General features: G+C 40.1%; 1 protein-coding gene and 1 long non-coding RNA gene across 4 annotated transcripts in view; both read left to right on the plus strand.

Moving 5' to 3' along the window:
- PITX2 (paired like homeodomain 2) overlaps positions 1-4,848 on the plus strand; it is a 19,756-nt gene extending 14,908 nt beyond the window's left edge. The window contains exons 1-3 of one of the 2 annotated variants that reach the window (XM_077143216.1): positions 1-81; positions 932-1,137; positions 3,606-4,848. The exon at positions 1-81 is cut by the window's left edge and continues 679 nt beyond it. In XM_077143216.1, coding sequence (XP_076999331.1) covers positions 1-81; positions 932-1,137; positions 3,606-4,169 — 851 coding nt within the window. In that variant the 3' untranslated portion in view covers positions 4,170-4,848. The remainder of the gene's footprint in view (positions 82-931; positions 1,138-3,605) is intronic. The other variant, XM_077143217.1, reaches the window with a different exon arrangement.
- Positions 4,849-10,873: 6,025 nt separating this feature from the next.
- LOC143668439 (uncharacterized) lies at positions 10,874-19,159 on the plus strand. 2 transcript variants are annotated; one of them, XR_013168445.1, is made up of 4 exons: positions 10,874-11,353; positions 11,792-11,914; positions 12,716-12,814; positions 17,720-19,159. It is a non-coding gene; the product is annotated as an uncharacterized LOC143668439 (long non-coding RNA). The 2 variants fall into 2 exon arrangements; XR_013168444.1 differs by lacking the exon at positions 11,792-11,914 and having other exon boundaries at positions 10,875-11,353.
- Positions 19,160-72,089: the final 52,930 nt, after the last annotated feature.

Raw genomic sequence — 72,089 nt, forward strand, 5'->3', positions numbered from 1 at the left:
GTCAGCCCCGCTCCCTGGATTCCTCCAAGCACAGGCTGGAGGTGCACACCATTTCTGACACCTCCAGCCCCGAGGCCGCAGGTAAGGCGCCGCTCCGCGGACAAACACATCACCTGCCCCTCTCGCCCCGAAGGTGGTTTGCCCCTCGCCCCCGGGCCAGGCGTGGTGGGAGTGGGCGTTTAGTTTGTTGCCCTCAGAACTTCCGCAGCCGGTGTTTTGACGACCCTCTATGTCCCTTTCGCTCTGCCCCAATCCTCCCGGCTCAGGTGGCACGAGCGACGGGGACACTTCTGCCGTCCTCTCTACCTACCCAGGACTCTCGCTGCTTCTAGGGTCACAACCCCCCCTAGCATCTTGATTCGAGGAATTCAGGGACTTCTCACCTCTATCCCTTTTCTCCTCTCAGATTTCAGCTCCAGAGGAGCTCTTCTGGTTAGAAAAATATTTCCGAAACTCTGCCTCAGAAAAGCTCTTGGGGAAGAGTGTTTTTTCTTCTTCTAAAGAGCCGGGTGCCTAAGCAGATTCCAACGTCTACATATCCTGGTTTTCCCAAACCTCTTCGCAATCTGAACTTTCTACGAGGAGAGTCAATAAAACTGAGCGTGTGAATGTTCCGGATAATTTGGTGCCTGTCCAGAGGTGTATAAATATAACTGAAAGCACAGACTATAAAAATGAATGTGCCACTGCAGAGATAAACGTGTAAATAAAACGTGCGGCGGCGGGGGAGGGGAGGAGATGGGGCGCGCACACCCATACTCGCGTCTGCACACCCCACATACGCGGCGCTCCCGCTGCCCAGAGCGGCCGCGCGCACTCCTCCCCCGGAAGGCAGTCCTTCACTTCCCCGGGCTCGGTCGCCCTGTGCAGTTTGAGTTCTCGGGTTGCAGGTAGGTGTGCTGACCCCGGCCTCTGTGTGTTTCGTTTTCAGAGAAAGATAAGAGCCAGCCGGGAAAGAATGAGGACGTGGGTGCCGAAGACCCTTCCAAGAAGAAACGACAACGGCGACAGCGGACTCACTTCACCAGCCAGCAGCTGCAAGAGCTGGAGGCCACTTTCCAGAGGAACCGCTACCCCGACATGTCCACGCGCGAAGAAATCGCTGTGTGGACCAACCTAACGGAAGCCAGAGTTCGGGTAGGAGCCCGCGCGGAGCCTGGGAATTCTGGGGCGTTGTGGGGGTGCAGGCGGTGAGACCCGGAGGAGATGAAGAAGGCAGCCCCCTTCCCAGAGGGCGCGGGTGGGAAGAAGCTTTGCTAAGGCAAAAGGCCTCGTGGAGGCCCAAAGTTTGCAAGGTTGCAGCTGCTTCTTCCGAGGCCTGGTTGCCGGCCTGGCCCAGAGCTGTGTGTAGTCGCACCGGCTCACTGACGCGCCACCCGTGTCCTCCCAAGCTGGTCCGTGTGGGCATTCACCTGAACAGGCCATTATGTTTCCAGCTTACAATCTCTAGAAGATCGCTAATAAAATCCCTCCCAGGCCAGGACCCGAGAACAGGCTCCAACCTGTGCGCCTTTAACAAGGAAATCTCTCCAGAGACCCGCAAGCGGTTGGCCTTCCCTGGGAAGCCTTTGCGTCCCGCCGGCTTTTTCTCTTCTGGGCTCGCCCTTCTTAGAGCCTTTGAGGTTTTTCGGCCGTTCGAGTTTCCCCCACACCCTACTTTCTGATTTTGTAATTTCGGGAAACAAAGTTTAAACACAGCTACTATTCTGCGTGCCCTTTTAGAAAGAAAGGCTTTTCGGTTTGATTTTTCTTAGGAGTTGGGCTCTTTGGAGTTTGCTCATCACACACGCACACACACACACACACTCACACACCTCCTAATTATGATAGCTTTATAAAAAGTGCTTACCTTAACTTTGTAGCATATCTGTACTTTATGGATGGGCAAAAATGATCTTAAATAAATTACTCAATAGCAGCATCCTGGCTTATGCTGGTCGGTGGAAAATTCCAAATTTGTTAGGAATCTGGAAGCAGAAAAGAGACACAGACAGGGTCCAGAAGCTTTGCTTTAGAAAGTAAAAAAAAAAAAAAGATACTCCGGGTACAAAAACAAAGCACCCAGTTTGGGGCAGAGGAAGCAGAGAGAAGAAAACATTATATCATATTGATATCAAAATGCTCTCCCAAAGTGGAGGAAACGAAGGCTCTCTCAGAGCGTCATTTGTACAGGTTATGAGGTTATGTTGGTGGATAAAAGAGCCGGGTTGAGGTTGGAAATGGTTTTAGTTTAACTGCGCGGAGCCCGCGCTCCTCCCGAGCCGCGTGGCTTTGCGCAAGGTCAGTCTTTCATTAGCTCGCCTGTGAGTAAAGGGAACGGGCCTCGCACGTACTCCTCTCGCTTGGGCAAAGTTTAGACGGCCTATGGAAGAAATGGCGAGTAATTAAAATAAAACCACAAACTGCGGGTTCTCTGGAATCCTTCGGAGAAGATTCCCCCTCCCTGAGTTTGCTGCAAACTTTCCCTAGACCCCTGCGGCCGTCGCGCTCCGCTCTTGCTCTCGTTAGTTGTCTCTTCCCAGGCAGGCAGCTTGCCCAACCGAGTGGGCGAGAGGCTGGCTTTTTATAGCAGACGAGTGGCAAAGAGGAAGGGGGACAAAAAGGAAACCGAGAATGAAAGGAAAAAAAGGGGGGGGGGGGGAGGCGGATTAGAAGGCTGGGCTTCTCCGAGATGTGTAATGGGAAACATCACTGGTGTCAGCTCTGAGATCTCGGGCCAGGCCTCGCTCCAATACACAAAAGCCGCCATCTGGGGCGACGGGCGGGACCGATGTGGATTGGGAGCGGGGTTGCGGCGGGGCCACTGGACGCTTTCGGGGGCAGTGGGCAGTGGGGCAGGGCTGAGCCGGAGCTGTGCCTGCCGCGCGGACCACGCCAGGAGTGGGCGGAGGTTGAGAAGTAGCGGAGGGAAGAGAGCGGGAGGTTGCAGAGCGACCCGTTATAGGTTCCCGGCGATTTATCGCCAAGCTCGTGGAGTTTTAACGACCTGTCGGGAAGTTGGTCTTTTGCTTTTATTTGGTTATTTTGTTGGGCAAGGAAGGGGGGGTGGCGGATCCGCTTCTGTTGAGGGCGCACGTTCCGGGAGGTAGGGGGCGACAATGGAAGTCGGGTAGGAGAGGGAGGAGGTGTGTGGAAGAGAGCGCGGGCCTCCGGCCCAGCCCCTTGCTTTAGTCACAGAGTCTGCGGCTTTGGAATGTAAGCAAGTTTGCAAGGTGACTGGGGAAGGGCTGGGAGGGAAAGCGGTTGCCCGGCGTTTATTTTAATGTTTTTTGGATTCAGAGGAGGACTTAGGATAGTGATCGAGCCGCCCGCAGGCTGCCCGGCGTTCGGCTGAGGTTTGTGGCTCAGCTCAGAGCTCCGGCTCTCAGTCGTGGGCCGGATGGGTCTCCCGTGCTGAACAGAATTGGAGCGTGCATGCTCCGAATTGGCATGCACGTGGGAGCCATTAGTTTGGGACGCTGGGGAAAGCGGGAGAAGTGGGGCGGCGAGGGTGGTGTATGTGTGCGTAGGCGACTCTGGTGCTTTCCGAGATCAAGGTTTGACTAATCCGCTCTGTGGCGTATGTTTGCTCCCTTGTCTCCCTTCCCTCCCCCCCGCGCCCCCAGGTTTGGTTCAAGAATCGCCGGGCCAAGTGGAGAAAGCGGGAGCGCAACCAGCAGGCCGAGCTGTGCAAGAATGGCTTCGGGCCGCAGTTCAACGGGCTTATGCAGCCCTACGACGACATGTACCCAGGCTATTCATACAACAATTGGGCCGCCAAGGGCCTCACGTCGGCCTCCCTGTCCACTAAGAGCTTCCCCTTCTTCAACTCGATGAATGTCAATCCCCTGTCCTCGCAGAGCATGTTCTCCCCGCCCAACTCCATTTCGTCCATGAGCATGTCGTCCAGCATGGTGCCCTCCGCGGTGACGGGCGTCCCAGGCTCCAGCCTCAACAGCTTGAATAACTTGAACAACTTGAGCAGTCCGTCGCTGAATTCCGCAGTACCGACGCCCGCCTGTCCTTACGCACCACCGACTCCTCCATACGTTTATAGGGACACGTGTAATTCGAGCCTGGCCAGCCTGAGACTGAAAGCAAAGCAGCACTCCAGCTTCGGCTACGCCAGCGTGCAGAATCCGGCGTCCAACCTGAGTGCTTGCCAATACGCTGTGGACCGGCCCGTGTGAACGGCTCCCGCATACCGGGAACCTAGGACCGTGCCGGATGGGGGCAACTCAGCCCTTGAAAGACTGGGAATTATGCTAGAAGGTCGTGGGCACTAAAGAGAGTGAGGGAAAGAGAAGATATAGAGAGGAAAGGAAACCACTGAATTAAAGAGAGCCCTCCTTTGATTTCAAAGGAATTTCCTCAGTGTCTGACATCTTTCACTAAAAGTATTTCCAACAGTTGCAAGGACACATACACAAATGTTTGACTGGATATGACATTTTAACATTACTATAAGCTTGTTATTTTTTAATTTTAGCATTGTTAACATTAAAATGACTGAAAGGATGTATATATATTGAAATGTCAAATTAATTTTATAAAAGCAGTTGTTAGTAATATCACAACAGTGTTTTTAAAGGTTAGGCTTTAAAATAAAGCATGTTATACAGAAGCGATTAGGATTTTTCGCTTGCAAGCAAGGGAATGTATATACTAAATGCCACACTGTATGTTTCTAACATATTATTATTATAAAAATGTGTGAATATGTTTTAGAATAGTTTCTCTGGTGGATGCAATGATGTTTCTGAAACTGCTATGTACAACTTACCCTGTGTATAACATTTCGTACATATTATTGTTTTACTTTTCAGCAAATATGAAAAAGTGTTTTATTTCATGGGAGTAAAATATACTGCATACAAATTGTCTGGATTCTTTTTCCCTCCTCTGTCGCCTGGCCATGGCTCCTGAGTTATGGCCTTCTAAATTAACCAGTCCTCTGCCTGTCCAGTTAAACATACAAGGCAGCAGTACTTATTTAAATTTGGTAAAAAAAAAAAAATAGATTATAGCTGTTTATCAGAAATGTAAAAAAAAAAAAAAAAAAAAGATGCTCCCAGAAAAAAAAAAGACTGCAAAGTCTAGTCTTCTCTCTCAGATTTTTCTTTGGCTTAAACCCAGAGAATTCCATTATTGCAAGCAAATAATAGAAGAGAGAAAGGAGAAGGAAATTTAGAAAGTAAGCCAGCTTGAAATGACTCTCATTTTCTCCTTTGGGGGGCAAACCGACACCTCCAGTAAATTGGTCTGGAGAGGCATGTGTTTATGTATACATGTATAGTTTATATCCATTTCTCTCAAGAGGAAAACATCTATAAGTTTATAAGGAAACACCTCCAGTTCAAAATATTTAGGCCTCCACGTTTATCTTTCAGGCTTAAGTAGAGAGATCCTTCATGTTATATTGCATTACTATTTCCAAATCCTTTTGAGACATTAAAAGAAACAAAGACCATTTCCAATAATCACAGCCTTCAGTTTCTCAAAGAGTCCTGGGGTTGAGAGGTTAGAGTGGAGTTTCCTGAGTCTTGTCGAGCAATATGTAGTTGAGGCAAAGGTCATGCTCTCCGTGTTTTGTTTTAAATAATATTGACCCATTAATTCTAAGCCTGCTTGTTCCTGAAATTATACAGGATTATAGTTTGCAAACTGTGGGACAATGAAGCAAATCAAGATGAATTACAGCCCTGGCCCTCCCTCCCATCCTCTGACATCTAAACGGTGGTCTGAGTGTTTAAAAGGACCTTAAGCACCCGCTCTTCCTTTGTTGGGAGCTTTGGACTTAAAAAGAAAGAAAGAAAGAAATTTGATTTCATAACAAATAACGCATACAATTTAGTCCCCAAGAATTCATTACCAGGGGTCTAGGAAGTTCGATGGAGAAGAAAAAAGTGCTGAAGTCTTGCTATTTTTGTCACTTTTTGTCCCCACTCCGGCCGCCCACCCCCACCGCCATCAGTAGGCAAGGACAAACACTCCCCTGGAATGGAGAGCTAAAAGTAGCCGCCGGTATTCTGGAGCCGAGAAAACCTGTGTTTTTGCGCTTAGGCAGCTTTTATCTGACTGAAACTTTACCTATAAGCTTTGGAGTTCAGACACTGAGTCTTTGTTCTGCATGGAACTCCTGCTGCCACTTACAGAGATCACAGATAATGTGCCCGATTTAAGATCAGTGTTCCACACGCATTAACTTTTTCTTTCTTTCTTTTTAAAGCTCTGCCTCCGACTTGCAGCGGGACCATACGGCAGTGGGGGGCAGATAAAAGCCCTTTGGACGAGGGTCACCTCCGTCCTTGTGGTTCACTTGAGAGCAGTGGAGAGGAAAACGGTCCCCACGGGCGGACTTTGGCTTCTGGAGCCAAGGGCCCCATCCGTGCGGGCCTCCGGGTCTCCGCCTGGTATGGGGAGGGGGAGGGGCAGCAGAGGGAAGGGGTAGGGGGCTGGGACAGGGGACTTGGGCATGGGGACTGGAAGCGCTCATGAGGCCTGCTGGGAGGATTTGCGTCGTTTGGAGATCCAAGAGTCACTTGGAGGCTCTAGGTAGAGATAGAGGTTCTCGGCCTGGTTTAGTTACTGGACTAGAACTCCACGCGAGGAAATCAGCCGACCTGCAGGAAACAAAAAATGGAAGTCGAGGTTGGGGAAGAGTTGTCACTTCCCCGCCTCGACTGGTGAGGACTGGGGGGCGGAGACTCGGGCAGATGAGAGGCCCTTTCTCCCATCTCAGCTCCTCTCCTCGGACTTCCAGAGGGAGGAATTACGCCCTCCACCCCCCACCCCCTCGCCCCCTTCCTCACACCCATCCCAGTCCGCCCGCCCGCCGGCGCGCCCGCTGGCTGCCTCCTTTCCGCACCTTCTATTTCTTCCGAGCTAGGGAAACCCAGTTCCCGAGCCGGCGGAGTCGGTCCCCTAGCCCCTCCCGCGCCCACGTCTGCCCCCACCCTCCAGCCGTCGCTACTGCCACCACCTCGGTTCCACTCAATCGATTTTTGCTGCATGTCAACACATTACCGGTGAGTGTGAGGTTATTTTTCTCTTCTTTCCTAGGTCTCTTAATGATTTCTGAGCTAGTTGTGTATTAAAGTGCTTAAAGGAAACTTTAACGTAATCTATAGCATGAACACCAACCTCCTCCGCTTGGGTTCAAAGATGGCGAGGGTGAGGCCGGGGGCACCCAGGATCCGAGGTCTCAGGCTCCAGCACCGCCTCACCTCCCAGCGCGCAAGGCAGGGCCCGGCCTGGGGGGGCCGGAACCCCGCGTGGACCACCTTAGTCTGGGGGGCTCTCGCCTCCCGCCTAACCTGCCACTCACTCGCATCCTGTTCCCCATGGGCAACCCGTGCTTTTTCTTGTCTTGTCTTTCTTTCTCTTCACTTTTTAAATTTCGAAGTCCCCAAACTCTTCTTTTCCCCAAATACCGAATTCAGATGGGTGGCAACCTGGAGAAAGCCCTTTAACAGCCCTTGCTTTTCTCAATTTTCTCCCAGTTCTTAAATCTGAGTTTTAGTGTCCACAATCCAGCTAGAAATTTAATTTAAAAAAAAAGTTGGGAAGTCTGGTCGATGTAGGCGGTTTAATCAGGAGGCGAATCCTGCACCTCCCTCTCCCTGTCCGATTCTTTACTCCACTCCACCTTCTTCCTGCGAGGTACCAACCCCCCCAAAAACCCTCAAGGAGTGTAACAAAAAAAATTAAAGGGGGAAAAACAAATAGTTTCTTAAAAGTCTCAATATTCCTCGAAGGTCCCATACACTAACCCTGTGAACAGAGAAGAGCTCATTTTAGGCCTGTCTGTAAACACCCGGAGCGATCTCGAAGGTGGACCACCCTCTTCCCCACCCCCCATCGCAAACGTGACCAAACAAAGGTCTGTCCTGCAATCCACATCCTAATCCACGGGCGTCCCCGCCGCCACCGCCGCCACCGCCCGGCCTCCCCAGCCGCCCACAGCCGGCGCGGCCACGCCGGGAGTCACTGGCCCGCTGATCTAATTATTTATTTATTTATGGAGCAAGAGGGGGGTGGGAAAAGGCGGGGGGCTGTAATCAGATCAGAGGCCTTTATGAATATAGAAGCTCTACTGATTGACTTATAAAACCCCCAGTAAACTGCGGTTAATCTAAGCACATGGGGAAGCAACAACCGTGGCTGACAGAGGGAGGAGAGGTCTTGAAGTAAAAGAGAGAAATTTGTGGCGACAGGCTTCTGAGACTTTTAAAACTACCCTCCTCCCTCAGTCTTTCCCAATATGATAATTGCCTTTTAACTCGATTTGGCAAAAAGTTAATTCAAGAGGAGATTTTTTAAAACAATGGGTTAAGTAGAAACCGTATTGTAAACACAACTGATTTACCTTTTCAGGTTTTAGCAGAGGAAATAGGACATTTTATTCTAATCTTGGTAGTTTATTTATCGTCCTCGCCCACCCTCCTCTCTCTCCCACCCCAAGAGAGGTGACCTTCTCATTGTTGACTTTCTATCTGAAAAGATAGAAACCAGAATTTACCGTGTTTGGGACGCATAACTCCATTCACTTCTGTGCTGAGTATTTTATCCATTTCACGTTGATGTTTTATTTTTGTTTGTTTGTTTGAAGAGTAGAAAACGCTAGCTAGAAATAAAAGATCTCATTGAAGGGGTAATTAATTCTACTTACTTAATTAACTTTTTCTTTTTCTTTTTTTTTAAGGACATTGCTATCCCTGTTGAATAATCTTTTGTTAATATTTCAGTGGCAATTGTGCAAAGTAGGAGACTCTTGAGATTTAAGTTACTTAGTCAAGGAATGGCTAAAAGAACTTCTTTAAAGTCCTTTTTATTTTTTAACATTTAATGAATATAGGGTGAAGGTATTTACATTGTGAAGGTAGTGTAGGGCATTGCATATATATTTCCACCATCAGAAGGACTAAGAAATTCAGACTCTGTGGGTGAGTGTCTGGGCCTTCCCTGAGCTGGGTGTGTGTCTGCACTCTGTGACTTTGATGGATTTTCCCAGACCTGGTTCTACTCTTCCATTCTTCCGGCAAAAATGTTTAAGTTGCTTCCCTTCCTCTCCCGTGTTTCTCTTCCTATTTCCCTCCTCTTTATTCATAGCAAAACTTTTTTCTGTTCTATAAATGTAGGCATTAGCCCGCTCCACGCAGGGACCTGATGTAGCAAGACTAAAGATTGGAGTGCTTTCTTAGAGCTCTGAAATGCCCTCTCGCCCTCGTTCCAACGTTTCCTTGGTCCAGAAGCAGTAAAGCCTCTCGCGGAAGTTTGCAGCAGCGAGGTAATTCTGGACAAGCAATCCTGAGCAGGAGCATTCCTTCTCCCGGTTCTGGATAGACCAGACCTAGAACTAACTGCCTCACATGTCCCTTAGAAGGCAGCGAAGCACCGTATCGAATGTGACTTGGAACCCAGAATAGTAGTAAACCCAGGCCTTGGGCGCTTTCCCTAGGTCTGCCTATAGCAACAGCCCCCCCCCCCCCCCAACTTCACTTCTCTAGACTTGTAACTGGGTGGGCTTGCTGCACCCAGATACATCTTGATGGCATCTTTCTCAGCATCCCTGGGGGGGGGGCAGGGAGTTCTCGGACGTCATTTCACTCCATTGCCTGCACTTGGGTGACTGTGAGAAGTCCTGACAGATTGACCCTGCTGTGGGAGCGCGAGGGGATGAGGGACGCTGCTGTGGACAGAGGCGGAGACCCAGCAGGTCATCCGCGGTGCTAAGGAAAGTGTCTTTGCTGCTAGAGCCCAAAGCAACAGCCTACAAGTTACTTTGTCAAAAAGTAAAGTAATATCCAACGAAACAAAGTGAAATAAAACCCATCTTTTGCCGGTGACTTCGGGCGATGTTCTTTCACGGAACTCTACTGACCTCGGCACACTCCAGCCCCCGCTTGATATCAATGAAATCCAAGGAGTAGCTTTTATCTCATGAGGTGGAGTGTCTTTTTTTGTTCTGTTTCTCCGACAGAGAGAGAAAATCTCGCCCGCTAATGTTCCCCTGAGCTCTCCCGCGCTCGGCGAGCTGGGCTTCCCAGCCCAGTCTCCTTCTCTAGCGCAGCGGGACCCGCGTGTCAACCGCCAAGTGCCGGAGGCTGGAGGCTGGGATTGAGGACCAGGACTTTTTGGTCCCATGGATTCTGTGGGGACGACGCAGCCTAGCTCTTAGAAGGGCAGGGGGAGCAGGAGCTCCACCTGAAAGTGTTCCCAGGGGCGGCTCCTCCTCGGCCTTATCAACCATCTGATCTGAGGCTCGGACACAACCTGGTGCTATCACTTCCCACTGACCAGGACAGTTGTTTTATCTTAAATGTTCGGGGGTATTTTTTTTTTTCTTCTTTTTGACCAGCGGGATGTGGAAAGGGCGGAGACAAGACATGTTGCCAGGCATTTTCCTGAAGGGATTTCTCGAGAGACCCACGGAAGCCGCCGCCGAGCTGGAGCGCCAGAGTTGGCCACCTACGCACCTCCCGGGTCGCACGCGTGTGTCCCCGCACTTGGTGATTATGTGCCCCTCGGGATAACAAAACCGGAATACCCCGCTCAGCTGCGGCCGCACCCCCAGCCCCAAGCAGCCATGAAGCCTCAGCCCTGGGACTGCACGGATGGTCTCTCTGATCCCGCTGGGCCCAAGCGCCCGCCCGCTGCGCCCCGCACGTGCTTGTCTGGCGCCCGCCAGCCCCTCACTCGCCCACCCTGCACGTTCCCACCCTCGCGCCTGCGCTCGCGCTGTCCCGGCACGCGCGGATCCCGACCGGGCCGAGGTGTGGTCGGTGGCTGGGGCCCAGCCCCCAGAGCGGCCTTCATTGCTGCTCCTCCAGGACGGTGCTGGGTTAGGGCCGCGGGGCCCGACCTCTTGTCTGCTCTTTCAGGGCCTGCCAAGGGAGGCTCGGGCCCGCGGGGTCGCCCGCCACTTCATTTCCTCACCCTCTCTGCGCCTCCATTCCTGAGTGGTCATATACCTTGAATGGATCATCCCCACCTTCCTCCCTCGAGCTGCTTCTCCAACCCCGGGGGTTGAACATTAACCCACCGAAGCTATAGAGTGGGGTAAAACGTTACATATAAAAATGAATCATCTATCCGATCCTAAGAAAGTGGACCTATAGCGAGCTCCGTGCCTAGCGCAGCCCGGGCTGTGTCCCCAGTCCAATGCACCGACCCTTCTGGCTGCCACTTCTCAGGGGCTGTTGGTTGCACGCGGCCGAAGACAGGTGCAGGGAGGGAGGAATGGGGGTTTCCGGAGTCAAACTTTCTCCTTGCGGAGCCTGAGGTTAAAGCCTTCGAACACGAGCAAATTCCCTATCCTCTCACATTTGAAGCAGACAGAAAGGTCTGGAACAGCTTTTTGTCTCTTACAAAGGTTAGTGGTTTGGGGCGGGGGGAGGCGGGGAAAGGGAGGGGAGGGACAGCTACAGTTCTAGGAGGAGACGCTGCCCACAGGGTCGAGGATGGCCGCACCCAGGCTGAGCGGTCGACTCCAGGGATCAAGTGCCAACCCTGGCGCTCCGGGGGCCTCTGGGGGGCAGAGAATGGGTGGGTAGGGAGTGGCAGCGGCGGGAGCTGGGAATCCAGGCGCGAAGCCGGGGTGCACCCGCGCGGTGGGACGCCCAGAGACGGGGCTGCGCAAGGGGGCGCCCGGCCTTGCCCCGGGGCTGAGATCTAGCGCAAGCCCCGGCCCGCCTTCGCAGTGAAAACCCAGGCGCCAGACCCGCCTCTTTCCGACTCTGACCTATTTATTTCCTTAAATATAAGTAATACAAAGTAACAATGATCCTTCTTTACTGACTTAACGTGCTAGGCTCACGTGCCCAGGGAAATATACAGAATTTATGGAAGGAAACAGAGCTGAAGGAAGAATTCAAGATTCCTGTATCCTTGCCAGGGAAACGTAAACATCTCATGCACATCCTTGAATAGGAAGGTGATTCCATTTCTCTCTCTCTCTCCCTCTGCTTTCCGGCTCCATCCCCCTACCCCATACACACACAATTAAAAAAAAAAGAAGAAAAAAAGATAAGCCTGGTGCAAGTAAGAAAAAGATGTAGTGCTACATAAAGCTTTCAAGAATTTCCAACCAATGTGCGAAATAATTCTTGTCCCCCTTAGAAAGACTAATTCATTTCTTATGCAAAATAGTCGCAATATTCACAATCCAATGCCTGGTCTGTAATAACTTCTCAGTAAATATTTTTTTCTGAACGGCTAATACCCCTTCCCTTAAACTGTGCCTCTGACCTGTTCATTGAAGCGGTACAATTCTTGAGAACACTTCAAAAAAAAGAAAGAAAAAAATGAGACGCCTTCATTTCATTTCACAAGTAAAGTTAGTTGAGTTGCTTACTTTTGGTGAGTACTCAAAGAAACCAAACCCCTGCGACTTCTCTGACTCTTCCTTTGCTTCATCCTTGGCTGGGGGTTGCAGCACCAGCAGGAGCAGCAGTAGTGTGGCAGTCATAGGGGCAGCAGCCACAAATGTAGATGGCTCAGCCAAGAAGGCCTTGATCTTTTCAGCAAGTTGGAACATATAATCAGTCTCCACAGACAAAGTCAGAACTTGCTTGTACCCATTGGTGATAGAATAGGATACTGATGCTTTGTAGCTTGGCATGTGATAAAGTAGCTGAGGTGGTGTGCATGCCTGGTGTGATTCTGCATCACTCTATTACACTCAACACATCTTACTTCTTCAAATGCCACTGCTTCTTCTTTGGTGCGTTCACAGGCCATATGGTGCTCCTGAGGATTTCTGGCCAAGAGTGGAGGGAGGCAGCAGAGATATCCAGGGAGCAAGGTTTTTCACTGAGCAGGCATCAAACATGTGGTGAGTACTGTGCTTGTGCACTAGTTGGACATCACCCATCAGTTAGTATCAGGAGAAATGTGGTTACAGAGCATTCATCACTTCATGTAATGGCACTCTAACTCTAGTGCACACACTGTTCTGTCATTTCCACAAAGCAATATAGCCCAGAAAAGTCATCTCTCAAATTTTGTGTTCCTCTACTTTCCCAAGGAAAATAGAATTGACTCAAAAGTTCTACTAGTTAGCTCCAGAGACACAATGACTCAAAAGTTCTACCAGTTAGCTCCAGAGACACAATGAACACATCAAAGCAAAAAAATAGAGTAATAAATCGTATATCCAACTGCCCTATTGTGACTTTAGAGACACAGAGAAACATAGGTGGGGAAAGAGCATTTACTTTTAAAGGTGTGGGTGTTTGGGGGAAGGGTTATTATAAAGGGTATTACAGAGTTCAGTCAATCTGTCTTATCCCTAACCAAATTACCATGTTATCTGACACCCTCAATCTATTTGTGTCCTGGGTAACAGACAGTTTGACCAAGAGGTCACAGACTGGAGGGCTTGGGTGACTGGAAACAAGTTTGACAAGAAAGGAATCTGGGTGGGGTGCCACCATGAAAGTGGAGAGAAAATGAAGCTACAGTGGCTGAAATAGCATGGAAACCCTAAGTCTGCTGGCCTCTGCATTTACATGAAATGCCTCATCAGAGAGTAGAGGATTAGGAATCACTGACAAAGCTTCATGGAGGAGAGGAAAGTCTCTTTCTACCTCCCTCCCCCTTTCCTTTACCTTCCTTTTATTTCCTCCCAAATTGACTTTTCTTGGAACTCTGGCTGCTCCTGGATTATCCTCTGCTTGTCCCATCTTTTGAATAAAGGTTTCAGATTGTTTTTGGTATTTACTTTTCCAGGTATGGAAAGTTGTTTTATATAATCAAGCATCTACCTGTAAAGCATTTGTATTCATAATCAAGAAATGATTGTGTGAACAATAGAGATGTTAGTGCCAGTAAGTAAAGCATGCCATATCAGAACCTGTCATTCCAGGGCGCAAGGAGGGTTGAGCCCATTCTTTACTACCCCCCCCCCCCCCACAGCATGCTGGGTATCTCTGAAGGGAGATGAGTGCACTGCTCCGCAGCCAGCATTTCACTTGGCATTATGCCCACCAAAGTGGTGATTCTTAGTTCAGTTTAGCCTTCTCACCTTGGAAACTCGTCTTCCCCTGAAACTACTACCCACAGACTTACACACGTTGTCGAAATTATGTGTACCAAGAAAAAAGAACAGAGTCTTTAGAAGACTTATGTGCCAATGTAAGCTTCTCTCTGCATCATTCGATGGAAAGGTGTTTATTTTTCTTGTGCTATATCCTATTATTGGTTCAACAGTATTTTGTGATTTTTCATCCTTTTATGTTTGGAAAATATTTTCATTGTCATCTTGCAACTCTTTTAAATTGGGACACGGTTGAAAGCTTTCTTCTTCCTCCACAAAAGAACTACCCCACTTCCATCTTCGTTTGACCCCCTTTTTTCCCGATTTCTTTCCCTTTCTAAATTCCACCAACATCTCACTTAGAGGTAAATTATGCAATTCTAAATCTGAAAATTCTTTACCTTTTAACTTTTTTTTTCTGGGACTTATTTTTTCCATAACTGAAAACTACTTTTGTCCATATTACTCCTTTGGCAATTATCATATAGGGTGTTTACTATGAGCTGAGATTTTGGGGCTCATTTCCTTTTAAACTTCTGTGGGAGCCTGACATAATACCTGGTAAATAGTAGATGTCCAACAAATGCCTATTCAACAAATGATGATTAGAATTTTAATTATAAAACTTTTTCACAAAAATAAAAGTTACAAGACATTAAAATTTATTGAATGGAATCTCATATTTAATTCTCACTAATTTCTAATCTTTTTCTAAACAAATGAGGCATGTTAAAAAGTTCCATAACAGATGTTCCATCTTTTTTGTCTTCATCATCATCATCTTCAACATCATCACCAATTCACCAATTCATATGACCAGAACTCATAAGATATAGGACATACTTTAATATTTCCTAATATGTGTATGGTAAGATAAAAAGGTTTTTTTTTTTTAATCTAAGGTAATACGTGTGATAATGGAAGTAGAGAAAGGAGGTATATTTGTGAAGGGGGTAGATGACATAGATATTTCCAGTTCACAATTGTCAGAACTTAGAATCATTTTACCAATTGAAGGTTATGATTTCCAATTCTCACAATTTCAATTCAACTATTAACAATATATCAAAAATAGAGCACATCAAAATATATAATGGGCAAAATTGTTTTAACATTCATTGTTTTATTTTAATAGTGAAAACAGGCATTTGAGCTATGCCCATTCTAACTTTTTCATGTTGGAAAGGGCTGTCAATAATACGGGATGGGGGATGGAACTAGCTGATGTTCTTGGAGAGGCTTGTCCTTTTGGATTTCAGGACTTATCTGGCCTAGGAACCCATCTGGAGGTTGTCGGTTTCTGGAAAGTAATCCTAGTGCATGGCACCTCTGTAGAATCTCATATAAAGTCCTAGGTATTCTTTAGGGTTAGCAGGTGTGGTTTTGGTTAGGGTTTGGCAAACCATGATAAATAGCAATATCTAGCTGAAGCTTGCATAAGAGTAACCTCCAGAGTAACTGCTAAATTCTATTTGAACTCTCTCAGCCACTGTTACAATTCTTTTCCCCATTTTGGTCAGGAAGGCATTGTAGATACCACTGTGCCAGGGACAGGCTCATATCCCATGTTGCCAGGGAGACTTTCATCCCTGGATGTCACGTCCCACATAAGGGAGAGAGTAATGATTTTACCTGTAGAGTTGGGCTTAGAAAGAGAGAGAGGCCACATCTCAGCAACAAAAAATGTCCTCTGAAAGTAACTCTTAGGCATAACTATGGGTAGGCTAAGCTTCTCTGCTATGTAAATAAGCTACACAAGAGTAAACCTCAAGATCAAGGGCTTGGCCTATTGGCTTGGGAGTTTCTAATGCTTGAAGCAGTATCAGGAGTTTCCCTAGTGGTAAATTTGGTAGTTCCATATTTTTTCTCCCATCCTTCAAGGGCCTTTGCCAATATTTTAAAATTCATTCTTATAGTTACAGATGAGGGAACCTGAGAAGTTAAAAATGTGGGCATCAGACCAAAAATAACAAAAAAAATTATTAGCCCAATCAAACTTTGACTAGAATCATAGACCATTTTGTTGCCTTAGGTATCTTCATTTCTGCTAATTGTTGTCCTATTGGCCTCAAATATTTATGTATCGATTTATTGGTGACAAAATATTCCTTAGAACACTTGCCTTATCCACTCCCACTTTCCAGGTGCTACCATAAACAATAAATTAAACACATCACCAGAAACAATGTGAAAAGTGGCATTAACATTTAATAAAACACCTATGAAACATTTGGCAATTGTTAATATGTATGATAAAAAATGTTTTACCTTACATGCTAAATATATAAGCAAACAAGTAAATGGTAGGGACTTGAATTACAATGGATTCGATTTTGCAGTTCTTGTAGGTCTTTTAAAGACCTTTGTCTCTATTGGAGAATCACTAGTTCTGGCCAGACATTTCTTAGAGGGCACTCCAGAGAGGGTTAGTTGGTTGGGAATTCAAAAACCAAATAGAAGGATGACTGGGTAATCACAAAATGTGTTAGAGTAGAGCAAAATAAGTTTGATTGACTCAGTTGCTATAAGCATCATTAAAAAGAAAAAAAATCACCTGCACACTCAAAAAGCAATAGGTCAAAATTATTTTCACAGCACTCAGTATATTTTCACACTACTTATACATAACATTTTCTAAATATAACCATATAGAATGCTGCAGACAACTACGGATTAAACACTTTCCATGAGCCAGGCACTGTGCTTTTCATACATTATCTCGATCAATTCTCACAATAATGCTATAATGTCAATCATATTATTTCCTTATTTGATAGATGAGAAAACTGATTCTCAGACGTTACTTGCCTGAAGCTTCTTGGTTAATGAGTGGCAGAGTCAAGTCCAGAACAGGACTCAAATCAAGCACAACCTGCAAGAGGTTTGCTCTCCGAATAATTAAACAGCACTCCTTCTGTGAAAGAATTGCTGATGTCCTGTATCACCTTCTGTCAATGTGATTGGAAAGCACCATTCATAAAATAAAAGGAAAATACTTTAAAAGTTCTGTGTAAATAATATCACCTAGTTATGAAATGAGACATAATTGATAAAAAGATTATTATAGTGACTAAGCTAATCAAGATTAAAGTCATTCTACTCTTTCACACATTTTGAAGCATACTTCTTATACTAAAGCAATAGGATAACTTGTCAAGTTACGTGGCATTTAAGATATGATGGGAAAAGTAGCCAACTCTTGCTATTTAACGTATATATAATCTACGCATACACACATTCCTTGGAAAATGATCACATGATTTTTCTTTGGTCTTGTACATCATTACCTGCTCCTTCTTTTCTTGCCTTCCCTCTCCCCTTTGTCCTTCCTCAAGGGTATCTCCAGGTGCCAGCTTAAACATCCTACTCTGAGAAGGGGCTTTCTGACACCTCGGTATCAGATTAGGTCCACGTGCCCCTCCTATATGATTCCATAACTGTCAGAGCACTTAACTTGCTTTCATGATCGTAACATTTTTGAATATAGGTCAGTTATTTTGTAGAAATTCTCTCAATTTAGTGTGTGTGGTGTTTTCACATCATTAGATCCAGGTTATGCACAGAAATGATGCTGTGTTCTTCTTAGTGCATGAGCCACACAATATTAATTTGTCCAGTATTGGTGACGTTTTGTTAATTACTCGATTAAGCTGGTGTCACCAAGATTCTCTATTGTAATGTTAACCTTTTTTTACATCTTAGTTACTAGGTATTCCATGGACAGCTTTATGTAGAAACTCACATGGTGAGGAAATGAAGCTTCCTGTCTACGTGAGTGAGCTGGGAAGCTACAGCTCTCCAAATGATGCAGCCCTAACCAACAAATTGACTGTAACCTCAGGAGAAACTTGGGGCCAGAAGTACCCAACTGAGCTTTTCCGGGATTCCTGACCATCAGAACTGTATGAGAATAAATATTTACTGCTTTAAGATGCTAAATTTTGGGGTAATTTGTTATACTGCAGTAGATAATTATTGCACTATATGCCCACTTTCTGTCCTCCAAGACTTTTGTCACTTTCATCTTCTCCCCTTCTTCTCTTTAGGGATTTTTTTTTCCTTTTTACAGCTACTTTATAATAACATAATGGGGGAAATAGAGATCAACAAATTTGTCCAATTCATCACATTTAACCAGAAGCTCCAAGAAGTGAATCTTAAGCACAGATTTGGAGGAGGGAAATGATGGGATTTAGTGCTGCCATGTAAGAGGAACATTTGAGACAGAAGAAATATGAGATAAGCAGTACTGAGAAAGGCACTTTATAGAAAATAACAAGCAACTGAAAAAGGTACTGTTATTTGACATTTAATAAATCTGATCCTGTTTCTTGAAAATATAAAATTTCAAGAATATTTGTTTTGTCTGCATTACTCCTCCCCCACATCTCACATCCCTTGCTTGGGAAACTGCTCTTCTCTGTACTCCAACTATGTTTTCTTGTGGATGCTGCCTATTACAGAAGAATATAAGCATGTGATCTGGGCTGGCCCTTGTGTCCTTCTTTGGGGTTTTTCTAATGAGAACTCAGAAGAGAATGAGTCTTTTCCAGATAAGTACTCAAAAGCTAAGTTCTCTCATGCAGACTGCACCTCTAACAAGGCAAAAGGCTGATTCAGAGAGAGGCACAGATCAAAGTTGGGTGGAAACAAGTCCTCAAGGTGTCTCTGCTCCTGTGCTCTTTGGGGTTAAACCTGTGCCCTTCTGGGATTTTGCTATTCAATTCACTACAATTCCTATTTTGCCAAAGTGAGTTCAAGCTGGGTTTGTCACTTGCAACCCCAAGAGCTCTTGCTTCAATAGACTAGAGTACCTCTTTCCCCACCCCCAGAAATAGTCTCCCCTGGGAGAGCAGAGGAAAATGCTTTTGGAAGCATGACTTGAGATAGAGATTTAGGTTCCTCAGGGGCCCAAGTGTGCTTAAAAAATCGTATTTTCTGGTGGCCCACTGATAACATTGCCTGGGAAGTACTGAGGGGATGGGGAAGGAGAGTTGTGTACACACACATAAACACACCCACACACACCTGTTAATCTTTTTGTCAACGCAATAACATTTATTGAAAGTCTATTACATTTCAGGCTCCTCCACAAACATCTGCTTCTGCTTTAATCTAGATTTTCAGACTGCTCCTAAGTATAATGAGGTGATAGCTTTAAGGTAGTCTTTACAAAATGAGAAAGTTAGGAGTAAAAAATTCCATGCATCTTTCCACCCCTTCAGCTTTCACCTACTACCGATTGGGTGTCTTTTTAAGTTTTCATAATTAAAGATTATCCCGGGGCACTTGAAAGAGGATTTTAAATGCAAGCACTATTTCAGTGCTACTATTTGAACTACTTGTTTCTAAAGACCTTTTTGAGGAAGATTATAAAAAAAGCACAAAATTCCAAGTCAGAGTATGACTAAATAGCGTGACTTGCCTTGAAATTCTAGCTTTATTCATATGAGTTTGTGTACTCCAAAGAAGAGGACTGAAACAAGGCAGTCCAAATCTGCATAAACAGACTTAAGTTTGGGAGAGCTAGGGTGCTAAAGGCCTAAATACCAGCTTTGATTGTTACTTTGAAACCTGGATAAATAGTGTTTGTCCGGTAATTTCTCATGGGCGTCCCCTCTCAGTCTTCCTGCTGGGAAATGGTTACAACGGCTTAAGGTTCTCTTCGTAAGAAGTTTCCACACTGGCAAAGGTGCCGACTTGGTGCTGGCGTGGTGGGTGGTCCGGCACACAAATACCCCAGTGGCTGGGAATCTGGAGCCTGCCTAGGCCTCCCATAAGCTGCAGTATTTAAACATTTTTATATGTAATTTAAGACGCAAACTGTTAGAAATAACAATAGATAATTGAATTTTCCCCGTTTAAAAAATGTAAGAAATTCCCAGCATATTCTGTAGAGTTAAGACTATGCCAATGAGTCTGTGTCAAAAATTAAATTTCTTTTTTGGTAACTTAAATAAATAAAGTACTATCCTGACTACTTACTTTGATCTTCCAATTTTGCTCCTTTCTTCCACACCCTTCTCATTTATTTTCTTAATTGTTAAATATACATGTAAATTTAAAATGTAATTCAAAATGCATAATGCATTTTTATTTTCTAAATAATTCATATGCTTGATAAATTGCTATTGTACATTATTGCAAGGCTCTTTGCTAAGCACAATAGAGGATAAGAAGATAATTATTTATGAAGTTATGCATTTTATACTCAATGCCTCATTTAATTATAACAACAAATCTATGAAATAGTTACAGCTATTTGCATTTTACAGATAAGAAAACTGAAGCACAGACAGATTAATTTGCCTGTGATCATCTAGCTAGGAACTGGTCAAACTGAATTAAATCTGAGATTATTTGACCTCCAAAATTTTCTTAACCACACTATACTGTGGTAAAGAACCCACCACCCCCAAACCAAGATATAATACTTTTCCAACTAGTTCCACTATGGTCCAACTCAGGAATAAGTACCTTTAAGTAAAGCAGAGCTCGGGAAGAACTATCTCTAAGTAAAGCAGATGTGCAGACTACTACACATGGATTGATACTCTCTCTGTTCTCAGGGGGACATAAAATGCATAAGGGATAAATCATATCTGAAACCTAATTTAGAATTCAATGTGTGACTTAGAAGTGGTGTAAGGTACCGTGGGCTTTTAGAAAAGAGTGAGAACACCACAGGCTGGGAGGATTAGACATTCATCACATTTGACATTCCTTTTGATTTTGGCTTTGGAAGATGGGCAAGCTTTTTGAAAAAAAATTTCTTTTTTAAACATAACTACATATAAATGAACATTCTTACCATATGATCATTCCATTCTTGGTATATAATGAATAGCTCACAATATCATCACATGGTTGTGTATTCATCACCATGATCATTTCTTAGAACATTTATATCAATTCAGAAAAAGAAATAAAAACAAACAAAAAAATTCATACATACCATACCCCTTACCCCTCCCTTTCATTGATCACTGTAGCATTTCAATCTACTACATTTATTTTCACACTTGTTCCCCCTACTATTTATTTATTTTTAATCCATATGTTTTACTCATCTGTCCATAAGGTAGATAAAAGAAGCATCGGACACAAGGTTTTCACAATCACACAGTCACACTGCAAGAGTATATCATTATACAATCATCTTCAAGAAACATACACGGCTGCTGAAACACAACTGTACATTTTCAGGAACTTCCCTCCAGCCTCTCCATTATACCTTAACTAAAACGGTGATATCTATATAATGCATAAGAATAACCTCAGAATAACCTCTTGACTCTGTTTGAAATCTCTCAGCCATTGACACTTTATTTTGTCCCATTTCTCTCCCTCCTTTTGGTCTAGAAGGCTTTCTCAATCCCTTAATGCTGAGTCCCAGCTCATTCTAGGATTTCTGTCCCACGTTGTCAGGAAGGTTTACAGCCCTGGAAGTCATGTTCCACGTAGAGAGATGGGCAAGCTTTTAAAAGAAGTGGAGGGAGAGCTTTTTAGACAGAGGAAAAATAGAACAGGATGGATATGGGCTGAGCTTGGTAAAGAAAGAATAATCTAGTGTGGGAAAGTAGTAGTGGAGGATAAGGCTGGAAAAGTAAAGCGTAGCTAGAATGTGGCAGATATTGAAAATTACACTAAGAAGTTTGGAGTTTATTATGTAGGCAGTCAGAAGATGGAATGAGGTTTTTGAGCAGTGCAATGAACATATGGATGCTTGTTTCTGGAGGCAAATATATGTGGTGGCAAGGATGTGTGGACAGACTAATTACAATATGTTCCAACCCAACTCTTGAAAAGCATGGATCAGGGCAGCCCCAAGACCAGAGCATATGCCAGGCATGAATTTAGACCTGAATTTTAATAAGACTTATGAACAGGAGAGAATTCTTCCCAATCGAGGCCAGTGGGGAAATAGAAGTTAGCTCTGCTGGGAGTTGGGGAGAGTGCAAGGATTTGTAAGAGTTTAGGACAAAGGTGTGAGAATAGAGTTTCAGCAGGATCTTGTGACACAGGGGTTTGGAGGTTTGTTATCAGCAGTGATTAGGGGAGGGGAGTTTCAATGCCTTGTTTACCATCTGTACATTCTCCACCCCCCGCCCCCCACCCTGAGGAGGTGTGATGACCTTTAATGTCTATCCCTGTTGTGGAGGCAGTTATGTGCAATGATCTGCTCTAAATACGAAGAGGACTCCTGGGCCCTGGATCCCCACACAATATTCAACGAGAAGTAAACTAACGTGTTTAAACTGGGATTGCAGTAGAGAGAAAGAGCAAATAGAGCCGAGAAAGATAGACAAAAGGCTAAATTGGATAATGGAGTTTAGGGGAAGGACAAATTCAGGTAAACTTCAAATTTTTGCATCTGTGTGAATGGCAGAATGATGAGACCATTAGCAGCAACAGGGAAATTTCTCTTCATTTGAAGAATTTCTTGAGTTGAGTGAACAAGAAAAGGAATTAAGATAAGGCAGCTAGTAAGAAATGGAATTTGGGAATGCCAGCTTCAGGAAGCTTAGATTTTCCTAGCAGAGAATTCACTATTTGACATGTTTGACCAAGACTGACTCAAAAGCTTGCTAAAAATTTCTCATATATTTGTCAACCTTTTTAGAGATTACACACCAATATATGTCCTAATATGGATTAATGCATTGATAACAAAAGTTCTCTAAATTTTTTAGATTTTCCAACTTCTTTCTTATCAAAAAAAGTCAAATTTTGATTGGATAGTCAGAGATTAAAAAAATATTCCCAGTTTGGAACCCTGAAGGACAGATTTTTGCCAGTGGAAACCCTGGAGGGGAATTCATAATCTTTCAGTTTGTTAGCAAATTAATCAATTAACAAATTTTGTTAAGAATCTACTGGACAGAAGATCTCTTTCTAAGTTCAATGGCAAAAAGCAACAACCACAGAAAAGACATGCTCTCTATTCTTAAGGAGTTTAGTGGGCAAAGGATGACCGGTTTATCCTACTTCATAATTTTGCCCAAAGCTGGTATTTTGTGTCCAGTTCTAGCCGTCAAATTATGTCTTAAAAGTTTCCAAATCAGAAAATTTAGAATATCATAATCTTTGGTACTTTCTTCTTAAATGTTTATCAGTCTAATTAATTCAGGATTTCAAGATATTTGAAAATCCTTGATGAAGGTGTAGTTGCCCACTGTTTAGCATACTCTATTATCATGGTACATGGGCTAATTGGGCACCAATTCATAACCGGCATAAAATGAATTTAATGCATGTATCATTCCCACAGTGGTTTAGGTGAAGAAATACATGCTTATTTTATCGACTTTAAAAACATAAATAGATCTAGAGACACAGGTGTAGTAACATCTTCACCAATAAATTGGATTTTTAAAATCTTATAACAGCATACCTACCAATAATTCAAAGCTGGGGGGTGTTGTTGATATGATAGAATTGAACTTTTAAAAGGTCTGAGTAGGTTTGAATATAGGATAGAAACTAAAATTAGAATTTAATGATGGATATAAGTAATTTTTAAGTTTGAAAAAATCAATAAATACCCAAAAGGTAGAAAGCTGCATTGACTCAAGCTCTTACTAAGAAAATTATTAGGGATTTTCATGAATGTGGTCACCAGCCTCCAAAATGAGCCTCAGTGACTCCAGGCTCTTATAATTCACATCTTTGTACAGTTGTTCCACAATGAATAGTGCTGACCTTTGTAGCTAATAGGATATTGGAGAAATGATGATGTTTGGATTCCAAGGTTAGGACATAAAAGATATAGAAGCCTGTGCTTTCCTCTATCTTGGATCATTCTCTTCGCAGAAAGCAGCTGCTATGTCACAGGAAGATTCAAGCAGACCTATGAAGAAGTCCATATGGTGTGGTACTGAAGCTACCTGCCAACTGCCAAAATGAACTGGCCAGCCATGTGAGAGAACATCTTGGAAGCAGACCCTGTAGCCCCAGTTAAACTTTCAGATGGCTACAGCCTTAACTAACATTGTGACTTCAATCTCATGGAAGATCTGAAGCAGAACCATTTAGCTAAGCCACTTTCAAAGTCTTGACCCACAGAGACATATTATTGTTTTGAGCAACTAGGTTTTGGTGTAATTTGTCACATGGTTATGAATAACTACTATATCTGGAAATGGATAACTGCCAGAACAAATCCTAAAAATATAAGAGAGGCTCTGGAATCAGGCAGTGGTATGGAACTGGAAGCATTTTAAAAAGACCGTTCATGAAAGCTAAAAATGTCTTAAATTGACCATTATTAGAAGTCTGATGGCCTTTGAAGAAGCTGCTGGTGAGGAAAATGTTATTGGAAACTGAAGGAAAGAGGGCTCGTTTTATTATAGTGATAGAAAGTTTAGCAACACTGTCACATGCAGAAATGTGGAAAGTAGAAAATGTATACAATAAACTGCATGATCTAGTTAAGGGATGTTAAGCCAGAGCATTGAAAGTGATGCCTGGTTTTTTCTTTCTCTTTTACAATAAATGTGAGATAGGAAGGAGATAAGCTAAGAAAAGATTGCTAAATCAAAAGAAGAGAAGACTTGTTGGTCGTAAAAAATTCCAGTCTCTCAACATGGATAACAATGCTAAAATAAAGAAATGACTCTGTGGCAAAGAACAACTCCAGGTGCTGCCAGGAAATCATGCTCTAAAAATGACACTGAGGGTATGGTTATAAAACCCTGTTATGACCTTAGAAATATCTGAGCTCATGCCTCAGAACCATTCAGTGAGTCATAAGGCTTCTAAGAAGTTAAGTGTAAGCTCCCTCAGTAACCTCAGCAGAGTCTCAAAGTAAAGAAAGGTTTATCCCAAAGAGATTTGTACATGTGGTTTTTGTACAATAGAGTAAATCCCAGTAAGATTCACAGGATACCCACAAAGCTTTTAAGAGTATTATATTGCCAGAAACATCACCAGCATGGACTAAAAACAACAGAGATAGTAGTAAAGGAAAAGAGGGCTTTGAACTTCCAAACTTCTATATGTAAGTACCAGACTGAGAAAAATATCTACACTACCTTTCATGGAAAAAGAAGTTGACTTAGAGGGTGGAACTAAGATTCCAAAGGTCCCATTCCCAGCAATGAATTCTAGCAAAGGAACTTCCAATATTTGCTTAGCTGGATTTCAGATTTAAAATGGCCAGTGACTTCTGTATGCCTCTTGTTTTCTACCCTTTAAAAGTAATGTCTATAGTGATTATCTTACTCCTTACCCACCATTGTATTTTGAGATGGTGTGCGGGAAGATATCACAGGTCTTTAAATCAAGAATATTTACTTAAAGAGCTATACTCAAGGAACCACACCCACGAAGCCTCATCCCATTTAGATCTGATTGGATGACAAAATTCTGGAAGGTGAGGTGATGTTGTAATGGGAGGAAACTTTTGTTGGCCTTGAGAAGGGGTGAGTATAATTGGCATGTGAGATGGAAGTAAATCATGGGGGATTAGAGGATGGAGAAGAAGCTAAAAGATGATGCCGTGTTCGCCATGTGCCCTTCCAGCCTAGAGAGAAACCATGACCGTGTTTGCTGTGTGCCTTTCAACTTGAGAGAGAAACCCTGAACTTCATCAGCCTTCTTGAATCAAGGTCATCTTTCCCTGGATGCCTTAGATTTGACATTTCTACATACTTGCTTTAATTGGGACATTTTCTCAGCATTAGAACTGTAAACTAGCAACTTATTAATTCCCCTTTTTAAAAGCCATTCTGTTTCTGGTATATTACATTCCAGCAGCTAGCAAACTAGACCAAGACACATATACAGAATCAATGAAAGCATTAAAGAACTCTCAAGATAGTGAAGTCTTTACAAAATATACTATGTGAGGAGTACATGAGAAAACTAGTAATGTTTAACTTTTAGTAGATTTAGGAATGACATGGTATCTGTTCATGTATTTAAAGTGGGAGCACAAAGAAGGTGTAATCGATATATTGTGCATATCCTGTGTTCCTCCAAAGGCGAGAAAATGAAAGTCTAAAGTTATACAACAGCATATTTCAACTCAACATATGGATGTATTTTTTGATGCTTCAAATTCCTATCTTCTCGCTGGAAGAGTTGAAATATAGGCTGGATTAATACCTGTGTAGTTTGCAAGCTGCCAGAATGAGACATACCAGGACTGGAACGGCTTTTATAAAGGGGAATTTAAAGTTACAAGTTCACAGTTCCAAGAAAATGAAAGGATCCAAATTAAGGCACCAACAAGAGGTTACCTTCACTCAAGGAAGGCTGATGGGTCAGGAACACCTCTGTCAGCTGGGTAGTCAGTCATGTGGCTGGCATCCTCTGGCCCCTTGCTCCTGGGCCCTGATGCCTGCAGCCTCTGTTTCCATAGGGGTTCCTCACATTGCTTCTCTGAGGCTGACTTTCTTCTCTTGGCGTCCCTTGAAGAGGGAAGATTAACTTCTTCAGGTTCTAGCTTGCTTATCATCTCATGCAAACATTTGCTGGGCTCCAAGCATCTCCAAACATCCATGTCTCGGTTCTCCATGTGTCCACATTTGTATAGGCTCTGCGATGAAATTTCTGTTGGCTCTGTCATTTCTGTGGTTTCTCCAAATGCTTCCCTTTTTAAAAGAGTCTAGTAATCTAATCAAGACCCACCTAGAATGGGTGGAGTCATATCTCCATCCAATCAAAGATTTCACCCACAATCAGGCATGTCACATCTCCCTGGAGATAATCTAATAAAAACTTTCCACCCTGCGATACTGAATCAAGATTAGAATAAACAGCTGCCTCCACAAAATTGGATTAGGATTAAAACATGGCTTTTCTGGGGTACATAATACTTTCAAATTGGTGTATCATGTATAAAAAAAAAGTAGTATAGAAAATTCCAGAAAAAAAAAAAATTCCTGGACTGGTATGCTGGATAATTTTGCAAAATGGCCTCACAGACTGCTTTCCAATTTGATCTAAGATACTTTAGTCGGTTATCTGCAATTAATAGCAGATTTATAAGGACTCCTCTATACAAACCTTGAAGGTTTTGTAGAAGTATCATTTTATCTGGTACAGTGGACTTTTTATGGATTAATGGAATGTAATCAGTGTTTTTCTAGTTACAGAAGATCTGGAAACAAAGAAGAAACAACACTACAGAAGTAAGATACCTCTCATTATTCTTATTTGGCCTAATAATTTAAAAAAGACTTCTCTGGGATAGATGGTGTATTTTCTGAAGCTAAAATTCAGATTCACCGTTGGCTTTGTTTTAAATCCAGAACATTGTTATCTAGAATGACTTATAAGATTTCAAATTAACCTTGCATACCACAAAGTACAAGAGTGTAAATCATTTTCTCCACTAGAAATGATTTCATTGTTTACTGTCTCAGGTTCATTACAGGGTCTATTATGTGCTATACATGTAAATGTTAAACTTTCAATCAGCTAATCAAAGTCACATAATTGTTGGTGACATAGTTGGGAAAAGATCCAAGGATTATTTCTTCATTCTCAATGTAATACAATTTTGTGGTCTCCTAAGTGATAAATTGTTTATTCTTAAATAAAAAAAATTACAGAAGATGAATTGATATCCTCATCCTTAAAAATAACTTAGAAATCATTGTTAGGATAATATTTACAATGCTAAGAGCAACAATATATCTGTAACACTTTTATATTAGATTATTTTGTCTACTGTAATAAAATTTCTTTAAAAAGATATGTGGAAAAGAAAATCAAAGTCTTGTAACAATTTCTCCAAAACTGTTGAAGTAACTTTTCTCAGTTTTATCCTCTATAAATTGGGAATAATATTTATGTAGAATATATATGAATGTTATGCAAACATTGATTTATTATTATCTGTTGCACTTTGAAGATGAAAACCTGATAATTGTGAAATATTTTAAAAAATCGTTTCACTTTCAAATTAATTAAGACATTAATAATATCTTTACGTGAATAATATATGCATTAAAATGCCAAGCTTCAGTCTGAAATAAACATGTTTTTGACATTACACAGCCCCAGTGCTCTGAGCTCTTCTTCAGGAGACTAGCCCTTACAAAAGTCCATTCTTAGATTGATGTCTGAGAAAAATCTTATGTCCAGGCTCTTTCCTTATCATTGCTTCTCCAGGCTAAGTCCTCAAGTTCTTTCTTTATCATCATTATTTGTATTTTATATTAGCAGCAAAGATTAAGTAGAAGAAATATATGAGATAAAGTGTTCATAAATACATTAACATTCTAACATGGATACTTGCCTTTCAAAATCTTAGTATGACAAGATGTTTAGATGGTAGTTCAAACTTCTTAAGTTCTTTGCTTTATAACAGATGAAATGTCTGTTTTTTTCGCTTCTTCCAAAATATGTTCCTACCCTATGAACCTTCTCCAGTCCTTGAAATTCACTGGGATTAAAATGTATAAACTGCAAATATGCAAAAAGCCAAGGGTCAAGTGCTTTCCAAATAGGTATAAATTTGTTTTCTTTAAGTGGTAAAATGAGGTGATATTAGTTATCTATAAGGAGAATGGAAAACTTTCACTTTAAGCATATATTGCAATTAAATTGTTTCTTTAAAAATGGAATTGGTCTGGGTTTAGAGCCTGGAAAATTTATTAAAACGAATCTTTCTGATGATAGGAGTGTCTGCTTTTCATATGGAATGGCTGTTTGTGATTCAATGTTAAATACTTTAAATTGAAAAATTAATGTATTTAGTTCCCTTCTTAGGGGAGCTGAGGGCTTTTTAACTCCAATGCCGCCATCAAACTAACTCTGTTTGAAGATTTTGTTTTAAGAACATTAATAGCACAAACTAAGTAAAACATTGACAGCGATGTCTTTGCATATGGAGTATAAATGATATTGCCATGCACTTATTTTCTATAATGGGAGACAACCTTATATCATTTTTTTTGTATGCTGTATGGCAGGAGTCACATTTCATTCTTTTTCCATGTGAGTATCCCATTACTGCAGCACCATTTGTTGAATTTTTGTTCATTTATTTTTTGGGAAGTGCTTGGGCCGGGAATCGAACCCAGGTCTCCCACATGGCAGGCAAGAATTCTATCACTGAACTACCCTTGCACCCCCCTTCATATCATTTTAAAAGAAAGTTAATTTTAGGATGCTGAATGAATGGATTTCTACTTTCTCAAATGCCGCTATAAAACTTATGCCAGTATTAAAGCATATCCTTGTTACTGGTATATCGGACATTTATGAAAGTCCAACTATTCCTTCTCTTTAAGTTATTGCTTAAAGTTAGTTTTCACAGTGTTTGACTTAAAAGAAAATTAATCCATTTCTAACTCGTGTGATCTTCAGCCTTAATAAATTTGAGCTATCATTTTTCCTTTGTGGCTCTGATATTTACATTTTAATTCATAGCACACATAACATTTGAAAAGGCACTATCTTACAACAAAGGATAAGCATCACTATATTTTAGAATATAATTTCATAAATACATGATATATTTTTATAGGTCATGAAAGTCTATGGTTTACTCAGTATTCTACAATATTATGGAAATATATATTTTTGATGGAGTAATAGAACAAAGAAAGAAGATTTAGTGCGGATGCACTGACTATTATGAGGGATTCTTTGATCACCTATCTTTCTTCCTTCCTCCATATAAAAAGATCAAAACCATCAGTGCAATAGCACAACTATTCAGAATGCATTTTTTCAAAAAGTGTCTTAGGAAAAACAGCTTGGGGAATGCAGTTTGAAGAACATCTGATCCTTCCACACACAAATAAATAGTAGAAATACTTAGCTGAGAGCTGCCAGAATTGACAATTTATATTCTAAACATGTCTCATAGATTGGAAGACTTTAAAACTTTTCTTTAAAATCTGAGCTCATATCATGGTTTCCCAGATAACAAAAGGAGACCTGCCACTTCTTTCTGTAAAAGATTTGAGGTAGCTTTCAAATATATATTTTAAGTGCAAATGTAATTAAATTATTGGAGAATAACTTAATTAAAAAAAAATCATTAACTGTGAGTTAAATTGGATCTTATTCATCTTGGTCTCTTCAGATCATAACAGAGTCAGGCACAAGATAGACACTCACTAAATATGTATTTGAATGAATTATTTCACAAATAGAATAGTCATTTACAAAACTTAGGGTGCTTTTTGTTATGAAATTTGGCATTAATTCAGCGACAATAACTCAAATTTTATGTTGAGGGGCAAAATCTGTATCATAAAACAACATTTAACAGATATTCAAAACATGTAATTAGGCATAATTGTAAAAATGCTATTTATTCCTATTAATTTTTGCTTTAAAAGGTTACTTGGCTAAAATCCCAAGTAATAAAATATATCAAATAAGATGGAAATATAAGTGAATTTTTTCGTTTAAGTCAGAACAGCTAAAAATAAGAGGATATAGCAGGAATGTGAATAGGTCTGAACATCAGCCCCTTATGTTGCTAATTTGAATAGTATCTTTATTCGACTGAATCTGGAGTTTATTTGTATTTATACCAGACACTTGGAAACCAACTATTGTTGTTATGATTGTTGTTGAATTTCTAATGGATTAGATGTTGTGCCAATTCTAGTAGGCAGTTATTTCTTGTCTCAGGGTGCACATGTGTGAAAATTAAAACAAAATGGAGATGCTGATAATTTTCAGCTTAAGTATCATTACCTTGGACTTATCTGTCTTGTATTTTTCAGCTTTCTTTTTTCTTCAGATGTTTTAAGTAAACCTCTAAACAAGTCTTTAAACGACTGTACATCATCACTAAGACATCATTCATCAATTCACATAATTTTATTTTCAAATTATGGTAAATTTCCAGATCTTCTCTAGGACTACTAATATAGAGCTAAGCACCCTGTAATACCAATTTACTAAAAAGAATTGCTCCCTCTAGTGAATTCACAGTATTATTTCACTTCTTGGCACTGCTGCACTGAGTAACTTAATAAATGATATAAATGATGCTCGTGATGATGTTGATGATAGTGGTCTGGCTTACTTTTGTATATTAAGTTTTAATGTTCTCTGTGCTTGCATCTAGGGAAATTTTATGATGATTGATTAGAGCTGCTTGCCAGACTTTTTGGAACAGTACATTACAAAACCCTGTGTTGAAAAAAAATATTTCTAAAACTCTAAAGATTATTTAATTTTGAATCACAATTGGTTCCACATATTTTTTTGACGATTGTGGTTAAGTTGGCATTGGCAAAGTTAACAAAGGAATTAAAGCAATCGTCCTAATAATTAAGACAGTTGTGGTGGAAATGAGTTTAAATGGAAATTTAACTCTAGACCGTATGCCTCTCTTTGATGTGGTCACAATATACATGAGGAAGATTACAGATTATCATCCTTATATCTCTCTACAAGTCAGAAATTTTATGCAATTAATGATATAGATTTGAAAATATTTGAAATTCTTTGTAGTCTTATTTAAATTTTGGTCATAATACCTGAGTATAAAGTAAAACAGTGGAGCTGCTGTGCAAGGATGAGCACTATTTAAATCTCAATTTGTTCGTTAATGCAGTTCTGGCATTAAAATAATTCACTTTAAATCATAGGGAGGAGAAATTAAAATGGACAAGTTATCCAGGCGATTACATTTATACAGAATATTAATTTGAACATAATAATAATAATAACAGCGCAAAAAAAGAAAAAATCAGCAAGAAGACTCACTTTTCCTTTAAAGTAGGATTCCCTTTTCTGGAGAACTGGAATTACCTGGATAATTATTTCTGTACTGGACTACTCTGTCTGAACAGGCAAAGCCTTTTTACAAGGCAATTTCAGTTAACATAGCAGATGGCACGGGTTACCACTCCCATCAAGTTGTTGTCTGTATCAATAATCGTTGAGTGAATCCATCAGGTTTTATGTAGTTTCCAACTTCGAAGTGCTCAGCAAATACTAATTCATCGTTCCAGCATGCTTATGAAATAGGAATTTTTATTAAATAAAATATAATCTAGATTAATTTATTCGAAAGGACATGTGAAAGAGAAGCCAATTCTAAAAAATTAAATGATAATATTAATTATATGAAAGAAGCTAATACTGTTTTATAGTTCATTCTCTCTTGTACTTTCGGGAGGATATCATGGGAGGGGCACATGGGAGCAAGGGCCTCCAAGGTTTAAAAAGAAAACGTTTCCAGACTCCTTTTCAAGTGAACCAACAATTAACAGCATTTCTAAGGAGAGACAAGACTACATTCCACGCCAGGTACAGCCCCGCCCGGCCTTTACCCGCGTTCACCCGACCGCCGAGAGCAGGGGCCCAGCCCAGCGCCCTGGGTACGCGCATGCTGCTCCACGTGGCCGCTGCCCAGCGGTTCCTGCCCCTCTCCGCAAGCCAGGGATTGGGGTCCGGAGACCACAGTTAGGCCCTGAACAGCGTTTCGGTCTCATCTACTCTTTCCCCTGGTTCCCTTCTCAGCAGTACCGAGGGAACAGTTATTGATCTCGGGAAGTCTGAGGCTTGGTCCTTTTAGACTCTCTGTGCACTCTTCTTGACCCTCCGAGGTGGGGCAATGCGCTGAAGTGGAGGAGGAACCGCCCAGAAGCAATAACAGGCCCCCACTCCTGCAGAAGAGGCCGTCTATAAGGGTTGAAGCGCGGCCGAAGCGGCGACAGCCTGCGCATCCCGGAGGCGAAGGCGCGGGGCCTGCGCACAGTCCCTGCAACCTTGCGCTCAGCTCACGTCTGGGTGGGGCGTCGCCCTTTCTTGGTGCCAGCTGGAGAAAGGAGGGAAGAAGGCGGTCCTCGGACGCTCCTCAGAATAGGGGAAAGCATGCGAAGTTCGCTGCCTTTACTACCCCACACGTTCCCAAATGCGGAACCTAAGTAGAAGTCGAGGAGGGCCATGGCATGTGAAACTGGTTTCCTTGCCCTCTCTCCTGGGGTGATTTTCGTTATCCCGGCAATAGTGTCTTAGTTCCACGTCACAGCTCTCAGCGATTTTCCTCCAAGTCCTTGTTCTGTTCTTTACTGAAACGTGAAGAATCTCTTCCTGAATAGTCATACAGCTTTCTGGTTGTTCCTGTCGACAGTGTGTAGTGCTAGTTAGAGTTTTTGCACTATAGCAGCGTGATTCTCATTATAGGCGACCCTCATATCCCAGCGCCACTTCTTGAGTTTTGTCCAAAGTTAACATCAGTGGTTTTGTAGCAGTAATGTAAGAGGAAAAACATTTTTTTATTTTTTAATTTCTTAAGTGGTGGGAAATATAGAGGTATATTAGAGTCAGAGAAAGAGGAACACAGATGTGAAAAAACAAGAAAACATTTTTTTTTTTGTTATTGTGATTTAGGGAGATGGAAAAAGCTAAATGAGAGCGGGTTTTCAGATCATCCAAACCAACTCCATTTAGGTTTTAGTTCATTGTTTCATTCCTTAAAATAAAATGCATCCGCCATGACCCATGGTTCAGATAATAGATGACCCATTCAGTTGGTATTTCTAGAAGCCTGCAAAGAAATCGAGGGACTTTTAAAGCTCCATATTTTATGAAGGAAAATAAATAAAATATCAGTATTAAAGACACTCTAGATGGGGTGAAATCATGCATGATTTCTAAAGTTCATCAGCAAATTTGGCTGAGTTTCTTCAGGTTCGTTGGATAAAATGTACTTTCTACTTAGAGCAAATAGTAAAAGAAATAGAAGGCATTTCTGTTTCTACAAGGCCACTTTGTAAAATCCTTGTTCTGCCACCAGAGGATGCTCTGAGCATCTTCTGAGTAACATGAATATTAACATACGTTAATTTTTAACGTGAGTACTAATCTAGCAAGAACAGTCCTTTCCCCCCACCCCCCCACCCCACACACAGCTGGTAAGGAATAGGAAATTACTTCGGAAACTGTATTGCTTTACCATTCACATTTGGTGTCTTTTTCCCACTAACAATTATTTTCCTTTTTTGGTACGGAGTGTTAGGTCTGTTGGATTTTAGTTGGTATCCAAATAGAAGACAAAAGCACTCTTCCTTGTAGTTCGTGCTTCTATATTTCAGCACAGTATATAGGCCTTGGGTGTTTTGGGTTCCTGTTACCAATTTTCGTTTTTGCAATGAGAAAGCAACTCATTTTATTAAGGGGCGCAATTCATGACCAAAGTGCATTGCGTCTGATGCTTTTCTTATTAACCATTATAGTGAATTAAATGATCATTCTTGTTCTTTTACTTTCTTTTTAATAAAATAAGGGTTATTCAGACAGGACTTTTCAGATAGGAAGATATAATTAGATTTTAAGTAAGAAAATACCAGATAAATACAAGGTGAAGATTTATGAAAAGTTCTAATAGCCGATAGAGGCTTTATCTCTTATCAAAGATATATTACATTCAAGGTGTTTTGATTTCTGACAAGTGATACCCAGCTCTTAAGTGTCAGATGCTGAAGTATCAATCTACAGCGTGAGATTTTTAAACATTTGACCTTCTGCATAATATACGAGACCTGCCCTTTTCTACTTCCAGGTCTCATTGTAACTTGCTAGGTGAATGAATCGTAACATTTATTGAGCTCCTGCTATGTGCCAATTGCTCTGTTTGATGTTTTCCGTACTTATCTCATCTAGTCAGGCCTTTTGCCCATTAAAAAAAATTATTAGAGGGTGGGCCATGATGGCTCAGCAGGAAGAGTTCTGGTGTGCCATGCCAGAGAACATGCCTGTTCTCTGCCCAGGCAGCGGTGCCTACCCATGCAAAAAAAAAATTATAAGAGAAGTTGAGGATTTACAAAACAATCATAAATAAAATACAGGTTTCCCATACACCACCCCACCACCAACACCTTGCACTGGTGTGGGACATTTGTTATTGTTTATGACAACACTTTTTTATAATTGTACTTTTTTTAAACTGTTGTTACCTTTGTTGCAATTGATGAGAGATTGTTAGAATATTACTATTATAGTCCATATTTTTTAAGGTTTATATCTTCCCATTTGCCACCCTAATATTAATACCTTGTATTAATGTTGTAGATTTGTTATAATTCATAAAAAACATTTTTATACTTGTATTACTAACCATGGTCCATTATCTACAATAGAGTTCACTGTGTTATACGGTATGTTTTATCTTTTTTTTTTTTTTTTTAACATGGGCAGGCACCGGGATCGAACCCGGGTCCTCTGGCATGGCAGGCAAGCATTCTTGCCTGCTGAGCCACCGTGGCCCAGCCTATGTTTTATCTTTTAATTGTTATTCTCATGACCTATAAGACCTAAAGTTTCTCCTTTGAACCACAGCCATCTATATAATTCAGTGCTGTTAACTGCACTCAAAATAATGTGCTACCATCATCACCATATGTTTCTAAACCTATACAATCTACCTAAATAGAAATTCTGTGCAAGTGAAGAATCAATTCCCAATTCTCTAACCCTGATCTATCCCTTGATATTCTTATTCTACATTCTCACTCTAATGCGAGTTTGCTTGTTATAATTAGTTTATATAATTGAGATCATACAATATTTGTCTTTTTTGTGTCTGGCTTATTTCACTCAGCATAATATCCTTAAGGTTCATCCACGCTGTGCCATGCATCGGGACCTCATTCCTTTTTACAGCTGAATGATGTTCCATTGTATGTATAAACCACATTATGATTATCCATTCATTGGTCAGTGGACACTTGGGTTGCTTCTATCTTTTGGCAATTGTGAATGATGTTGCTAGAAACATTGGTGTGCAAATGCCTATTCGAGTCGCTGCTTTCAGTTCTTCTGAGTATATACCTACTAGTGAGATTGATGGGTCATATGGTAATTCTATACTTAGCTTCCTAAGGAAATGCCAGTCTTCCATAGAAGCTGCACCATTTTACATTCCCACCAGCAAGCAGTAAGTGCTCCTATTTCTCCACATCCTCTCCAACACTTGCAGTTTTCTGTTTTTTTTCAGTACCCATTCTAGTGATATATCATTCTGGTCTTGCTTTGCACTTCCCTAATAGCTAGTGAGTTGAGCAACTTTTTATGTACTTTTTAGCCATTTATATATTTGGAGAAATGTCTATTCAAATCTTTTGCCCAGTTTTAAAATTGGATTGTCTTTTTATTGTTGAATTCTAGGATTTCTTCATATATTCTGGATATTAAACCCTTATCAGAGATACTTTCTCTCATTGAGAAAGTTGTCTTTTCACTTTTGTGACAAAGTCTTTTGATGCACAAAGTTTTTAATTTTGATGGGGTCCCATTTATTTATTTTTTCTTTTGTTGCTCTTGTGTTGGTGTAAAGTTCAAGAAGCAATGAACTAACAGAAGATCCTGAAGATGCTTTCATATTGTCTTCTAAAAATTTTATGGTCCTCTTTCTTATTTAGGTCTTTGATCTACTTTGAGTTATTTTTTTAATATGATATGAGATAGGGATCCTATTTCTGTTTTTTAGCACACAGCTGTATAGTTCTCATAGCACGACTTGTTGAAGAAAGTATTCTTTCCCAATTGAGTCGACTTGGCAGCCTTTCAAAAGTCAGTTGACTTAAGATGTGAGGGTCTATTTCTGAACTTTAGTTCCATTGGTCAATATATCTATCGTTATGCTGATGCATGCTGCCTTGACCACTCTAGTTTTGTAATGTGCATTAAAGACAGGAAATGTGAGTCCTTCAACGTCATTCTTCTTTTGCCAGATGTGTTTGATTACTGGGGACCTTACACTTCCAAATAAATTTTATATTTGGGTTTTCCATCATGAAAGGTGGGCTGTTGGAATTTTTTTTTAATTTTAAATTTTTAAAAATTTATTTTATTTTATTTTTTTAAATACCAAAAAAAACACATAACAAACACAAACGTTCCTATTTTGATCACTCTGTTCTACATATATAATCAGTAATTCACAATATCATTACATAGTTGCATATTCATCATCATGATAATGTCTTGGAACATTTGCATCTATTCAGAAAAAGAAATAACACGAAAACAGAAAAAAAAATTTATACCTACCATACCCCTTACCCCTCCCTTTCATTGATCACTAGCATTTCAAACTAAATATATTTTAACATTTGTTCCCCCTGTTATTTATTTATTTATTTATTTATTTATTTTTTTTTTTTAAAGAGAGAGGGAGGAAAGGAAGGAAAGACAGAGAAGGAAGGAAGGATGGAAGGAAGGGAAACATTTTTAAACATTTTCTTGTTTTTATTATATTTTGTTTGTTTGTTTGGTTTTTACATGGGCTGGGGCCGGGAATCGAACCGGGGTCCTCCGGCACGGCAGGCAAGCACTTTGCCCGCTGAGCCACCGCGGCCCGCCCCTGTTATTTATTTTTATTCCATATGTTCTACTCATTTTTTGACAAGATACATAAAAGGTGCATCAGACACAAGGTTTTCACAATCAAACAGTCACATTGTGAAAGCTGTAGCATTATTCAATCATCGTCAAGAAACTGGAACACAACTCTACACTTTCAGGCAGTTCCCTCCAGCCTCTCAGTTACATCTTGAATAACAAGGTGACATCTACTTAATGCATAAGAATAACCTCCAGGATAACCTCTCGACTCTGTTTAGAATCTCTCAGCCATTGAAACTTTGTCTCATTTCACTCTTCCCCTTTTGGTCGAGAAGGTTTTCTCAATCCCTTGATGCTGGGTCTTAGCTCATTCTAGGATTTCTGTCCCATGTTGCCAGGAAGGTCCACACCCCTGGGAGTTATGTCCCATGCAGACAGGGGGAGGGTGGTGAGTTTGCTTGTTGTGTTGGCTGGAGAGAGGCCACATCTGAGCAACAGAAGAGGTTCTCTTGGGGGTGACTCTTAGGCCTAATTTTAAGTAGACTTGACCTATCCTTTGTGGGGTTAAGTTTCATTTGAACAAACCCCAAGACTGGGGGCTCAGCCTATAGCTTTGGTTGTCCACACTGCTTGTGAGAATTTCAAGAATTCAACTTGGGGACATTGAATTTTCCCCCTTTCTCACCATTCCCTGAAGGGGACTTTGCAAGTACTTTTCCACTCACTGATCAAATCACTCTGGGTTTCATCAGGGCACCACTCTGGACAACCCAACAAAATCTCATATCCTACCCAAGGTTCCATGTACTTATGGTGTTCAGTTAAGCTGTCTACATAAGTTATATTAGGAAATGCACTAGCCAAAATATAAATTGTGTACCAAATAAACGTTTTTTTGCTTTAGTCTCACACATAAGTTGAAATTTTAAAATATTAATTACCATCTATTTTCAGCACACTGCAGTAATGATTATATTCCTTTGTTCTTCCTCATGCAAAAACATTTTAAAAATTTGTGCATTTAGTCACTGTCATTATACACTCTAGGCATTCCTAGATTATACCATCTCACTCTTAATCATCTGTCTTTCTTTCTGATTTCATTTATGCCTCCAGCCCTCCTCCCTCTATCATTCTCATGTTCAGCTTTTTTCAGTGTTTTAACATAATTGTATTACAGTTAGGTAGTATTGTGCTGTCCATTTCTGAGTTTTTTATATTCAGTCCTGTTGCACAATCTGTATCCCTTCAGCTCCAATTACCCAGTATCTTACCCTATTTCTATCTCCTGGTGGTCTCTGTTACCAACGAAATATTCCAAGTTTGGCTGTTGGAATTTTGATTGGGATTGCATCTAATCTATGAATCAATTTGGGTAGAATTGACATCTTGGTGATATTTAGACTTCCAGTCTATGAATACATAATGTCCTTCCATTTATTTAGGTCTTCTTTATATTCTTTTGACAGTGTTTTGTAGTTTTCTGTGAATAGGTCCCTAACATTCTTAGTTACATTTATTCCTAGATATTTGATTCTTTTAGTTGCTATTGTAAATAGAATTTTTTTCTTGATTACTTCCTCAGATTGCTCCTTACTAGTACATAGAAACACTATTGATGTTGGGGTGTTGCTCTTGTACCTTGCCATTTTGCTGAATTTATTACCTCTTGTAGTTTTATAGGTTTTTCAGAACTTTCTATAAATAGGATCATGTCCTCTGCAAATAGTGAAAGTTTTACTTCTTTCTTTCTAATTTGGATGCCTTTTATTTCTTTTTCTTGCCTAACTGCTCTGGCTAGAACTTCTAGTACGATGTTGAATAACGGTGGTGACAGTGACCATCCTGGTCTTGTTCCTGATCTTAGAGAGAAAGCTGTCAGTCTTTCACATTGAGGATGATTTTAGTTGTGCATTTTTCATATATGCACTTTATCGTGTTGAGGAACTTTCCTTCTAGTTTTATGTTTTTAGGTGTTTTTATGAAGAATGGATGCTGGGTTTTGTCAAATGCCTTTTCTGTATCAATGAAGATGATCATGTGGTTTTCCCCTTCATTTTGTTAGTATGGCATATTGCATTAATTGATTTTCTTATGTTGAACCACCCTTGCATACCTAGGATAAAACTCACTTGATCATTGATCATTATTTTAATCTGCTGTTGTATTGAATTTAAAAGTATTTTGTTGAGAACTTTTGCATCTATATTCATGAGAGAAATTGGTCTATAATTTTCTTTTCTATTAGTATTTTGTCTGGCCTTCGTGTGAGGGTGGCATTGGCCTCATAGAATGAGTTAGGGAGTATTCCTTCCTCTTCAAATTTTTGGAAGAGTTTGAGTAGGAGTGATATTAATTATTCTTGGAATTTTGGTAGAATTCACCTGTGAAAGTATATGGTTCTTGGCTTTTCTCTATTGGGAGTTTTTTTTTTTTTTTTTGTATGGTTAGGCACCGGAAATTGAACCTGAGTCTCCGGCATGGCAGGCAAGAACTTTGCCTGCTCAGCCACCATGGTCTGCCCAAGGGAGGGTTTTTTTAAACTGCAAATTTTATTGAGATATATTTACACACATATAATTCATCCCAAGTATACAATCAGTGTCTCACAGTATCATCACTTAGTTGTATAATCATCATCACAATCAATTTTAGGAAATACTCATTGCTCCAAAAAGAAAAATAACGAATATACATGAAAAGAAATGCCAAAACTTCCCACACTACTACCCCTCTATTATTGACCCCTAGTATTGTGTGATACATTTGTTACTGCTAATGAAAGAGCATTAAGATATTACTGTTAACTATAGTTCATAGTTTGCAATAGGAACATTTTTCCCCATATACCACTCTGGTATTAACTTTTTGAACAAGTGTACATTTGTTTTAGCTCATGAAATTATTTATTTATATTGGTAGTGTTAATTATAAACATTGTCCATAACCGGGTGCACTGTGTTATACAGCACCATAGTTTAACCTCTAACTTTCCTTCTGTGACGTTCATGACTAAACAACCCCTTTCAACCATATTCACCTACAGCTCAGTGCTATTGCTTATGATCCCAAGAATGAGCTACTGTCATCTCTAGTTTGGAAGGTTTTTGATGACTGATTCGATCTCTTTACTTGTTATTGGTTTGTTGAGGTCTTCTATTTCTTCTGTAATCCATGTAGTTTGTGTATTTCTAGGAATTTGTCCATTTCATCCAGGTCGTTTAATTTGTTGGTATACAGTTGTTCATGGTAGTCTCTTCTGATCACGTTTATTTTGGTGGTTAGAGTAGTAATGCCCTCCTTTCATTTCTGATTTTATTTATTTGCATCTTCTCTCTTTTTATTTTCCTTCAGTGTAGCTAAAGGTTTGTTGATTTTATTGAATTTTTTCAACAAATCAACCTTTGGCTTTGTTAATTCTCTCTATTATTTTTTATTCTCAGTATAATTTATTTCTGCTGTAATATTTGATATTTCTTTCCTTCTGCATGCCTTGGGATTTGTTTGCTGTTTTTTCCCTAGTTCTTCCAGTTCTTTGATTTTAGCTCTTCTTTTTAATATAGGTATTTTAGGGCTATAAATTTCCCTCTCAGCATTGCCTTGCTTCGTTCCATAAGTTTTGATACGTTTGATCTAGTTTTCATTCATCTCAAGATGTTTACTATTCCCTTGCAATTTCTTCTTTGACTCACTGATTGCTTAATAGTGTGTTTTTAATTTCCATATATTTGTAGATTTTCCAGCTTTTCACCTGTTATTGATTTCCAGCTTCATTCATTCCTTTATGGTTCGTATAAGTTCAGTTTTTAAAATTTTTTGAGATTTGTCTTGTGACACAACATGTGGTCTTTCCTGGAGAATGATCCATGTGCACTTGACTAGGATTATATTCTGCTGTTTTGAATGCAGGATTCTGTATGTGTCTTTTAGGTATACTTCATTATTCATATGATTCAAATTCTCTGTTTCCTTATTGATCTTCTTTCTAGATGTTCTATCTGTTGATGAGAGCGGTGTACTGAAGTCTCCAACTATTACTGTAGAGAGTTCTATTTCTTTCAGTTTTGACAGTGTTTCCTTCATGTTTTGGGGGGCACCATGCTTAGGTGCATAAATATTTAAGATTGTTATTTCTTCTTGGGGGTTTGCCCTTTTTATTAATATATAGTGTCCTTATTTGTCTCGTATAAGACTTTTCAGCTTAAGGTTTATTTAGTCTGATATAAGTATAGCAATCCCAGCTACTTTTTTTTTTTTTTTTGGTAACTGTTTGCATAGAATATTTTCTTCTAAACTTTTTCTTTCAACTTATTTATGTTTTTAGGTATAAGGGGCAAGTCTCCTATAAAGAACATGTAGCTGGATTATTCTTTTTTTATCCATTCTGCCAATCTGTGTTTTTTGATAGGGGAGTTTAATCCATTCACATTCAGTGTTATTACTGTAAAGGCAGTACTTCTTTCAGCCATTTTGTCCTTTGTTTTTTAATACGTCTTTCTTTTCTTTTCATGCAACCTCCTTTTCTGTATAGTTGATCTTTTGTCATATATCTGCCTGATCCCTTTCTCATTTCTGTTTCTGTATATTTTTAAAATACTTTATTTGCAGTTACCCTGGGGTTTATTGTACATAACCTATGTTTATAAGCTACTAATTTGAAAAGACACCAACTTAGCTTCAGTAGCATACGTGTTCTCTGCTCCCATATCTCCCTATTTTTTTTTTTTACCTATTTATGTTGATTTTATCCTGCTTTATGGCCTTATATTTTGCATATCCATTATCAGGAAATATGCCTTTTTCTTGTTTAATTGTATTCTGATTTTTACAGGTATTAAAGAGTAGAGTTAAACACTGAGGATACAGTGCTATTAGGTTTTGCGTGTAACCTTTTAGTTACTCTTACTGAAAATTTTCATTTCTTCACACTACTCCAAGTCACTTTCTCCTGTTTTTTCCTTTCAACCTGCAAAACTCCCATTAGTAATTCTTGTAGTGCACATCTTTCATTGACAAACTCTCAGTTTCTGCTTATCTGGGAATATTTAAAACTCTCCTTCATTTTTGAAGGGCAGTTTTTCCAGATAAAGAATTTTTGGCTGGCAAGTTTTCTTTTTCAGTTCCTTAAATACATCATACCACTGTCTTTTCGGTTCCATAATTTCTGAGGAGAAATTGGGACTTAGTTTTACTGACGATCCCTTGTATGTCATGAATCACTTTTCTTTTGCTGCTTTCAGAATTTTCCTTTATCTTTTGGCATTTCATATTTGGATTAGTATGTGTTTTGGAGGGGGATATTAGGATTTATTCTTTTTGGAATACATGGTGCTTCTTGGATGTGTATATTTATGTATTTCATAAAAGTTGAGAAATTTCTGACCTTTATTTCCTCAAATATTCTTTCTGCCCCCTTTCCCTTCTCTTCTCCTTTTGGAACACCCATGATGAATATGTTTATGCACTTTGTGCTGGCACTCAAATCCCTGAGACATTGCTTAATTTTTTTCCATTCTTTTCTCTATCTGTTCTTCTGACTTTATGATTTCGATTTTCCTATCTTCTAGTGTTCTGATTCTTTCTTCTACCTTTGAATTCTGTTGTTGATGCATCTATTGCATTTTTAGTCTTTACTATTGTGCCTTTCATCCCCATAATTTCTATATTTATCTTTATAGTTTCAAGTTCTTCTTTATCTTCATGCATTGTCTTCTCTATATGCTCTATCTCTATTCATACTTTCTGTCATCACCTTGAACTAATTTAGGAGACTTGTTTAAACATCTTTGGTTAATAATTCTAAATTCAGTGTCTCTTCTGGAGTTTTAATTTGTTCCCTTGACTGAGCCATGTCTTCCTGTTTCTTAGTATGGCTTTTAATATTTTGTCAATATCTGGGCATCTGATTATCTTGAACTCTGAAGATCTGTTTCTCCTTCTTGTCTAGGGTTTTGTTGTTGATTGGTTTTGTGTTAAGGCTCTTCTTTGATGCTTAGTCCAACTTATTCTAAAACTTTAGAAAAACCCTTGTTTAACTGTTAAATATTTCTCAGCTCTTCTTCACCGATTCTTGTCCTGGATATGCAGTGCATTTTTTAAGTTTACATTATTTTCATAATGGTTTCACCTCTAGGGGAGTGCTTTCTTTCCTCTCTTCCTTCTCCATGAATCATGATCTGTTCTGTTTGTTTTTGTGCAGACTTTTCTTCCCAACTCCTATGACTTGCTTAAATTCTCTCCCTCACTAAATGCATCATTTCCCTTATACTTTTCAGTTCTCTGACTCTCTTATTTTCAACAGTATATCTCCCCTTTTTTTTCCTCTGTGGGGTTTTTCTGTCTCTGGTTTCTTTCCTGTTTGGGTATCCTTCCCTATAGAGCCAGATGGGTTCAATCCAGATAGATGGGTCACTTCGGAAAAGTCCATTTTGTGTGTAGGTGATTGAGCCAACAGAAATTAGATTGAATGAGTGCCCCACTTGCCAGCTGCCACTTTACTGTGGTCTTTCCTCCCACCCTGCCCTTGGGGGCCGTTTTGTATGCAGTACTCCTCAGTGGCTTGTGTTCCACCCTAGATCTCTTGGTCTTGTGTCCCTGTGCCTGTATATATGTGGGGTTCTAACTTGGTGCTGTGAGTTCTTCTATAGTCTGTTTCTCCAATGGAGAGACCCAATGTGCTGCCATGAGCAATTCTCAAGCTGTGCAGAATAGAAGGAGGGGAAGGGAACTGCATTTTTGCATCAGGGAGGGAAATTTCCTCCCTGATATTTTATTTTTCTTTGACTCAGCATTTTTGGAATCCTTTTCTAAGCTCTACCATCCTCCAGTGTTCTAAACAAGTGGGATTTGTCCTTTTATTCACTGCATTTCTGGAGAGGTTTTTTTCATGGAATATCTTATGATCTTTTATTTTTTTAGCAGTGTTTTATAGCTCCAGTTACTACATTTTTATTGTGTTTCAGATACTGTGTAGACACGGGGTTATAAAGATCCAACTGGCAAGGATGCTGCCTTTAAGAAGCTGACAGTTTAATACTGAGGACAGATAGTGATATTGGAATTTATAATAAGTGTAACAGACCAGGAGAACAAAAGGATGTAGTAGACAGTTCCATAGGGAGAGTATGGAATGCTGTCTTAGAGATGATGCAGGAATTTGCCAAGTGACAAAATCTGGGGAAGGGGAAGGTATTATGGGCTGGAACAGTGTTTGATCATTTCTAAGCCCTTCACTTTGAGAACTTAAGGTGCACAGTGTGGCAGTGGGGGACAAGGTTGAGGAGGAATGCAGATCATGGTGGGGTGTGATTATCAAGTTGAGTGTGTAATGGGACTTTTCCAGCCAAAAGATCAAAGAAAATGCTAGGCAGAAACTGAGACATGAATTTTATAGAAGGATTTACTTACAGGATAAGAAATCAAACAGCTCCAGAAGCAGCCATCTGGAGATTGAAATTAGTGCCCAGCACTGATTAGAGGGAAAAGCAGGGTTTTATAGTGGGCCTAGACAGAGACGACACTGAGCCAAGAGGGTGCTTGCACATGTTTCTAACAAGTTAACTGTTTCTTTATTTTATTTTATTTTATTTTTTTATTTTTTCTCTCTATTATCGTTTTATTTATTTTTCTGTTGTCTTTCTATTTCTTTTTCTGAATCGAAGTTAACTGTTTCTTAATGTTTATCTCTCTGGGCACAGCTTCCCTTGGAGTTAACCTTGGGAAAAGATAATGAACGCACAGAGCTGAGAGAGTATGTGAAAGAATGTGTATAATTGCTGACAAAATTGGAAGAGTTGGGGATATTGAAAAATGCACAAATGTTATTATGTTACAGCTTTGAAGTCTGTTCTTAAGAAAAGGTGAAAGGGAGGGATTGGTAGAACCAAGAATAGGAAACAGATTTTCATAAGAAAGGCCACTTAGGTTGTTGCAGTGTATCAGGGTAGAGGGAGGTTATTGTGATAAGTTAGAAAAGAATTGGTAAGAATAAGATAGTGAATACGAGTATAGAAAAGATGACTTATTTTTGAGAGCTATTTAAGAGGTAGTGTGTTAGATTCAGTTGTCAACTTGGCCAGGTGAGCATACCTAGTCTTGTTGCTGCGGACATAAGCCGATGGTATGTGTACTTCATCTGTTGCTGATTACATCTGCAGTCGGCTAGGAGGCGTGTCTGCTGCAATGAGTGACATTTGACTTAATTGGCTGGTGCTTAAATGAGAGATCGCATGTAACACAGCTAAGCAGCTCAGCATTCCTCATCTCAGCACTCGCAGCTCAGCCCAGGCCTTTGGAGATGCAGAAAGAAGTGACCCCGGGGAAAGTTGTTGGAACCCAGGAGCCTGGAGAGAAGACCAGCCGAGACCATCCTGTGCCTTCCCACATAAGAAAGAACTTCAGTGGAAAGTTAGCTGCCTTTCCTCTGAAGAACCAACAAAATAAATCCCCTTTTATTAAAAGCCAATCAGTCTGTGGTGTGTTGCATTCCAGCAGCTAGCAAACTAGGACAGGTAGGAATAATAGATTGATAGGATTGGGTGAACAATTAATTATATATATAGTTAATGAGACTTGGAAGTTTCTGAGGGAGTGTTTGTGCCATTGTCCAGGATCAGATATACAGGATGAATAGTTGAGTAGGGGCTGTGGGCAAAAAGTTTCATTCTGGACTGAGACTTGACAGACTTGGGATGAATGTAGGTTGAGGTAGAGATGTTGCTTTGACTTTTTGGAGGTACAGCTTCCTTCAGTGTCACCTTCTCAGAGAGACCATCCCTGACAGCCCTATCTAAAATAGCATCATCACTTGGCATCCCATTTGTTTTTCTTTTAAACTTTAGATAGCTCGCCACTTCCTGGCATTATATTTTTATTAGTTTTTTGACTTTCCCCTAGAAGAATGAGAAAACTTGTTTATTTTGCCCACTATCTAGAATGATATGTAATTTATGTAAGCACTCAACAAACGTGCATTAAGTGAATATATAAATCTAGCATGGGCAAGAGAATGGGCTTCATATATAGATTTTGGAGGCATAATTTTATAGATGACAATTAAAGCCATGCAGACATGCATCTGTAGGGATGGCAGGTAGACTAAAAACAGTAGAGAAGGGAGCACAGAATCCTGGGGACCATCAATGTTTAAGGGGCAGAAGAGAAACCAACAAAAGATAATGGGTAGGAATGGTCAGAGTGTTATGAGTGGGGGCTCTGAGGGAACATAGTATTATGGAAGCCAGGGGAAAAAAATTTCAAGAGAGAGAGAGTTCAGTTATCTTGGTTATTAATGATTGTTCAGGTAACATAAGACATAAAAACAATGCCCATATGAGCTGTTCAGGTTGAAGTGGGAGTAGAAATGGCTGCCTTCATTTGCCAGGGCTACTGTGACAAAGTACCACAGAATAATTGACTTGAACAGGAATTTATTGTCTTACAGTGTTGGAGGCTTGAAGTCCAAAATCAAGGTGTCAAATGATTGTATTTTCTTTGAGGGCTGTAGCATTCTGGTGGTAGCTTGCTGAAAATCTGTAATTCAGTCTCTGCCTCTGTCACATGGCTGTCTCTCTCCTCATCTGTTTCCTTCTGTCTCCTACTCACTTCTACTCACTGTGACCAAATTTCCTCTGTCTTAAGGACTCTAGCCATATTCGATTAAGGCCCATCTTGATTCAGTTTGATCTCATCTTAACTAATAGGATCTTTAAAGATCCTATTTAAAAATAGTTCATATTCACAGGACTGGGTTGCCACATGAGCATGTCTTTCTGGGGCAGGGACACAGTTCATTCAATAACAAGGTAGAACATTGGAAGTGGAGAGAAAGGGGAGGGTGACCCATATGTGTCTGGTTTCTACTTCTAAATTTGAGGGGAGAAGTGAGTAATGTGCAGAGAAAGGCCAGGGATTTTTTTCCCCCAAAGCTTAACAAATTTATTGAGGGGAGAAAGCAGGTGGGAGAAGCAGGTGAGAAAGTGAAAGGGAGAAAGCAGGTGGGAGCCTGAAAATGGCTTCTGCCTAGGGAGCCAGCAAAAAAATAAAAAAAGGCTCCAAAGTCCAGGACCTTTTTCATGTTAAAGGATGCATTAGGAGTTGGGAATAAATTCACTCCTTAGGTTTGGGGAGGAAGGAAAGTTGCCTAGGGACTCATAGCACATATCGATATTCTGGAAAACTTCAGAAAAGAGTCCTTCTCCTCTAACATCTCTGAAATAGCCTGAAGAATTCCATAGTTCATGAATTCACACTGTGCATAGCCAAACCCTTGAATTAATACTCATAATTCTTTGTTATTGATGGTGTCTTGTTTTTAAAATATTGGTAGTTAATAAAACAAGATACAAATGAAACTGGCCATATCTGTGAGGTACCTTGTGAAATGAGAATTCACTTCAAATCTTGTCATATTTCGGCTTCATTCTTGCTTTGGGGTTAATTTGCTGTTCTTTCTCTAGTTCTTCCAAGTGAACAGTTCATTTCTTGATTTTTGCTCTTTCTTCCTTTTTATTATAGGCATTTAAGGCGATAAATTTCTCTCTTAACATTGCCTTTGCTGCATCCTGTAAATTTTGATATGTTGTGCTTTCATTTTCATTTGCCTCGAGATATTTACTGATTTCTCTTGTAATTTCCTCCTTGACCCACTGGTTGTTTAAGAGTGTGTTGTCCAGCCTCCATATATTTGTGAATTTTCTGGCTCACTGCCTACAAATGATTTCCACTTTCATTCCTTTATGATCCAAGGAAGTGTTTTGTATAATTTCAATCTTTTCAAATTTATTGAGACTTGTTTTATGACCCAGCATATGGTCTATCCTTGAAAATGATCCATGAGCACTTGAGAAAAAGGTGTATCCTGCTGTTGTGAAGTGTAATGTTCTGTAAATGACTGTTAAGTCTAGTTCATTTATTGTATTGTTCAAATTCTCTGTTTCTTTATTGATCCTCTGTCTCTATGTTGTATCCATTGATGAGAATGGAGAATTGAAGTCTCCAACTATTATTGTAGAGGTGTCTATTTCTCCCTTTTCAGTGTTTGCCTCATGTATTTTGGAGCACTCTGGCTTGCTGCATAAATATTTATTATTGTTATGTCTTCCTGTTGAACTGCTCCTTTTATTAATACATGGTGCCCTTCTTTGTCTCTTTTAAGTGTTTTACATTTGAAGTCTAATTTGTCAGATATTAGTTTAGCCACTCTTACTCTTTTTTGATTGTTGTTTGCATGAAATATCTTTTCACAACTTTTCGCTTTCAACTTATGTTTGTCCTTCAGTCTAAAATGAGTCTTCTGTAGCCATATAATGGGACCTGTTTTTAAATCCATTCTACCAGTCTATGTCCTTTGATTGGGGAATTTAATCCATTAACATTTAGTGTATTACTGTAAAGGCAGTACTTCTTCTATCATTTTGCCTTTTGGATTTTATATGTCATATCTATTTTTTTCTCTTTTTACCTTTACTTATATTCTTCATTTCTACACTCTTCTCCACACCTCTCTCTCTCTCTCCTGTCTTTTCTTATCTGCCTCTAGTGCTCCTTTTAGTATTTCTTGCAGAGCTGGTCTCTTGACCACAAATTCTCTCAGTGATTTTTTTGTCTGGAATGTTTTAATTTCCCCCTCATTTTTGAAGGACAACTTTGCTGGATGCAGAATTCTTGGTTGGCAGTTTTTCTCTTTTAGAATCTTAAATATATCATACCACTGTCTTCTTGCTTCCATGGTTTCTACTGAAAAATCTACACCTAGTCTTATTGGGTTTGCCTTGTATGTGATGGATTGCTTTTCTCTTGATGCTTTCAAGATTCTCTCTTTCTCTTTGACCTCTGACATACTGATTAGTAAGTGTCTTGGAGTACATCTATTTGGATCTATTCTGTTTGGGGTATGCTGCACTTCTTGGATCTGTAATTTTATGTCTTTCACAAAAGATGGGAAACATTCAGTGATAATTTCCTCCATTAGTCTTTCTCCTCCTTTTCCCTTCTCTTCTCCTTCTGGGACACCACAACATGTATATTCATGTACTTCATGTTGTAATTCAATTCCCTGAGTCCCTGCTCAAGTTTTTCCATTCTTTTCCCTATATTTTCTTTTGCACACCAGACTTCAGATGTCCAGTCCTCCAGTTCACTGATCCTTTCTTATGCTTCTTCAAATCTTATTGTGGGGCACACTGAAAGAGAGACCACACAATGTAAATTACAAGCCAATTGGGAGTCTTTATTAGCCATCCAGCAACTGCCTCAGAAACCTCTGAGAAGAGATTCAGAGAGCAGCCCGGAGAGATTCTCAGAGTTAGCTTATAAAGCCTAAGACCACATCCTAGTTCATAGCTGAGAGCAAGCAAGCTTGACCACAGAAGCAAAAAATGCTGTTAGCTCATGCCAAACTACATCCTGTTCCTTCCATTTCCTACCCTTTGTTTTATTGTTTTTGATAAGTTGAGTCAGTTGTAACTTTTGGGAATTCCACCCTAGTTGTTTTGGGAACTTGTCATCTTGGGGCATGATTTATAGCTCCTGTTTCTTTTGTGGTTGGGCTGGATTTATAGTTCCTATTTCTGACCACCCCACAATCTAATGTTGTAGGTTTCCATTGTTTTGGTTTTTTTTTTATCTCTTCTACTGTGCCTTTTATTCCTGTAAGTTCTGTGATTTTTTTCAGACTTTTGATTTCTTTTTTTTGTTCACCCATTGCCTTCTTTATATCATCCAACTCATTAATTTGATTTCTGATGAGATTTTCCATGTCTGTTCAAACACATCCTGAGTTAATTGTTTCAACTCCTGTATCTCATTTAAATTGTTGGTTTGTTCCTTTGGGCTGTATCTTCAATTTTCCTAGTATGACTTATTATTCTTTGCTGGAATCTAGGCATCTGATTTCCTTAACTAGTTTATTCTGGAGATTGTTTTCACTATTTTACTTAGAATATTCTTGCTGGATGGTTTTTGCCCTATCTGTTCTTTGACATTCAGTTCAGCTTATTCTAGACCTCTAGCATAGCTTTTGTTTAATGGATCAGAAGTCTTCCGTTCTTGTTTTACTCTTTTTTGCCCTACTTATGTGGAGCCTTTTTTTTAGGAGGGCCTACTTAGATATTATAAACCCCAGTCAGATTTTCCAAGCCCAGCTGGCCTCCTTTCAGGAGAACAGGGTCACTTGCATCAGTGTTCCCTGAGTATGAGACTCAGCAGTTTAACAGACTTTTCTGTGAAGCCTCTAGAATTTGTTTTTCCTGTCCTGCCCAGTATATGGTGCTTGTCTGCATGCAGTTTCCCACAAGCAGAAAGTGATGTGGTGCCCTTAATTTCAGCAGACTGTCCCTGCTGGGGCATGATTGAGACAGAGGTTAGGTTGGTGGTTGGCATTAATTGCTTGTTTTCCAGTACCTTGGGCCTGAATTCTTTGAGGGAGGGATTCCACTTGAGGTGGACCTCAGCTTTCTCTTGGGGAAGGTACAGCCTTTAGCTATTTAACTTCTTTCACCTGACTAGTCACTTTGTCTGTCTCAGACAAGCTTAATTCTGCCCTTGCCTGGGGGCAGTGCTGAAGACTGAGAAGCCTTCCAGTTCTATCTAGTGACCTGTAAAGTAGTAGAGACAAGAAAAAAAGAGATCGTTTTTGGAGCAGTACCCCTGTTTCTTGGGTTTAGTCAATCAAGAGCTTAAGCTGGTATGTGGTTGTAGGTATCCCCAGGGTCTATGTGCTCCTTTTTTTTTAAGGTCCAGCCCTTTACAAGTGTTTTGTGTTGGTTCACTCAAAAAAACCTTTTCTTTATTCTGTCAGACTCCGCCCCTTCTCTGCCAGGGCAAAAACTCCTAGTACCTTTATCTCTTATTCCAGGCTTATCTGACCTGGGAGCCTATTATCAGTAGTCTGAATTTGTTAATTAATTCCACAATTGGAGCTTGGCTGAGGTAAGACTTTGCTGCTAGTAAAGTCTGTTTCCTTTCCTCTTGGGTAAACAGGCTGCCATGCCCATGGGAGAGGGGCACCAGCCTCCACAACCTGTGGAACTTACAGTTCTATGTGGGGTTTCAGCAGGTCCAGCTTATCCAGACTGGTATACGCTGTGTGTCTGGTCACTGCTGTGGCCCCATCAGTTGTTCTGTACTGTTCCTGGCTATTTATTAGCTGCTCTGGAGGACACAGTAAATCCCACTCCTCACTAAGCTGCCATCTTGCCCTGCCTGTCTCCAAGCTATTCTTTAAGGTTTTCAGGAATGCTATTGATTGGGGCTTGGCATACTGTGACAATAGGCTATATCTGGCTGAAGCCTACATAAGAGTAACCTCCAGAATGACCTCTTGGCTCTATTTGAAATCTCTTAGCCTCTGAAACCTTATTTTGTTTCATTTCTTTTCCCCCTTTTGGTGAAGAAGTCATTGTCAATCCCATGATATCATGACCAGGCCCAAACCTGAGAGTCAGGCCCCATTTTCCAGGGAGACGTATACCCCTGGGAGTCATGTCTCATGTAGGGGAGAATACAGAGAGTTTATTTGCAAAGCTTTGTGTTAGGGTTCTCTAGAGAAACAGAACCAACAGAAGGGCTCTGTAAATATGAAATTTATAAAAGTGTCTACACAACCATGGAAATGGGAGAGTCCAAAATCAGTAGGGCAGGCTCTAAAGCTAGCAGCTCCAATAAAGAGTCTAGATGTACTCCGCAGGAGAGGCTTGCTTGCTGAAGAAGCAGTAAAAGAGTCACCCTCTTCTTTCTTAAAAGCCTCCAATTGATTGGATTATCTCATTGTGGGAGCAGATTATGTCTGCTCTTAGTTGATAGCAGATATAATCAACCACAGATGCAATCAACTGACTAATGATTTGATACACCAGTCTTCCACTTTATCAACCACCCATAACATATCCTTGCAGCAATGGTTATGCCACTGCTTGCCTGACCAGACAACTGGGCATAATAATTTGGCCAAATTGACACCAGACCCTAACCATCACAGGCTTAGAGAGAGAGAGAGAGGCCACATCTGAGCAACAAAGGGAGTTCTCTGGGGATGACTTTTAGGCATTAAAGGTATTCTTTTAAAATTAAAACAAAATGTCTTCTGGCAATTAAAAAATGCTGAGTGGTTTAGAAAAATATATAATGAAAAGTAAAAGCCATCCTCTTTAGTCCTTTTAATTCACTCTTCAGAGTAACTTCATAGTAACAGAGTTTACTATGTATCTTTCCAGATGGCTGTGTATTTTCAAGCATAGTGAGTGCATCTCTTTAAAATAAACTGTTTTGGAGCTGTGGATAGAAATGAAGCTTACATAATAGTGGACAAAGACAAATAGTAGACAAATGGTAAACAACATAAATAAGCATATACACACATTAGGAGAGGGAAAAAGAGCTATTTTGGGAAGGGAGGCTACAATTTTGAACAGTGTGGCCAAGTAATGCCTCTCTGGGAAGATGCCATTTAAATATAGAACTGAAGAAAATAAAGGAGTGAGATGTGGTGTGGTAGTTAGGTTTAGGTGTCAACTTGGTCAGGTGATGGTGCCTAGTTCTGTTGCTGTGAACTTGAATCATTAGCATGTGAAATTCATCTATGGCTAATTACATCTGCAGTTGACTTTGGCTAAAAGGAGAGCCTTCTGCAATGAGTGATATTTAATTAGGTGGAGGGTTAAAGAGAGAGGTCAAAAGAGAGCTCAGTGCAGCACAGCCCAAGCAGCTTAGCATACCTCATCTCAGCACTTGCAGCTCAGCCCAGACATTTGGAGATGCAAAAAGGAATCACCCCAGAGAAGGCCATTGGAACCCAGATGCCAGTAGAAAAGGCCAGCAGATGTTACCATGTGCCTTCGTAGGTAACAGAGAACTTCAGATGAAAGTCAGCTGACTTTCCTCTGAAGAACTATACATTTTTAACTAAATAAATCCCCTTTTATTAAAAGCTGATCAATTTTTGGTGTGTTGCATTCTGGCAGCTTTGGCAAACTAAAACATGGTAATCTGAAGGAAGTGCTTTCAGGTAGAACAGGCATTTGAGAAACAGCAAGGAAGCCACTATAGATGGAGCAGAGTAAAGGGGGAAAAGTAGGCGAAGAAGCCAGATGTGTACTGATGTGGTAGGTAGATTCTGTTACAACTTACACCTATTGTATGGGTTGTGAATTTTACTATGAGTGATATTGGTAAGAAGGGAGTGACATGATCTGAAATAACTTTTTAGCAGAACACTTTGCTCGGTGGAGAATACACTATCAGAGGCCAAGGGTAAAAATGGAGAACTGTTAGGATGCTATTTCATCATTTAGGCAAGAGATACTGGTGAGTGAATCAGTTTGACAGCAGGGAAATGGTAAACATAGATTTTTTTTTTTATCTGAAGGTAGATCTAACAGGATTTGCTGATGGACTGGACTTTAATTGTGAAAAGAGGTGTCAAGGGTGACTGCAAGGTTTGTGGTATGAGCATCTGGAAGAAAGAAGTGATCATTAAGCAAGATAAATCAGACTCTGGTAGCAAGTTTGAGATAGGGAAGATCAGAAATTAAGGTTTAGAGTGTTCAGTTTGAGATGCCTTTTAATAGTTGAGATATCAAGAAAGCAGTTGGTTGTGAATCTAGGTAGGATTCTGTCATGGTGACTTAAGTTGAATAGCTTTAACATATTGGTGGTATTTAAAGCTATGAACCTAGAATACATCAAACAGGAGTGGCTGAAGAAAGAGAAGGGATCTGAGATCAGTTCTGTGGTGCTCTGACCATAAGAAGTCAAGTAGGTGAGGAGGAACCAGCAAAGGAGAAAAAGAAATTGCCATTGAGGAAGAAAGAATGCCACAGAGTAAAGAAATATATACCAAGTGGAAAAAAAAACTGTTTCAAGGACTCCTTTGATATATTGGGTTAATGGCTGCTGAAAAATAAAAAAAGATGATTACTGAGAATTGACTATTGAATTTAGCAAGATGAACTCAACAACAACAATTCTAGTGGAATGGTGGGGAGAAAAGCATGACTATAGTGTGTTAAGGGAGAAATTTTGAGTAAACACAGACAATTCTTTAGAGAAGTTTTGTAGTAAAGGGAAGGAGAGACCTGGAAAGAGAAATGGAAACAAGATTTTTTTTTACTGTTGAAGAAATAGTCGCATGTTTCTATGCTGATAGAAAAGGATCTTGTAGGGAAGGAAACATTGGTGATGTATGAGAGAGAAGGTAGAATTGTTAGTGCAGTTAAATAAGGATGACATCTACTGCACACGTGGAGGTGTTGGTCTTGGCTAGGAGATCAGTTCATCCATGATATTAGGAGAAAATGCAGGGCATAAGAGAATGAAGACTGACATAACATCTTATCCTACTTTCAGGACCACTGTAATTTGTTTAATCAATCTAGTGACTGGCATCAGGCTTTTACTTTCAGGAGCTATGCATTGGAAATCCTTTCATTGCATATTATGTGAATCTTAGTGCATGGTTTACAGGATAAATTCCTAGAAGTTGTATTGCTAAGTAAAAGGGAAATCATGTTTACAATTCTAATATGTGTTGCCAAATTCCCTTTCAAGAAGACTGTTCCAGTCCACATGTTATCAGCAGTGGTGAGAGGGCCATTTCCCTATCACCTTACCAACAGTGAATTTCACCAATCTCTTTAATCTTGGTCAATTTTCTAGGAGAAAATCAGTATTTATTTTAATTTTATGGAACCGAGAGAATTCTCTTTTTTTCCCCATTTCTGGTTGATTTTTTTTGTAGGTTGTATGATGGGGTCACATTTCATTATTTTTCCACATGAGTACCCTGTTATTACAGCACCATTTGTTACATTTTTGTTTGTTTTTTGTCTGTTTTGCTTGCTTGTTTGCTTTTTGGGACATGCATGAACCAGGCATCAAACCCAAGTCTCCCGCATGGCAGGCAAGAATTTTACCACTGAACTACCCTTGCTCCCCCAATCTGGTTGATTTTTTATTAGAGAAGCTGTAAGTTTACCAAACAATCATGCATAAAATACAGGTCCCATTTACCTCCTATTATTAACATCTTGCTCTGTCAATTTTTAAAAACATCTTTATTGAGATATAATCCACATACCGTACAAACACCCACTGAAAGTGTAGAACTAAATTCTTTCAAAGGTTCACATGTACTGTAGTATGTATCGGAACTTCATTCCTTTTTATTGCCAAATACTTTTCCATTATGTGGATATACTACAGTTTGTTTATCTGTTCATCACCTGGCTTGTTTCTACTTTTTGACTATTGTGAATAACGCTGCTATGAACATTTACATACAAATTTTTCATAGACATGTTTGTATTTCTATTGGGTATATGCCTAAGAGGAGAATTGCTGGATTATACAACTCTGACATTTTGAGGAACTACAAAGCTATTTTTCAAAGTGCTTGCACCTTTTTACATTCCCACCAATAATGTATTATTACCAGCTTCCAATAAACTTTCATGTGATTATTGGCCATTTGTACATTTTCAGAGAGATGTCTATTCAAGTCCTTTGCTTGGAGTTAAATGACTTTTTTATTGAGCTGTAAGAGTTCTAAATATATTAAAGATACCAGCCCCTTATAAGGTATGTGGTTTACAAATATTTTCTCCTGTTCTGGGAGTTGTGTTTTCATTTTGTTTATGGTATCAAAGTTTTAAATTTTGATGTAGTCTAAGTTACCCAATTTTCTTTTTCTCCCCTTTACTTTCTTCCCACTCCTCCTCTCCTCCCTCTTTCCCTCCTTCCCTTCTCCCCTCCTCCCTCCCTTTCATCTTTCCTTCCTTCCTTCCTTCCTCCCTCCCTCCCTCCTTTCCTTCCTTCCTCCCTCCCTCCCTCCTTCTCTTCTTTCCTTCCTTCCTTCCTTCCTTCCTTCCTTCCTTCCTTCCTTCCTTCCTTCCTTCCTTCCTTCCTTCCTTCCTTCCTCCCTCCCTCCCTTCTTTCTTTCCTTCCTTCCTTCCTTCCTCCCTCCCCCCTCCCTCCCTCCCTCTCTCCCTTCTTTCCTTCCTCCCTCCCTCCCTCCCTCCCTCCCTCCCTTCCTTCTTTCCTTCCTTCCTTCCTTCTTTCCTTCCTTCCTCCCTCCCTCCCTCCCTCCCTCCCTTCCTTCCTTCCACCATTCCAACATTTATTACTGGCCATTTTTATTTGCCCTAACAATTTCTTTTCCATAACTTTCTCCCTGAGCTAGATAAATTTTTCTTTCAAAGGAACATTGAAAAGGAACAATGAACTCTTTTCATTGTAAATGAGGGAAATCCAATTAAACTAGCTGAAAGTGGAGATTTATAGACACATGTATTTCGAATATATAGGGGATGTTTACATATAAGCAGAACCAGTGGCTTAAATAGTGTAGTAAGAGTTCTGTATCCCTTAGCTCTGCTTGTTTGTGCTTGGCTTCTCTCCATGTGATAGTAAGATGACCACAAATAACCCCAGGAAACTCTGAGCATAGCAACCCCATCAGAAAGAGGGTTTCTCTTCTCTGGCATCCATTTATTAAACATCTTGAAAACATGGATTTGCTCAACTTGGATCAAGTCATCACATCCCTTACTGTGGTCAGTGATTTAGTTTCCTGAGGTACCAAGAAGAGAAAACAACTTAAAAAATAGCTTTATTAAGATGTAATTCATATACCATAAAATTCACCCTTTTTAGGTATACAACTCAGTCATTTTTGGAAGTTTCACAGAATTGTGCAACTATCATGATTATCTAATTTTAGAACATTTTAACCACCTCAGAAATAAACCATTAGCAGTTACCTCCATATCCCTACCTTGAGCTCCTAGCAACCACGAATCTATTTTTCTGTCTCTATGGGTTTGCCTACCAAGGGAATTACATATAAATAGCATCACAGCCTTTGTGACTAGTTTCTTTCATGTAGCAAAATGTTTTCAAGGCTCATCCATGACAGCATATGTTAGTACTTCATTTCCTTTTAAAAAATTTTTTTATTTTGAAATAATTTCAAACTTACAGGAAAGTTGTAAATATAATGCAAAAACAATACAGAGGACTCCAATATAACCCTAAGCCAAATACCTGGATTTACCGATTTTAACATTTATATTTGTTATATCATTCTCTTTACCTATCTACCTATGCACCTACATACATACCTACCTTTATTTATCATCTCTAACACCTATCATCTATGTGCATTTTCTGAATATTTGAAAGTATAATGTACACGTTGTGCTTCTTTAACACAATACTTCCTTGCATATTTCCTAAGAACAAGGCTATTCACTTATGTCACTATAGTAAATACAGGTATCAAGTTCAAGAAACTTAATATTGACATAAAGCATACAGTCTGTACTTCATTTCTTGTCATTTGTCCCAATAATGTGAGTTCTAGTTTGCTACCTGCTAGAATGTGATATACCAGAAACATAATGGCTTTTAAAAAGGGGAATTTATTTATTTGCAAGTTTACAGCTCTAAGGCCATGAAAATGTGCAAATTAAGGCACCAACCAAAGGTTATCTTCACTCAAGAAAGGCTGATGAAGTTCAGGGTTTCTGTCTCAGCTGGAAAGACACATGGCAACATTTGCTAGCTTTCTCTCCTGGCTTCTTGTTTCATGAAGCTCCTCCAGGGGCATTTTCATCTCCAAAGTTCTCTGACTGCATGGGCTCCGGTTGCTCTTTCCAAAATGGTTCCCTCTTAAAGGGCTCCAGTAAGCAACCCCACCTTGAATGGGTGGAGACCCATCTCCATGGAAACCATTTAATCAAAAGTTGCCACCCACAATTGGGTGGGTCACCTCTCCATGGGAACAATCAAAAAGCTCTCACCTAGAAATATTGAATGAGGATTAAAGGACATGGCTTTTCTGGGGTCACAACAGTTTCAAGTGGTACAATGTCCTCTTGGACATTTCTGCCTCCATTATTAGATCTAGTCCAGGATCATGTATTGCATTTAGTCGTTATTATCTCCTTAGTTTTTCTCTTTTCAAAAAATTCTGATCACATATATAAGCATGAAATTTCCCATCTCAGCCACTCCAAAGCTTACAATTCAGTGGGCTGCATCACATTCACAGTGTTGTGCTCCTCTCATCGCCATCCATTAACCAAGAAGTGGGATTGTGATATCATACGGCAATTCTGTATTCAACTTTCTGAAGAACCACTGATTTCCTCAGTGGTTGCACCATTGTACTTGCAACTAGAAATGTAAAAATGCCCCTGTTTCTCTGCATCCTCATTAACACTTCTGTTTTCTCTTATGATTTTTTAAAACCAGGGTCTGTGGTAATGAACCCCCTCTCATTCCTGATTTTATTTGTATCCTCTCTCTTTTTTTCTTTGCCAGTCTTGCTATTGATTTTTCTCAAAGAACCATCAGTTTTATTGATTTTTCTCAAAGAACCAACTTTTGGTTTTATTGATTCTTTCTATTGTTCTTTTGCTCTCCCATTTATTTAGCTCTGCTTTAATCTTTATTATATCTCTTCTTCTGTTTGTTTTGGGGTTAGTTTGCTGTTCTTTCTCAAGTTCCTTTAGGTGAGCAATTAAGTCTTTGATTTTGCTTTTTCTTCTTCTTTTTAAATATAGGCATTTAGGGCAATGAATTTCCCTCTCAGCACAGCCTTTGTCACACCCTATAAGTTCTGATATGTTGTATTCTCATTTCCATTCGTCCCCAGATAGCTATTGATTTCTCTAGCAATTTCTTCTTTGATCCACTCATTATTTAAGAGAGTGTTATTTAATCTCCATATATTTGTGAAAGTTCTCATTCTTGGTGGTTATTGATTTTCTACTTCATTCCGTGCGATCAGAGAAAGTTCTTTGAATAATTTCAGTGTTTTTAAATTTATAAAGACCTGTTCTGTGCCCTGGCATATGATTTATCCTGGAGGATGTTCCATGAGCACTAGAGAAGAATGTATATCCTGGTGTTTTGGGGTGTAACGACCTATATATGTCTGTTAGGTCTAATTCACTTATCAAATTAAGTTCTCTATTTACTTCTTGATCCTCCTTCTGGTTTTTCTATCTATAGAGGAGAGTGAAGAGACTGGTGAACTGAAGTCTGTATTATTGTTGAAATGTCCATCACCCCCCTCAGTTTTGTGAATGTCTGTCTCTTGTGCTTTGGAGCTCCTTGATTGGGAGCATAAACATTTATGATTGTTATTTCTTCTTGGCTAATTGCCCCCTTTACTAATATATAGTGTCTTACTTTGTCTCTTATGAGACACCCCCAAACACCAGGATATACATTTAAAGACTTTACATTTAAAGTCTTTTTTGTCTGATATTAGTATAGTTATTCCTTCTTTCTTTTGGTTACAGCTTGCATGGAACATCTTTTTTCCATCCTTTCACTTTCAATCTGTTTGTATCTTCTGTCTAACATGAGTCTCTTGTAAGCAGCGTATGGCTGGATTATATTCCTTAATCCATTCTGCCAATCTGTATCTTTTAATTTGTAGGTTTAGCTTGTTAACATTCAAAGTTATTACTGTAAAGGCATTTCTTAAGTCCACCATCTTATTCTTATGCGTGGGTGGGGTGGGGTAGGGGTAGACACTTGTGCAGGGTGGAGGCTATGTGACACAGATGCACATGAGAGCACCTGCCAGGTGTGGAGAAGGGCACTTGCACAGTGGGGTGGGTTCAGGGTGTGTATGTGTATGGGGCAGGGGAGTTGGGGTGCAGGTGTCAAGAGGCGAGTGTATGACCATGTGGGTGCCCAGCAGGGAGGATGCGGTTGTGCCCATCCATGGGTCTGGGGAACAGGGCCCTGGTGTGCAGAGCTAAGAGGGGCGGGGTGGAGTTACGCGACTGTATGGGCTGAGTGCGGGTGTGGCTCAGGTATGAAGGTGAGTGCCTGCAGAGTGGATGTGCAGGTGACTGCCTGCAGGGGTTAGGGAGGGAAAGGTGGGGTCAAGGAGCAGGACGCTGGTAGGAGGGTCTCTGAAGGGGCAGGGGAAGACTGTGTGCTTGTGCAGAAGAGGTGGGTTGGACTGCGACAGGCTTGTGTGCATGCGTGGGGCAAGGGTGTGGGGCGGTGATGCACCAGTTAGGGGCTAGGTTGGGGGTGGTTGGAGCATGGTGTGGGGGGCAGGTGACAGGGTTCAGGTACATGGGGTGTAGTAGGAGTTGTGGGTTGTGGGACAAGGCAGCATGTGTGAAAGTAGCGTTTTCAAGGAACACAGCTTGGCTTACTTCCTTGTCCCTGTCTCACCATCTGTGTGCTCCTGCGGGCTCTGGGCCTCCACCTGGAAAGGGCAGTGTTAGGCTGTTTGCACTAGCGTGACAATGTCTGGTTCTTTGTAACATCTCAATTCTGCCTTTTCAACCAGGGCCTCCCTACATGGTGTAGAAGAGCCTTCCATGTCTCACTTATACGCTGGAATTGCCATCCCAAACACATTCCCATCCCTTCTCTAGCTGTTCCTTGGAGCAGGGGTGAACTTGACCTATCCTATTCTGCCATCTTCCTGGAGCTAATTTTTTTTTAATAATAGCAATTCTGGTGGGTGTGAAGTGATATCTCATAGTAGTTTTAATATGCATTTCCCTGATGACCAGTGATACTGAGCATCATTTCATGTGCTTTTTGACCATTTGTATATCTTCTTTAGATAAATGTTTATTCAAGTCCTTTGCTTAATTTTCAATTGGGTATTTATCTTTTCGTTGTTGACTTGTAGCAGTTCTTTATATATTCTGGATATTAAGCCCTTATCAGGTTAACCTGCTTAACATTTTCTCACATTCTGTAAGTTGTTGTTTCACTTTCTTGATAATGTCTTTGAATGTATAACATTTTTAATTTTGATGAACTTCATTTTATCTCTTTTTCCTTTGTGTTTCAGGCTTTTGGTGCTGCATTTAAGAACTCACTAATAAATCCAGGGTTATGAAGATTCCTCTTATGTTTTCCCTTAAGAGTTGTTTGGTTATCACTTATGTTTAGGTCTTTGATCCATCTAGAGTTAAATTTTGTATATGCTGTGAGGTAGGAATCAAACTTCATTGTTTTGCAAATAAATATTCAGTTTTCTGACATCACTTGTTGAAGATTCGACCATTATTTCCCCCAATTAATGTACTTGACACCTTGTCGGAAATCAGTTGGCTGTAGATGTGAGTTTATTTTGGAACTCTTAATTCTTTTCCACTGGTCTAAATGCTTATTTTTATGTACATGAAGATTTCATTACTGTAGCTTTGTAGCAAGTTTTGAAATTGGGAAGTGTGAGACCTCCAAATTTGATCTTTTTTTGAAACTTGATTTGGCTATTTGGGCCCCTTATGGCTCCCTGTGAATTTGAGCATTGTTTTTCTTTCCATTTTTGCAGAAACAGCTGCTGAGATTTTGATAAGTATTGTGTTGAATCTGTCGATATCTTTGCGTAGTATTTTCATCCTAATAATATCAAGTCTACCTGTCCATGAACATGAATTACCTTGCCATTTATTTAGATCTTCTTTTATTACATTCAGCAATGTTTTGTGATTTTCAGTGTGCAAGTCCTTTACCTTCTTGATTAAATTTATTCCTAGATATTCTTTTATGGACTACTGTGAATGAGTTTGTTTTTAAATTTCCTATTTTAGATTTTTTTTTGTTGTACAGATGAACCATTCATTTTTAAATTTTATTTTTATTGATAAATCTTAACATGCAAACATTCCATACATGGTTGACAATCAGTGGCTCACAATATCATCACATAGTTGCGCATTCATCACCATGATCATTTTTTAGAACATTGCATTTCTCCAGAAAAAGAAAAAAACTCATACAAACCATACCTCTTATTTCTCCCTCTCTTTGACACTAATATTCCCTTACCTCTTCCTCTCTTTGACTGGTAGTATTTCCATCTATCCAGTTTATTGTAACCTTTGTCCCCCCTATTGTTTGTTCATTCTCCATCCATATTTTTTATTCATCTGTCCATACCCTATATAAAAGGAGCATCAGACACAAGGTTTTCACAATTATACAGTCACATTGTAAAAGCCACATCATTATACAATTATTTTCAAGAATCAAGGCTACTGGAACACAACTCAATAGTTTCAGCTACTTCCCTCTAGTCACTCTAACACACTATAATTCCAAAAGGGATAGTTATATAATATGTGAGAATAACCTCCAGGAGAACCTCTCAATTCTATTTAAAATCTCTTAGCCGTTGATACTTTTATTTTATCTAATGTCTCTCTTCCTCTTTTTGGTCAAGAAGGCTCTCTTAATCCCTTCATTCCAGATCTTGGCTCATCCCAGGATTTCTGCCTCACATTGACAGGGAGATTTACACTCCTGGGGGTCATATACCATGGGGTACATGGTGGGGTGGGGGGTGAGCTCACCTGCCAAGTCAGCTTAGAGAAAGAGACGCCACATCTGAGCAACAAAAAGAGTTCTCTGGGGGTGACTCTTTGGCCTTTGTATGAATAAGTCCCACAGAGGCAAGCCTTAAGATCAAGGGCATGGCCTATTGACTTGGTTGTCTCCTCTGTTTGTGAGAATATCAGAAATTCTCCAAATGGGGAAGCTGAACACTCCCTCCTTCCTCCCCAAAGCCCCAAGGGGATCTTGCAAATACTTCTTTATTTACTGCCCAAATTACTCTGGGATATATTAGGGCATCTTACTAGCCTGGACACACCAACAAAGTCTCATGCCCTTTTCAAGATTCCATGTACTTATGGTGTTCAACTGAACTGATCATACAAGTTAAAGTGGATAATGTGCTACCCCAAATATAAATTTTGCACCAAATAAACATCTCTCTCTTTGGTCTTGGACAGAAGTTGAAGTTTTAAAATATAGGCAATATCATCCTTCACCGTGTATTCTTATTTACCTTAGTCCTATCCTGATCAGCTTTATTTGTATCTCTACTCAGAGTCAGATCTCTTTTTCAACTTTTTTTTAACCGTTCCTATATGGGGTACTTCTGACTTTCATAGCTTTAGAGTTCTAAATCTGAGTCTCAGGTGTCACATCAATACCCGAAGTTTCTGGAAATGACCAGGTTATAAACAAACAGCTCAGTATCTCAGAATTTAGAAATAATAGTTACGACTCGTGAATATATGTGACTGCTATAAGAATTACAATCTTGGACACTTTACAATAGGCCCCAACCTGATAACCCATTCTTTCTACTTCAGTTCATCAAGTTTTTATATCATAGTTAGTCCATATGAGTGAGGCATGATAATATTTGTCTCTATCTTTCCTTCTGGTTTCATACATGCCCCCAATTTTTCTCCCTCTATCATACTCATATTCAGCTTCATTCAGTACTTGTATTATTATCCTACAATCAGGTAGTATTGTGCTATCCACTTCTGAATTTTTACAATCAGTCCTGTTGCACAATCTGTATTCTTTCAACACCAATTGCCCAATCTCTACCCAATTTTTATGTCCTCATAACCTAGAAGCACAATTGATTTTTGAATGTTGATCTTGTAGCCTACAATTTTGCTGAATTTTGTTACCATTCTAGTAGGTTTCTTGTGAATTCTTTGGGGTTTAATTGTGTAAGGAAAAATTGTGACCAGGGTTGCATATTGAGTACAAAGAGTTCACAAAAAATGAAATGAAAATATAAAAATGAAAAGAAAAAGGAAAGATCTCAAGTCAGTAACCTATCCCAAAACTTATAGGAACTAGGAAAAGTAAAACAAACTAAACTCAAAGTGAGCAGAAGAATGGAATAAGAAATATTAGAATGAAAATAAATGAAATAGAGACTAGAAAAACAATAGAAATAATCAATAAACCCAAAGTTGGTTCCTTGGAAAAAATTGATAAAATTGACAACCTGTAGCTACACTGACAAAAAGAGACATGAGACAAATAATATAAATCAGAAATGAATAGGGAGACATTAGTACTGGTCCTACAGAAATAAATAGCATTATAAGATGGATGTTATGAACAACTAATATTTGTTTTATTTTCTCCTTTCCAATTTGGGTGCCTTTTATTTCTTTTTCTTGTCTAATTGTTCTGGTAAGGCCTTCCAATGAAATGTTGAATAGCAATGGGGAAAGCAGGCATCCTTGCCTTGCTTCTGACTTTAGTGGGGAAGGCTTTCAGTCTCTCACCATTGAATATAATGTTAGCTATGGGTTTTTCATATATGCCTTTTATCATGTTGAGGAAATTGCCTTCTATTCCTATTTTTTCTCACTGCTTTTATCATGAAAGGGTGTTGGGTTTTGTCAGATGCCTTCTCTGTGTCAACTGAGATGATTATGTGATTTTTTTTTTTACTTCATTCTGTTAATGTTGTGTACTATATTGATTGATTTCCTTCTGTTGAACTACCCATACATTCTTGGGATAAATACCACTTGAGCATGGCATATAATCTTTTAAATTTGCTATTAAATTCAGTTTTCTGGTATTTTGTTGAGAATTTTTGCATCTGTATTTATGAGAGAATATTGTCTTGTAATTTTCTTTTCTTGGGATTCCTCTTTGATTTTGATGTTAGGATATTACTGGCCTCATAGAATGAGTTAGGAAGTATTCCCTCTTGTTAAATTTTTGGAAGAATTTGGGAAAGATTAGTGTTAATTCTTCTTTGAGTGTTTGGTGAAATTCACCAGTGGAGCCATCTGTTCCTCTATTTTTCCTTTGGGAAAGTTTTTTGATTATGGATCCAATCTTTTACTTTTTATTGATCTGGTGAAATCCTCTATTTCTCCTTGAGTCAGTTTAGGTAATTTGTGTGTTTCTGGGAATTTGTCCATTTCATCTAGTTTGTTTAGTGTTTGTTGATGTGCACTTGTTCATAATATCCTCTTATAGTCCTTTTTATTTCTGTAAGACCAGTACTAATGTCTCCCTATTCATTTCTGATTTGTATTATTTGCTTCATGTCTTTTTTTTGTTAGTGTAGCTACAAGTTTGCCAATTGTATTGATCTTTTCAAAGAATCAACTTTTGATTTCTTTCTTTAGTTTTTCTAGTCTTTGTTTCATTTACCTTCATTCTAATATTTATTATTCATCCTTCTGGTCACCTAAGTTTAGTTTGCTCTTCTTTTCCTAGTTCCTCTAAGTTTGAGGATACGTTACTGATTTGAGATCTTTCTTCTTTCTTTTTCCCTTTTATTTATTTTCATTTATTTATTTTTGTGAAATCTTGTGTACTCAGTATGCAGGCCTAAACACCGGCTACCTATGACTCATCCAAACTTCTGTGCTGTTTTGAAGCGGTCTCAATCCTAGCTTCATTTCTTCACTAAAATGTCAGAATATACCTCCTGAAGACAAGGCCCCTTTAAAACATGGCCTCAAACTTGCTACATCTAAAAAAATTGGCAGTTTGTTAATATCATTTAATATCTAATAAATGTTCAAATTTCCACTTGTCTTTATTTTTCTAATAAATTCACAAACACTCCTCCTTACCTCATTTCCCCAACTCTGCCCTCCCCAAATAACCTCTAATCTGCTTTATATCTCTGTGAATTTGGTATTTCTAATTATATATTATATGTGATATTATACAAGTTTTATCCTTATGTGTCTTGCCTATTTCACTGAGCATGATGTTTTCAAGGTTCTTCCATGTTACAGTGTGTCTCATAACTTCATCTTTTCTTATGGCCTAATAATATTCCATTGTGTATACATGGCAAATTTTGTTTATTCATGCATTCATTGTTGGATGCTTAGGTTTCTTCCATGTTTGGACTATTGTGAAAAATGCTGTTGTAAACACTGGTATACAAATATCTGTTTGAGACCCTGCTTTCACTTTCTTTGGGTATATGTCTAGAAGAGGATTGCTTGTCATTGTGAAGATACCTCCCATAACAGATATAATCAGCCATGGATGCACTAATTGAGCTGATAATTTAAGTCCACAAAATGCCCTCACAGCAGCAGATAGGCCAGTGCTTGCTTGAACAGACAACTGGGCACCATCACCCGGCCAAGTGGACACATGAACATAACCATCACAGTCTACCCCTTGTCAACTTGGCAACTGTACACATCACCTTAAACCATGCTTAATATCTAAATGAAAAATAATAGGTCCAGGAAGATGGTGGAATCAGATAGGTCGAGTTCACCCCTGCTCCAAGGAACAACTAGAGAAGTGACAAAAAATGACTGGATCAGTGATTGCAGAGTGTAAGTGACCTGAGAAGGCTTTCTACACCACATAGGGAGGCCCTAGTTGCAAAAGCTGAGGAATTGAGATGCAAGAAACTGAAGACTGTCCAGCTAGTGCAAACAGCATAATGTGCCCTTTTCCAAAAGAGGATTGGAGCTCTCAGGAGTACATGGACAGGGAGATGGGGACTAGGAAGTAAGCCAAGTCATGTTCCTTGAACACACTGTGCCAGTTTGAAAGGATGTGTGTACCCTAGAAAAGCCGTGTCAATTCTAATCCATTTTGTAAAGGCAGCCATTTCTTCTAATCCCTATTTAGTACTGTATGTTTGAAACTGTAATTAGATGATCTCCCTGGAGATGTGACTCAATCAAGAGTGGTTGTTAAACTGGATTAGGTGGAGTCGTGTCTTCACCCATTTGGGTGAGTCTTGATTACTTTACTCAAATCCTATAAAAAGAGGAGACATTTTGGAGAAAGGAAGAGATTCAGAGAGAGCAGAGAAGAATGACATAGCCACGAGAAGCAGAGAGTCCACCAGCCAGTGATCTTTGGAAATGAAGAAGAAAACACCTCCCAGGGAGCTTCATGAAACAGGAACCAGGAAAGAACGCTAGTATATGACGCTGTGTTCACCATATACCTTTCCAGACAAGAGAGAAACCCTGACTGTGTTCACCATGTGCCTTCTAACTTGAAAGAGAAACCCTGAACTTCATTGGCCTTCTTGAATCAAGTTATCTTTCTCTGGATGGCTTAGATTGGACATTTCTATAGACTTGCTTTAATTGGGACATTTTCTTGGCCTTAGAACTGTAAACCTGCAACTTATTAAATTCCCCTTTTAAAAAGTCATTCCATTTCTGATATATTACATTCTAGCACCTAGCAAACTAGACCACACACCACATGCATTCAAGCCTCCCCCCCAACAACCTGTGACCCCACCATGTCCCACACACTTGAGCCCTGCTCTCTACCCACGATGACACCACACACACCCAAGCCCTGACCCCAGGCACTCCAAGCACCCCTGCCCTGACCCTCCCAACCCACACATCTCCACTCCAGGCCCCGTGCCCCACATACATGCCCATGCCAGTTCTGCCTTCACCCACCTCTCCCACACAAACACACACTCTCACCCCACCCCTCCCTAGACACATGCAACCATGCCTAGCCCCTTGTCCTCCCCCTCCCCCTCTCAGCCTCTTGTGGGTGCTTACCTGTGCATCCATGCCATACCCACCCCCAGCCCATGCAGTCGTGCAACCCTGCGTTGATGCCTCTGAGTTCTATGCACATGCACACCATTGTCCCACAACCCCAGACCCATGCACGTGCAAATCCACATCCTGCCTACACTGGCACCCATGCATCTGTGCCCCACATCCTTGGCTCCTGCACCTGGCCCCGCTCACCCACACAGCCCTGTCCCCTCAGCCCCACGTAAATGCTCACCTGCATATCTGGGCCACACCTGCCCCAGCCCATGCAGGCCTGCAACCCTGCAACCTCCCTGAGCTCTGTTTACATGTACACTAGAGCCCAGACTCCTGCTCGGTGCACACGTGCACTTCCATCCTGTTTCCCCCCTGCCCTGCACACATGCACATCCTTGTTCCACTCCCAGAACAAGTGCCCCATTCTCACACCCAGCAGATGCTTACGTGTGCATAAATGCCACCCAGCATCCACCTTGTGCACATGTACCAGGGCCCTGACCACCTCAACACATGTGCGCATAAGCCCTACAACACCCATAACCTGCAGTCCACCCCTACATATGTGTGCATCTGCATCCCTGTCTCCCTGGATCTCCTCCCTCTGTGCAAATGTGCACCCGCATCCACTCTCCCTGCACCTGAACTCTGCCCCATATGCCACACCCTTATAACCATGACCCCCACACTCCATAAACCCACTAACATCTTGCCCACACAATAGCCCCCATGCATCTGTACAGCTTCTCCTTCTGCCTCCTACCACACCTACCACTGTGCCCCCCACTCCATACCCTGCTTCTGCCCTCCAAGGCCCAACCTACACTCCACCCCCATGGCCCCTGCAACACCCCTCCCACACAACCCCAGCACCCACCCCACACTTCCCAGCACAAGCATATAACCCTGACACGTGCCTATACCTGTGCCACAGCCCATCACTCACCATTGTACCCCACCCATGTCTCACATCCTGCCGACTCCCATCCCACAAATACAGACCTTTAAACTACTGAAGAAACTCAACTTCCAAAGCAACCCATAAATGTAATTACATACCTCAAAGGCAACAGAAAATCACAAAGCATATAATGACACAGACAGATATAACAGCCTAATGACCAAATGAAAACACCAGAGGAGATACAGACTTTGAAACAACTAATCAAGATGTTTATAAAACTCTGCTAAAAAATCAATAGGTTGGCTAATGATATAAAGGAGATTAAGAAAACACTAGAAGAGCATAAAGAAGACTTTGAAAGAATAAATAGAAAAATAGCAGATATCACAGAGATCAAAGATGCTGTAGACCACATCAAAATTATATTAGACACACATAACAGCAGATTTGAAGAGGCAGAAGGAAGAATAAGTGAACTAAAGGTTAAGACAATTGATTTCAAACACACAAAGAACAAATGGTAAAAAAGATGGGAAAACTTGAATTGGATCTCAGGGAAATGATGGACAAAATGAAGCACATAAATATAGGAATCATTGGTGTTCCAGAAGGAGAAGAGTAAAGGGCTAGGAAGATTAGTTGAGGATATAATGGGGGAAAACTTGCCAAGCCTTATAAAATACATGAATATGCAGATCAAAGAATCCCCATGAACCCCAAATGGAATAAATCCAAAAACACCCACTCCAAGACACATATTAATCAGACTGTCAAATGTTGCACAGAAGCAGAAAATCCTGAAAGCAGCAAGAGAAAGATGATCATCTATATATAAGAGAAACCAGTAAAACTGAGTTCAAACTACTCAACAGGCATTATGGAGCAGTGGTATGATATATTTAAGATCCTGAAAGAGAAAGGCTTCCAGCCAAGAATTCTGTACCCGGTGAAACTGTCCTTCAAAAGTTGGGGAGAGATTAAAATTTTCACAGATAAACAAATGCTGAAAGAATTTGTCAACAAGAGACTGGTCCTACAAAAAATGCTAAAGGAAGTTCTGTTGGCTGAAAAAAAAAAAGACAGGAAATGAATGTCTGGAGGAGGGAAGAGAATTTAATACCAGTAAGGGTAACTTGAAGGATAAAAAGAAGAGGAGAGAAAAGAATATATAGCTCTGCCAAATAAAATTCAAATGTTAGCAGGCTAAACTTACCAATTAAAAGAAGACATTAGAAAAGCATAAAGAATGGATTAAGAAACATAATCCAGCTATATGCTGTTTACGAGAAACTCATCTTAGACCAAAGATACAAATAGATTGAAAGTGAAAGTATGGAAAAAGATGTTCCATGCAAGCTGTCACCAAGAGAAAGCAGGAGTAGCTACTAACATCAGACAAAATAGAATTTAAATGTGAAGATATAAGAGACAAAGAATGACACTGCATGTTAATAAGGGACAATTCACAAAAAAGAAATAATAATCATAAATGTTTATGCTCTCAATCAAGGAGCTCTAAAGTACATAAGGTAAAGATTGGCATAACTGAAGGGAGTGATAGACATTTCAACAATAATAGTAGGAGACTTTAATACATCAGTCTCCTCTATAAATAGAACAACAAGACAGAGAACCAACAAAGAAATACAGAACTTTAACAATTTGATAAGTGAATTAGACCTAACAGACATATATTGGTCATTACACCCCCCAAACACTAAGATTTACAGTCTTCTCTAGTGCTCATGGAATGTTCTCCAGGATAGATCATATGCTGAGGGCTCAAAACAGGTCTTTATAAATTTAAAAACATTGAAATTATTCAAAGCACTGTCTCTGATCACAGTGGAATGAAGCTGGAAATCAATAACCACTGAAGAACAAGAACTTCCACAAATAAATGGAGATTAAATAGCACAGTCTTAAACAACCAGTGGGTCAAAGAAGAAATTCCTAGAGAAATAGGTAACTATCTGGAGATTAATGAAAATGAGAATATGACATATCAGAACTTATGGGAGGTGGAAAAAGTAATGCTGAGAGAGAAATACATTGCCCTACATACCTATTGTATTAGGGTTCTCTAGAGAAACAGAACCAAAGATATATCTGTAAATATGAGATTTATAAAGGTGTCTCAGGCAACCAGGAAAATGAAAGAGTCTGAAATCCATTTGGCAGGCTGTGAAACTGACAGTTCTGATGAGTAGTCAGGATGAACTCCACAGGAGAGGCTCACTGGCTGAAGCAATGAAAAAGTGGCTCTTCTTTAAAAGTCTTCAACTGATTGGATTATTCTGCAGTGGGAGCTATGCCTTAGTTGATCACAGATGTAATTCCAAGCTTCTGGTTTATCAACCAGCCACAAAACATCCTAGCAGCAAAGGTCAGGCCAGTGCTTGCCTGAACCAAACAACTGGGCATCATCACTTGGCCAAGTCAACACCAGAACCTAATCATCACAGTCCAGCCCTTGTCAACTTGGCAGCTATACACATCACCTGGGAACATGCTTAATTTCCAAATAGAACACAATAGCAGATATATGTTTTGCCTAATAATGTACAACTGTTCTGCATACAACCGGAAATGCAGTACATCTCTCCAGAGTAGCGTACAAGTTCTTAGGTAGCAATCACTTTTAAACTTCACATCCTATAACTTGAATGCTATAAGATGAACAATGCAACTTGCATCATATAAGAGGAAAATAAGATATTTGCTTCTGTACAAAGGCAAACATACTCCTAACAAAACAGGGAGGAAGTATTCATGCAATCACAGCCCTCATTTCTGTAACTGGTCACACGGTCGTAGTTTGTATTTATCACAACCTTCTTCTACTGTCCATTCCATGTTCTTTTACCCTCAGCAAGCACTTCAGCTGGCCATGGTTCTTTTCCAGGTGGGGTAACCTAAACCTTCATTCCAGAAGTTATTGGGCCATTGATAGTCTCACCTGAAATGGATTGTTACAGTTTTCCATTGACTTTAATCACAGGGCATGTTATTACTAAGAGACTCCCTAGGGGATTCCAGGCCATCGATTATAAAATGGGCTAAAGATATGAATAGGCATTGTTCTGAAGAGTAAATAAAGATGGCAAAAATGCAAATAAAGAGCTACTCACTTTCATGAGTAATAAAGGAAATGCAGATCAAGACTACAGTGAGGCTCCTAGTCACATGTTTGGAACACCAGGAACCTCTGTCAGTATGGCCCAGAAAAATTACCCAAACAAGATCATCACTACACATCAAAGTTGCAGGTTTACCAACTTCACAGTGGATCAGTTGAAAATCCTCATTGACACTTTCACCCCAAAACTGTACCAAACAAAAATTTGCTTTAGAAATTAAAACTGAAGAGTCTAGAATCCGGATTTGGATTCAGAATCAAAGAGCTGGACACTCATTCCATAAAACAGAACCTGAGCAGGTCTTAAGATCAAGCCAAGCCCACAGGCAAAATGCCCTTGCAGAGATCTGAGTTAGAGGAGCCAAAAGGTGCTATACCTCCTATACCTCTTCCCAATTACACGCTCTCATCAAG

Source organism: Tamandua tetradactyla, chromosome 24, assembly GCF_023851605.1.
Source record: "Tamandua tetradactyla isolate mTamTet1 chromosome 24, mTamTet1.pri, whole genome shotgun sequence".
Classification (NCBI taxonomy): Eukaryota; Metazoa; Chordata; class Mammalia; order Pilosa; family Myrmecophagidae; genus Tamandua; species Tamandua tetradactyla.